General features: G+C 43.8%; 1 protein-coding gene across 1 annotated transcript; it reads left to right on the plus strand.

The window, feature by feature from the left end:
* Window positions 1-25,750: 25,750 nt before the first annotated feature.
* On the plus strand, window positions 25,751-54,780 carry MRAP2 (melanocortin 2 receptor accessory protein 2). Its single transcript, XM_040983061.1, has 3 exons — window positions 25,751-25,878; window positions 35,480-35,579; window positions 54,283-54,780. Exons 1-3 carry the CDS (start codon window positions 25,752-25,754, stop codon window positions 54,674-54,676), a joined length of 621 nt encoding a protein of 206 aa, XP_040838995.1. The 5' UTR covers window position 25,751; the 3' UTR covers window positions 54,677-54,780.
* The last annotated feature ends 14,779 nt before the right edge of the window (window positions 54,781-69,559 follow it).

Below are 69,559 nucleotides of genomic sequence, written 5' to 3' on the forward strand. Positions count from 1 at the left end.
AGCGCGAGGAGCGACTGGCCCAGCCCCAGGCAGCCGGAGGCGGCGGCTGCGGCGCTCACGCACTTCGGAGGAGCGGAGACCCGCGCAGAGCTCGCCAGCCGGTAACCGCAGGCGGGACGGGGCATCTAGGGCGAGCAAAGCCGGGGAGCGGGGAGCGGGGCGCGGGCCACGGAGGCCGGGCTCATTTGGGCTTCGGGGGCTGGTTTTGAGTTGGGCTAGAGGGCGGGAGAATGGGCTGGGAGGAGAGAAGTGGATTTTGAATGGGTCCGAGGGGAACGTGTGGAGCCAGCGGGGGGCACCCAAGTTTACGCCAGCTTCTGATGTGCGTGTGTCCCGCCGAGGGGGTGGGGGCATCCGCAGCGCTTGGTAGCTTTGGGGCTTAGCGGGGCTGTCCTCCTCGCCTGGCCGGGGTCACACCTTCTCCCGTAAGGTGAGAAAACTTTCCTGGCTCCGGCCTGCAGGGTATCCTGCGGCTAGGAATCCTGGGCTGGGGACTGTTTTTCCCTCAGAAGGGACCCCTTGGCAGTTGTACGCTCCCTGGGTTTGGACCGGGGAGCCTACGTACAGCTCCTCTGTCTGTGGAGAGGGAAATTGGCGCCTGTGTTCCCATTTACTTTGCAACCAATCTATGTGTTAATGGAAACAGGCGCAGAGCAGCCTCATTAGAAACCCGCCCAGGCTTGGTGGTTGCACGTGGAATCTCAAGGACAGCTGTGGACCTAATCTGCTGACAACTATCCTCAGACGAGGTCTTTTATTTTATTTTATTATTTTATAAAGACATGTGAGGGGAAGCATCTTTGAGGGTGCTGTCTTACAGAAGCTAATTCTTACCCAAATCCTTAAAGTTTCTGCCTTGCAAGTGAAAAAAACTGGGTGGAAATATTATATTTAAACCACCTGCCTCAGTTAACAGTGAGGACTAGAAGTCTGGAAACTGGGACCGTGAGTCTAGTGTCATTTAGGTATATCACCCGGAGCTCCTCACCAACAGCAGGTACAGGACAGTGGTCCAGACAGGCAAGGACAAGCTTGGTGGACTGTGGAGTCTCGGTGAGCTGAAATGCTCACAACAGGGAGTTTATTCCACAGGGAAAGAGCATCTAGCAGGTGGTGGAAGCTGCTGCGCGGTGAAGTAGTTACTCCCAGGTGATGTCTGTCTTTTCAAGTAAAGGACAGCCTACGTATGACCTTTGCCCTTTTAAGTGGCTCTGTTGAACTTTGGGCTGGATTGTTTAGGCATTTTGGAGCGGTGAGTGCATCTGCAATCAACTTTACACAGGCTTGAAAGATGAGAGCAGAGGCAGGAGACTTTTTAGAAGAGTGAAAACGTTGAGCCTGGGCAGTGTCCCCGAGCAAATTCATCATTTAAGAAGAAGAGTTACTAAGACCACCCAGGAAAGCACCTGCAGAGATGGTTTTGGCAAACTTCTTTCTCCTTTCTAGTAATTACTGGGCTATGGCTTGGGGCATGACATTTCCATTGTTTTTAAAAATGAGTTATGGCTCATTAGAATAGAGATCTTAGTGCAGTGGGTTGCAATCTCATTTTTTTACAAGTTGAAATTAAGTGGAAGAAAAAAAGAGTTCTTTGCATGAGAAAGGGTAAATAGTGTTTTGTGAAGGGAGGAGTTCCCACATTTTGACCCTGTGGGCCCCCTATCCTCAGCTGTTGCTACTCCACCTGCCAGTCTCACCCCCTCTCTGCTTACCTTGGTGGTGGTCATTTATCTTGCAAGTCCCATGATCAATTCCTACTGGAAACTGTAGCTTTCCTCCTTTCTGTTCTGGCCAATAGGTGCTAAGATATTTTGCCAATCAGAATTTGTTTCTGAAGAAGTTTTTAAAAACAACTATATTTTAGTTATTTGAATATCTTCCATCTGCTGGTTCACTCTCCAAATGGCCACAGCAGTAGGGGCTGGGCCAGGCTGAAGCCAGGAGCTTCATCGTGGGGCTATCTTCCACTGCTTTCTCAGGTGCATAAGCAGGGAGCTGGATTAGAAAGTGGCACAGCTGGGATGTGACCTGGTGCCCATATGAGATGCTGGCATAGCAAGCAGCAGCTACACATGCTGTCCCACAGGGCCAGCCCCGGTCTGCTTTAGTTTTCACAGCAAGGTGACTGTTATTTTCATTTCATTAGCAGAGATTTCCCCTGTTAGAGACCAATAGGTAAGTCTGAATCTTTGACCCTCTCCAGTCAGTGGACAGTCTGAAGTATGTCTGGCCATCACAATTTGGAAATCTCTCCCATCTCTAAGGATACAGAGGTAAAGAAAAGGTAGAAGAGAAAAGAGCTGTGTCCCTGCCCTTCTTGGCATTACACACTAGGTTTTGCTGAGGGAGATGTTGATTAGAGTTGTGACAGTGACCCATTGGGGAGAATTCTCTGGGAGCCATCTCAAACGAAGAAAACCATACTAGAATGTTGGGCTCGCTGTAGGGTTATAAGTCCAGTTCTACAATTAAGTCCAGACAGATCGTTTAAAAAATAGAGGATGGGGCAGTCCTGCTAAGCAGCAGTTCATGTAAAAGACAGACAAAAAAACCCAGGAAGCTCTGGGTTGTTAATAGACCATGAGTGAGCCATCATGGGCTGTAGTTGCCTCAGCAAGCTTGGGTTTCATGACACAGATGTGCCTTTCCTTATGGACATGTGTGGACCAGGTTGAGTGGCACCATTATGTGTGTTTTACAATTTTAACTTAACCACTGTAAGAAGTCCAAAAAGTAGAATTGTCATTATCACCCTATTTAACTGTAGTCCAGGGGATCTAGTCACGAATACAAGGGATAGTAAATGGTGGAGCTGGAATATCAACCCATGCTCTTAGTCACCACCATATGTGGTGGCTAAGACCACCACAGATACCTCCTTGTGGTATTTGGATCATTGGAGCCCCGGCAGCCTCCACTCTACTCCAGGTTGTGCTCTGGGCAACACGTTTATAAAGAACAAGGGCCATCTGCAGAGTTCCAGGTGAGGGTGACCTAGGTACTGAGGACTTGGATACCATGCCATGTGAGGAGCAGAGAACATTCCACCTGGCAGAGGACGGCTTTGGCCAGGTTTCCAGGCCAGTCCTCAAATTGCCAAGCTCAGGAAGGAGGTTTGTCCCCACAGCAGAGTTAGAACCAGTGGCCATCCTGGGGCTGGGTGATCCTCTGTGAGAACTGCAGAGTGGGCAGATTCTGCACATGGAGGGGGGTGGCCATGGAATTTTGTCTCTGAAAGCTCCTGGCTATTAAAAATATAGAAGTAGAAATGAACTTCAGAACCATGTCAGAGGATCTGGCATTATGGCATAGTAGGTTAAGCTGCTGCCTAAAACACAGGCATCCCAAATGGGTGCTGGTTCCTGTTCTGGCTGCTCTCTGCTAGTGATCTGGAAAAATCAATGGAGAGCGGCCCAAGTGTTTGGAACCCTGCCACCCACATGGGAAACTCAGAAGATACTCCTAATTTACTCGACCCAGTGATGGACTCTGTCTTCTTTCTCTCTCTCTTTTTTAAAAAATTTATTTATTTTTATTAGAAAGGCAGATATACAGAGAGGAGGAGAGACAGAGAAGAAGGTCTTCCATCTAATGGTTCACTCCCCAAGTGGCCGCAATGGTTGGAGCTGAGCTGATCCAAAGACAGGAGCCAGGAATTCTTCCGGGTCTCCCACGGGGGTGTAGGGTCCCAAAGCTTTGGGCTGTCCTCCACTGCTTTCCCAGGCCACAGGTAGGGAGTTGGGTGGGAAGCGGGACTGTTGGGATTAGAACCAGTGCCCATATAGGATCCTGGCCCATTCAAGGCAAGGACTTTAACTGCTATGCTGTCATGCCAGGCCCTTTCTCTAACACTGATTTTCAAAATAAATGAATCCATAAACAAATCTTTACATACTAGAGTGTCTGGGCTCAATCCCCAGGGCCAGTTCTGGATTCTAGCTTCTCTGGAGGCAGGTGGTGGTGGATCAGATACTTGAGGTCCTGCCACCTGTATGTGAGACCAGGGTTGCTTTTCTGGCACCTGCTTTCAGCCTAGACAATTATTTGGGAAGTAAAGTAGCCGAACGAAGATGTCTCCCTTGTCTGTCTGTCTCTTTCAAATGAAATGAAGATACAAGTAAGTAAAATTTTTAAATATAAAATAGTAAAAGCTAGCTAGCTGTATGTTACACATCCTTCTGAGGAAGGAAGACTTAGAGGAGCAATTAGAAAGGAAATTGTTAGCTTGACTAGAGTGCAAGGGAGTGACACTTCAGAAGAGTTGCTTATCAAATTAAGCCACAATAAACACTTGAAGGAAAACACCCACCTCCACAAAATTACCTTAGTCTTTTGTTCATGCTGGAAAACAACTTTCTCATGTGGTTTTCTGTTCCCCAAGTCAGGACTTATGTTTAAACATCAGTGTAGCAAATTACCAGAGAAAAAGGATTTTTGCTAGGAAATGGGGCATGCTCAAGGCTTCATGACTTTGGAGATCAACTTGCAGACTGGTAGATGACGCTATGTTTTGGCTGATGTGAGGGTGCAAAGTGAGTTTTTTCCAGGACTGGCATGTTAATAGTGCTTTGTCCTGTTGGGAAAATGGAAGGCATATGCTTTTGTATCTCCTTTGTAAGCATGGTTCTTCAGTGCATCAGAGTGTGGCTGAGATGTGTGATCAGAAAGCAGAAGTTGAGAGAAGCTGTGCTGCTAAAATTGTAGAGATGAGAATCTGGGATTAATAGTTGGTCATGTTTCTCTTAAGTAAGAAGACCTATGTATTTTTCTCTGACGAGAGAATATTAGTGAACTTTAATAACAGTTCAAGTGAAAATAATGTATAAGCTTCCAATAATTATTCTTAGTGGCACATTTATTTTTCTTGTTCATGTTCTTGAGGGCAAAAACAACAACAACCATTAATCAAGAAAGAAATATTAGGAGATGAGTAATGGCTGTGGTTGTAAACATTATCTGTTTTTGTGCAAACCTTTGTGTAGATTATTCCAGAAAACACAGGTCTGTCTTACGTGACAGGGAAAAAGGGAAAGTAGGGAAAGAAACAGAAATTTAAAAAGATCTGGGAGCTGTTTCATGTAAATCTATGGCATATTCCTATCAGTGCTTTAAAGTTTCTTTCAAATTTCCCTAGTGGAAGAAGAAAGTTAAACCCTATTTCTAAGAGTCCAGAGAAGAGGTCAAAGGTACCAGCAACAAGTTTCTGTTGATCTTAAACACATCTCCAACAATTTAATATTGGGAATCATCATCTAAGTCTGCTTATAAGCTCTGCTCCAGGAGGCTGAGCCAGGAGTGTCCAGGAACTTGAGTCCCTGGCTTCCTCAGACCTCGGTAAGATGAGGTATGCCACTTTCAGTTCCTCACTGGACAAGGTTCCTCTCCAGCTTTCTTCTGTCTAGCAGCCTTCCTGCAGGCTACAGGGTGTCGAGTCTTCGCTGCCCTTGTTGGACAAAGCTCTGGTTTGTGCATAATCATCAAGTTGTGCTAAGGGGGATATAGGTGAGGGCAGTGAAGAAAGTAGAAAAGAGATCCCCCTTCATTTAAAAATCCCTGACCCAAGAGGATAAGATAATTGGTAAAAAGCCGTGCTTTCCTGCTGCTCTGGCTCCAGCAATTAAATAAACCACCGCTTTAGCTTGCATTTGTCTTACTGTGGAACAGGGTTGTAAACACCTGGCCCTCGCCTTTCCGTTTGCTTGTCAAGAGAATGATTCAGCTGGGAGCTGTAGAGAACTCTGTGTGCTGCTTGGAGACAGATACCACGAGAGAGAAATACAAAGTAGGCTTGTTTGGCAAGTCATCCTGAAAGTGATTTAAGGTACGGCCTGTCCATTCCCCTTGGTCTTATTGTGCCAAGTGTTTCCAGATCTCCACTAACTACAATTTAAAAGGTAGTTAATTCCATTGGAGGATGAAAATGGTCTGATTTTAATGTTTTATTCCACCTCTCCCTGATAGTGTAGAATAGCAGCCATGTACATCAGTCTGAGGGGCATGTTCTCATCTTCAGAGGGTCTGTCATTGACATGAGGGAGTCAGACAGTCCATATGATTGGATTTGAGAGAAGACGCAGATCCCTGTGGACTGACTTGGTCGGACAAGTCTTCCTGGGTTAGGCAGGAATCTGAACAGAAAGGACACAGAAATCCAACTCGGAGTGCAAAATAGATGACCAAAGGCTCAGAGGACCATCCCCAGGATGGTTTCCAGGTTCTTCTATCATAATGAACCCTCCCTTTTGCTGTGATCCCGCTGCATTTATTGTGGGTGCTAATCAGGCTTCTGTGCTGTTCCTTACTTTTGAATGTACTTATGCATGTATTTGAGAGAGTGGCAGGGACAGTGGTTCCAAACACAAGCTAGAATTCCTGGAAGGCATGAGGCCCTGCCTTTGTAACCACCATGGAATCTTTCATGGTTAATCAGGTTCAGAGTGTTTAAAATAGTCTGGTTGATCTGAATTGATCCACACTAGTTTTAGTTTGTTCAGAGGTAGTGTACTTTCTTTTTGAAGAGTATGCTTTTAGGAACACATGCAGTGGGATAAGTGAATATTTTGAAGTGGTTTTGTTTCAAAAATATATTTGTTATTTGGTTACAGTAAGAGTGGATGGAATAAAAGAAATCATTTTAATGGACTTTCTAGAATGATTCAATTCATCAAAGGGAACATCATTTTCCAAAAGCTGATTTCATCACCTGTATTAATTTTCTAGGGCTGTCATAACAAAATATAACAGACAGCGCTTTATTATTATTATTATTTTCAGTTCTGGAGGCTGAAGGTCCACACTCAGGTTAGCAGGTGGTTTGTTTCCCAGGCCTCATTGCTTGGCCTGTCAGTAGCCTGGCCCTTACTTCCTCTTCATATGGTCATCTCTTTGTACCTATACACCATAGTATCTCCCAGTGCTTCTCAGTCTTCTGATAAGGACACACATGAGATAGGGTGTAAGCTATCCTGGCGGGTGTGCTTTAACTTAACCACCTATTTCAATCCTATCTCCAAATACAGTCGCATCCCAAGGTGCTAACCTTAGGACTTCAAAATGCATAGTTTGGTCCTTAACAGTACCATACCCATATTGTATGTACATTATATATTTACCCACATTTTTAAAATATATTTTTATTTTGAATTTTGAATTATGTAGTACGATTCCGTATAGGCTGGGTCTACCCACAGTTTTAAATGTTTTTATTTAGAGAGTGGAGAGAGAGGAATGAGAATGAGCAAGAACATTCTGCTCTCCTCTGCTATTTCACTCCCCGTTTGCCACAGTAGTCAGGGCTGAGCCAGCCAAATTCAGTTATTGGGAATTGAATCCAGTTATCTCATGTTGATGACAGGAACACAATTACTTGAGCCATTATCACTGTCTCCCAAGGTCTTCACTAGTGGAAGCCAGAATTTGGATCCAGAGCAAAATTTCTTCTTCTTCTTCTTCTTCTCCTCCTTCTTCTTTTTAAACAAAGATTTATACTAATTTATTTGAAAGCCATAGTTAGAGAGGTAGAGAGATGCTGGTTCACTCCCCATATGGCCACAGTGGTCAAGACTGGCCCAGGCTGAAGACGAGAGCCAGGCACTTGGGCCATTTTCTGTTGCGTTTCCCAGGCACATTAGCCGGGAGCTAGAGCAAAAGTAGAGCAGTGAGAACTTCTAATAGCAATCATATGGGATGCTGATGCTTCAGATAGTGGCTTAACTCACTGTGCCACAGCACTGACTGTGAGAGCCACGTTTTGAGCCTAGGTACAATAGCATGGGAGCAGGGTGTCCTCACTGCTGGGCTGAACTTCTCCTCCCATACATCCTTTTTACAGATGGGTGTCCTCCATTGAGTTTATGACGCAAATAGGAAACTTCATGGCATTTTACTACTGTTTTGTAGATCTGGGAAGAATTTCAGTGCTCCCCTTTCAGGCCTTTCCCTTTGCTTTCAGAGTTGGTGGACATTTTAGCCCTAACCAGTAGCTGTCATGAAGCTGCAATGGACAGAAGCAATGGTAGGCTAACTTGCTGCAGAAACATGGATGTCAGACTGTTAGCCTTTTGCTCTCACACAGGAGACTGCCTTCCTGGTGAAATTCTGTCTCTCACTACCTGGAGGGCACTTAAGATGGCTTATGATGATAAACGATGTCTGTGAAAGGATAGTTGCTTTTAAAGATTGCCCTGTGTGTTAAATTAAAAATGTTGGCAACCCTATTTCCCAGAGTTTGGAGCCTCATGAATGAGGTGAAGATACTCCCTCTTTTGTCACTGGACAGTCACTAATGTATATGTAGTCCATGAGAAGGACCTGGAAGCTTTGGAATAATACCCTGTCAAGGAACAAAGTAGGTTAAGGACAGGGACAACAGAAGGAGAAGCTGAGATAAAGGAGCATTTGGGAAACAGCTGGTATGTTTCCAGGACTACTCAGGGCACAGCGCAGATTCAGACTTCTGTACATGACTCCCCCTAGGGTGGGGAGGGCTGGTTCTCCACAGCCTGGTTGTAGTATTTCTTGTACTTAGAAGGAATTCCCACAAGAATCCTGCAAGAAGCAATGCTGAATCGTGAGAGGCTGGCCAGACAGGAAGGCATACAAGGAGGGTAGCCAGCTGTTTCAGCACCATCTTTGATTCCCTTGGGTCCTCTTTGGCTATAGAGTTCTCAGTTACCCTTGCCCCAAGTATGGCAATTAGGAAGTGCTATTGTTATTTAGTTTCATGTTTTAAATAACTTCTAGAACTCTATTTTAGCAAAATATTAATAATGTAAAATTGACCATTTTTCAAAAAATTTATTTTCATTTGAAAGGCAGATTTTACAGAGAAGCATTATTTTTTCATAGTTGATTCTTTGATTTAACTCATAATTTTAAACATGCTTTTATTAAAGGCTTAGAAAAAGAGGAAAAACCAAATCAACAGTCATTGGAAGTCAGGAAACCTGACTGTAATAGGGGGGTTGACTTGGGATTGCCCTGGTGCTCCAACCTGCCTACCTATTTTTGAAGGAAAGGTCAAGTAACACAAGGACCAGAAAAAGTCAGGAGTCAAATCTATGACTTTACGATGGGACTGGCCTCACTTTGTGGTGGTAATAGGACATTGTTGTTGGAATACAAGACCAGCCATGTTAGCACTCTCTGACGTGTGTAGTGGGGTAGAGGAGTAGGGCCCATAAATTACACTATACTGCACCTGTGCCATGATTCCATGTTCATTATGTGACCTTCAGACCTTAGCTTGTGTAGAGCATGTGCTCTGATTTGCCTGGTTATTTTCTTCCTTAAAATCCAACAACCAGGCATTCTGGTTGTAAATGATTCTCGCATGCTTGATCAGTGTGACTCAGTTTATTTGGCCTTTGTAACCAAGGAAGCCTGAAAATCCAGCTGCCTGCATCTGCAGAGCTGAGGACTGTGGTGCTGCCATGTCCCACCTGGGCAGAGCGTGCCTGTTCCCCCTCCTCCATCTCACACACTCTCCCATCCAGGGCCATGTTTGCTGTGAATCAGACCTTGTTTGGAGTCTTAGGACTTTCAGACTCTTGTAACCCAAAACTGTATGCTGAGCATTTAGTGTACAGCAGAAATGACTGCACATAGTTCTGGTGGCTGGGAAGTCAGATGAGGACACCAGCAACTTTGATGTCTGACAAGAACTCTCTGCTTCACAGATGGAGCCTTGCTGCTGTGTCCTCACATGGTGAAAGGGGGCATGGTATCTTTCAGGAGCCTCTCTCCTAAGGGCACCAATCACATTTGAGGACAATGTGATTGAGCCTGAGTCTTCATGGCCACATCACCTTCCAAGGGCCTCATCTCTAAGGCGTGACATTGCATATTAATTTCTAGTGTATGGATTGGGAGAGTGGGACAACCAGCATTCTTAGCTTAGCATGTGGTTGCTGAGAATCCAGGAGTGAGCAGAGCAAAGCTGGCTGCTGCCCTGATGGTGCTTCCAGAAAGAGACTAAAGGAAAGAGTAGGCTGTGGAGGACTGGTTTGTTCAGTCTTATGGTCTTTATCATATTGTCTTAAAAAACTCTGTCTCCAAAAATATCTTCAAAAACTCAAAGACAGTCATTGTATCCCCAGCCCAATGTTCAGGCAATAAAAATTTCCTGTTCTACACTAGGGAGTACAGACAGCCAGAGAACATTGACTAGATGCCCAGGGCATATACAGAAGAGGCAGGTCTGTGAGTCTAAACTGCTTGCTTGTTCCCTTTGAGGCAGCAGCTGGTAAAGGAAGGCTATCCGTTTGTTAAATTAGAAAGTGTTCTTTTAAGTGGGGATGGAGTATCTGTGTTAAATACTAAGACATGTTTTTGATTTCGGAATTGTTCTATGACATGGATTCTACTTCTGTAATATAGGGAGTCCTTGGGCTTTGGAATACTTGTTCTTCATGTATTGCTGCTTGAAACCAGTTATCTGCTCTATACCAGAGATGTGAGAATAGACAGGGACTTCTCTGTCACCTATTAATCACCATATTATTGCAGTCTGCTGGGTAACTGCGCTGTCTAAAAAACGCCAGGGAATGGCATAAAACTTGAAAATGTAAAGACATTTGGGATGTATACCCATATTCATAATGGAGGGGAATAATCTGACGTGTGTGTCTGTGTGAGAGAGAGAGACAGACAGAGAGATTCTGAATTGAGTGGCCAGAGTCCCAGACTTCAGAAGTATGCGTCCTGCTCAAATCAAAGAGCAGTAGCCTGGAGAAGGCTCAAAAGTCCTGAGACAGTATGAGAACCTCTGTCATTAAAGGAGAGAAAAACCATGCCCCGTGAAGTAAGTTGTTGGTTCCAAAGAAAACTGCTTTTTTTTGTTTGTTTGTTTTGAATAAATTTCATCTTGGGATGCCTGTTCACTAGGAATTATGATGGTGCGAACTGACGTTAGTTCAAAATGAACTGAAAGCCTGAGGAGTGTAGACTGGTACCAAATCCCCGAGAGTCATCAGTCGCAAAGGCTGAGCCTCAATCACAGATGGCTCAACTGACTCAGCAAGGCAGAAGGCCCACGTGTAACCAGCTGAGCTGTCCCTGCGTCTCCTGCCCTTTTCCATCTGTGAGTACTTACTGTGTTCCGGGCCAGAGTTCTTAGGACCAGTTCTGGTTCTGAGGATTGCACGATTCTCAAATCATTCTTCATTCAATAAACTCTGAAAGGTAATGTGTCTAAGGTTTTTCCTTTTAACAAGAGAATCAACAGACTTGGGAATTAAAGTGGTAAGCACAAATAGAAGCTGGTAGTTTATGTAAAATTTATAAACAAAAATGCTAAGCTGGAGAATAGGACTGTCAGACATTGTTAGGCATGGCTCGGTAAGAGGCTGTGGCAGCTCTCATTTGAGAGGGTCACTAATGTTCCCTGGATGGATGTAGGTACCTAGACCATGGCAAGATGGGCACACTGGCAGCCTGATTTATAGACCAGATTGTACCTGTGAGCAGTGAGGAATTCAGTTTCCACAGCTGCAAGTCTGATGTTCTGACCTTGGGCTGTCAGCCACTCAAGTCAAGTTTCAGTGGATGTTGTTTTTGTTTCTTGGGTTTCTACTACAAGAGGGAAAGAGGGTGATAACTGTGCCACGGGTGAGACAGCTGTTGCTAGGTATAGGAGGGAGAAGATAAGAACAGGTAACTAAGGAGACCTTTGTGTCCAATGTAGAGGAGGTTGGTGGTCTTCAGCAGCAGGCCTATTTTGACAGTTTGAGGTTGAAAAGAAATTCTGTCAGTTTGTTACAAGTGGGAATGGACCCACTCTGAAGGAACGTTATGTCTCCCTCTGTATTAACTGGTCACCATGGGTCTTTGAATCCATGACATTAGCTAGCAGCTATGTGGAGCATTTCTGGCTGTGTGACCAGTTATAAATGTGTATATGTGTGTGTGTGTGTGTGTGCATGCGTGGTTGCTTTTCAAGGTATCAGGCACCACTTAGATATCTCCACTCAGTGTGATAGTTTTTTAAAAAATAATAAAATCATTTTATTTTTGATAATGTTTACGTAGTTGAGACGGTTGCTTGCCCATGTGGACCACCAATTAGGTTAGGGAAGGTTGAGGAATGGGGGAAAGTGGGAGAGACAACTGCCTCTAATCTTTCTTGTTGTGGGATCTGGTTAAAGTGAAGAGAGAAGGGGAGAGGGGCACTCCCAGCAAACCAACTGCATCAGTACCCAGGAATGGGGGAAGACCACCTAGTGTCATCCCAGGATCTCAGATATGGAGCATGTTCCGAGAATACTGCTTAAGTGGTTTTGATTGTTCTGAGATGCTGTTGATTTTGTTGCTCCAAGGTTGAGGAAGTCTTTCCAAGTTCCATTGGCTGACATAACCCATTTTACAATCTCAATTTGTCCAGATACTTGTCTGGGAGAGTTGTCCAATTTGTTTTGCCCTCCATGGTACTATATGTCCTTTTCAGGCCTCAATGAACTGGTTGTCATGTACCCCATGAGCATCTGGGCATTCTGTATACCACACAGGGCTCAACAACCATGGAAACGCAGTTCTGGCAAATGCACTCCATGCTCAGACCACAGATCCTGTGATTTTTCACTGTGGTTGGAGTTCTGAATTCAGTGATCCAGTTGCAAGGGAGCCCCAAAGAAACCTCTCCAGAGGTGATTCCAATCAGGTTCCTGTGTGTGCCAGCCAATGCAGAGTTCAGCTCAGCACATCACCCACATTGGCCAACCACACACTGGTGATTGCAATTGCTGGGTTAGTTCTGTCTCCAACCCCTTCTCATATACAAACCAGTGGATGCTGTGGCCCAGCCTAACCCTGCCCAACACTCTGCCCTCACATACACGAACAGGAAGTGCAGCCTGATCAGAGCAACATCCCATTCAGTTCTCAATAGGCATAGACCCTAGCTCAACCCAACCGACCCCACCTATCCAGCCCACACTCATGCTGGTGGGTGCAACTACCTGTCTAGCCAGGCATGCTGCTAGACCTGGTTCTTATGCTTACCAGTGGGAGTTGCAGCTCAGAGAGGTGCCCACAGTTTCACTACTGGGCCCACTCTCAGCCCTATATCTTGTCTTTCTAGGCAGTTCTATGGTCTAGTCTAACAGGATTTGCTCCCCGTCTCAGTACTTGCAAGCTGATGCTGTGGCAACCAGCCTGTATTTTGATTCGTGCATGCACCAGTAGATATGATCACTTAGCCTAGCCTGGCTCTCCCCCTAATCCAGTTTACATGCAGGCCAACAGGTGTTGTAGCCCTGCCCAGCTTGATCTGCCCCCAATGCCAGCTCTCATGCTCACAAACAGGGGTAGTAGTCCAACATTGGAGCCCCTATAGCTCTCCTACGGGGCTTGCCCCATATCCTGGGTCTTACGTGTGCTCATGGGAGGTGTGACTCAGACTGGCATGGCTCATCTCTTTTCAGCATCCACCAACTGGGTGCTATAAGCCTGGCTCAGCCCAGCCTGCCCCTAGTTCCAGCTCATGCTGGCAGGTGCTACAGCCTAGCCCAACCTAGCCAGTACCCAATCTTGGCCCTGATGTGAACTGGCTGGCGTTATGGCCTAACACAGCCCATCCTGCACCCTGTCCTGGTTCTCACATCTGCCAGTGGGTACTATGAACTAGTCCAGCCTGGCATACCCCCAGACCTGACCTACATGTATGCAGATGGGTACTGTAACCTGGCTTGCAATGGGCTGCTCCAATACTTGGTTCTTGCACTTACCTGCAGGGACTGTGTCCTGACAGTGGAGTTCTACAAGTTCCTCCATCAGGTTACCTCCCAATGGCAGATCTCATCGTCCCTGGCCCAGCCTGACTTGTCCCACTTCCTGTCCTGGCGGATGTCGTGGCCTTGGCAACTAGTACCAACCCATCTTGGCTCTTACTGTTGGCTACATCCCAGCCATGCCTGGTTCACGCCCAGACCTAGCTCTTGCATGGTTTAGCAGGTGCAGAAACCTAGACCAGCCTGTCCTTCAACTGTACTGGCTCTTGTGAGCACCAGTGGGTGCTGGAGCCTAGCCCTGTCTGGCACACTCCAGACCCAGTCCACACCTATGCCAAGGGATGCTGCAGCCATGTCCAGCCCAGTTTCCTGCCCTCATTCCATCTCTCACACTCACTAGTGGGAACCACAGCCCAGCTGGGGTGTCTCATTAGCTCCCCAACCAAACTTGCTCCCAGCCAGATTTTGCACTTGCTAGTGGTTACTCTGACCCAGCCTGTCATAACCCATCACCCAGCTTGGCCTTTGTCATCAGATGCTACAGCATGGCCTGGCCCGGTTCACCCTGAGTCCCATGCTGGTAGGTGCTACAGCCTAGCCCTGCTCAGCCTGCTCCCATCCCTGACTCAAATGTGTGTGATAGCCTAGGCTACATCAGAATTGCCTGCATCCCATCCTGGCTCCTGCACATGTCAGGGTGCTATGGTTTGGCCTGGCCCTTCCTGATCTGCCCAGCCCCTGCCCGAGCAAACCTACACACCTGCCAAAAAGTGAAGGAGCCCTGCCCAGCCTGACCAACACCCATCCCTGACTTATATGCTCACCAGCAGAAGCAACGGCCCACCAGAGGAGTACCCCAAATTCCCCCACCAGGTCTACTCCCAGACTCAGATCTCACATGTGCCAATGGGTGCTAGGCCCTTACCCAACAGTCTGTCACCAGTGTTGGGTTTTGTGCTGGTGAATGTTACAGCCTTGCTCACCCTACATCCAATTCTTGGACGTGCCTTTGGGCGCTACAACCTGAACTAGCCCGGCCTGTTCCCAACACCAGTACCCATGAGTATTGGAAGGTTCCATGGTCATGCCTAGTTCAGTCCATCACGGTCCCCAGCCCTTGAGCAGACCAACTGTTATGGCAGTCTCACGGGGGGGAGCCTATGATGGCACACAGAATTTGCTCCTAAACCCAGTTCTCTTGTGAGTTGGTTATTGTCATGGTCCAGCCTAACATGGTCCACCCCCAGCCCCAACACTCACTGGCGGTTACTGTATTTGAGTCCTGTAGACAAGCCCCACCCAGCCATGGCTTTTGTGTGTGCCAATAGGCATGGTTCATACCAACCAGCTCAGCTCAGGTCTCCCATGTGGGCTGGTATATTGGTTTAGCCCCCAAAGGTCTTTTGGTTTCCCTCCACCAAACCACCAAGTCTCAGCCCTCTTCGTTTACCTGCAATTCAGTAGCCAGATTTGGTGAAAGTTCCCCAGAAATCTCTCCTCATCTGTCACACTCTCCCTCAGCAGTCCTCCTTCCCATGCATCTCAATACCCCCTTACCTGAGCAGTCCATAGCCCTCCATGCCCAGTCCTCTGGCAGTGTGCCATCCTAGTATGTACAGACACAGTCTGGTCCCCAGACCCTATCTATTGGAGTGTTGGCATCTCTCTCCCACATATCTTTACAAAAAAAATAAACTAGAATAGGTGATTATGCTGGCACACTGGTATAGTTAACACAGATTTGGCATTAGCCAGGCCCATAATGCCCACCAGCTGTTAACTGCTTTTCTCACAGCGGTGTAACACTTGCACCCAGGTATAATGCAACCTGGGCTGTTGCCTACAGCTGGGGTAGTGTGATAGTTTTACTCAGGGATTGGCCTCTACTTGAAAATCTCATCCACCATTTCACGTGGAAGTAAAGGTTGTCCAGCAGCAATGACACAGCCTCTTCGGTGCGCATATCATCAATCACCAAAGATATTGGTGAAAGACTCTTCAATCCATGGGCAGTTCTCTCTCTGAGTTCCCCATCTCAAACATGGGGGAATGCAGAAAGTCGCCTAAATTGTCTTGAAGAAGAAAGAGGGCACAGGAACGTTGGGTAACCAAGGCTGAAGTAAAAAGGATTGCAAAGATAAAAAGTAAATGTGAGAAAGTGTTTTGACAGCATGGGTGGGCAGAGGGGGTGATGAAACTTATCTGGAGCTTGCTAACCACTGCTTCTCAGCTTGGATTTAATTTTTCCTGCTACCCTCCTCCTTCTCTTCCCCCATGAGTTACCCTTACTCTCAGTATTCCATGCCTTCCTATAAAGGGCAAACTTCCTTTTCAGTGTGATTTAAGGTATAATAGAAATTTTTATAATTGGTTGCAAAAGAGCTTTCCATGGCTTGAAGGAGCAATTTCTCTCTACTGCTCTTAGAAGGAAGCTTGTTGAGGTTAAGCTTCTGTTAAAAAAAATGTGACCCTTAGCAACACAGATATTAGGAAGAAATCTGCCATTAGGAAAATGTTGGCGAGGGCAAAGATGGCCCTCAGAAGGAGCAGGGGCCCAGAAGGGCAACTGCCTCCTCAAGCCTGCTGCTTCCCCTCTGTTGTGTTCAAGAGATCACAGCAGCTGTCAGCTCTCTGGTGCTCGATGAGTATACCTTGGCATCAGGCTGCCAGTACTGTGTGTGTGTGTGTGAGAGAGAGAGAGAGAGGAAGCAAGTGTGAGCACAAGCTGGAGGACACTCATTGTGCTGAGAGAAGCTGTGACCCAGACATGCTGGCAGTTCCCGAATGATGAATTGGTCTTTCTTAAATTTCAGCAAAGCTCAGAGGGGGTAATGCCAGGCTTCGGTATTGGATTTGAGACAAAACCCTGCCTTAGCACAACCTACTGTTTATGCCTTGTGCCTCAATCTGAGGCTTGGATGAAGGAAATGATCTCCTTGTGGATTGTTTCAAGGGTCTTAGATGACTGCTTTAAAGAATAGGCTAGAGTTTTGGTACTCCAAACCTACCCTTGGAAGGCAAGGACTGCAGGAAGTAGCTAAGGAAAACAGAAGCCCCTCCTTCTACCTGAAGGCTGTTGATGCATCTCATTATGCATCCCTGAAGGTTCCCTCCCCTACTCCCCAAGGTTGGCTTTAGTTGGTTCTTGCTATCAAGTAGCTGCCAGGACTTTGCATTACATTTGGGCAAATGATGCCTCTGCTTGTGGCTTATACTCTCCATATGGAGGAACTGCAACTGAATTTGATGAGTAAACAGTCTGTAGACCTACTCCTGTAACAGGTAGCTAAGACCCAGCCAATCACAAGCAGCTAGTTGCCCAAACCACTTTCAGATAGGAAAGATGAGAACAGTAACCAGTTCACCTGTGCCAAAACTCATTTCTAATTTGTAAATAACCCTTCTTTTTCTCTGCCTGTAACAATGCAGGTGACTGAGTCAGCCATTCTGAGCCACTTTTGATCTGCATCAATTTCCAATTCTAGAATAGCAAATAAAGCCAATTAAAGATGTGCAGAATAGATGTATTATAATTTTGTGTTTTAACACTTACCATGATATTTGCACTTACAGGACCCTTGCATGTGTAACTTTGATGACATTTTGGTAGCAGATCTGTCAATGATTAATTTAGAGGGAAGGAAAATAGTGTAAGGGAGAGAAATGAAATAAGAAATAATATAGTGGCTGGCAAATGGCATAGAGGTTTGAGTTATTAATCATGGTTTTGGATCCATGCTAATGCACCTTGGAAAGCAGCAGCAGAAAACCAACATCTTGGGTCTCTGCCACCCACCTGGGAGACCCAAGTGCAGTTCCTGGCTCTTCGGTTCTGCCTAGTCCAATCCCTGGCTACTTAAGACTAAACTAATGGATGGAAGATCCATTTCTCTTTCTTTCTACCTCTCCCTGTCCTCCATTTCTCTATCTCACCGTATTTTTAAAAATAAAACAGTGTGTTTCAAAAAAAGAAAACCATAGCTTTTGTGGTAGGTAGTTGATTTATATGTCCTGACATCTTAATCTCACATAGAGAGGTCTTTCATTTGCTGGCTTGCTCCCATAATCAGCTGGGCCGGGCTGAAGCGAGAAGCTTCTTCCAGGTCTTTCGCACGGATGCAGGAATTGGGTCCATCTTTCACTGTCTTCACAGGTGCCTTAATGGGGAGCTGAATCAGAAGTGGAACACCTGGCACTGGAGGCAGTGGCTTCACCCATGAGGCCACAGCAGCCAACCCAAGTCTGATTTATTCTCTAGTTCCTGACCATGCCTAGGAGGGTTTTTTTTTTTTTTAATTGTAAAAGAGAACAGATTACATGTATTTCATGTATTTTATTTGAAGTCCATATAATACTTTCTACCTGCCCTCCTCCTTTCTTCCTCTTGTTTTTTTAAAAATTTTTGATATATTTTTAATTTAAAATCACAAGGTTAATCCTCTACTAAATAAAGAATCCAGTAAGTAGAAAGAGAAAGACCTCTGTTCAACAGGAGTATAGATAAGAACCATACAAAATAATAACATCTCAAGAAGTCAGTTTTACTTATATACATTACATTTTCTTGTGCTGTATATATTAGCAACCCACAAACCAAAGCAAGCAGATTTTTTGGGGGGGGGGGGGTGTCTGGTTTATTTCAGTTAGCACAATGGTCTCTTGTTGAATCAATTTTGTTGCAAAAGATAGAATCTCACTCATTTTTATGGCTAACCAATATTCCATCATATGTATACCATATTTTCTTATCTAATTTTCAATTGGTAAACATTTGGTTTAGTCCAAATCTTAGCTATCATTAGTTGAGCTGCTGTAAACACTGGAGTACTGATAATTACGATGCTGATTCATTTCCAGTATGATCCATTTGCTGAAGAGACTGTCCTTCCTCCAGGAAATGGTTTATCAATGATTTCCACCCCAAATGGCTTAGCACATTTGGATATAGATGTATGGACTAATTTCTGGGATGTCTATTCTGTTTCGCTTATTTAAATATGCATTTTGGGCCGGTACCCGACTGTTTTGATTATAATAGTCCTGTAGTATGTTGTAATGTATTGTGATGCCCCCAGTTTTGTTTTTCTTATTAAAAATTTCTGGACCTGGCATGGTAGTCTAGCGGCTAAAGTCCTTGCCTTGAACACATCAGGATCCCATATCGCCGCTGGTTCTAATACCAGTGGCCCTGCCTCTCATCCAGCTCCCTACTCAAGGCCTAGAAAAAAGAATTTAAGGATGGCCCAAAGCCTTGGGACCATGTACCCATGCAGGAGACCCAGAAGAGGCTCCGGGATCCTGGCTTCAGATCAACTCATCTCCAGCTGTTGTGACCACTTGGGGAGTGAATCAGCATATGGAAGATCTTTCTCTCTGTCCTCCTCTCTGTATATCTGACTTTCCAATAAAAATAATAAAATAAATCTTTAAAATGTTTCTTTAGGTTTTCAGTTTCTGTTGTTCTATATGAATTTTAGTATCCATTTTTTCTGGGACTGAGAAGAATATCCTTGGTGTCTTTACTGGATCCTATTTAATCTGTAAACTAATTTGGGTAATGTGAATATTGTGATGATTTTCTTCCAGTAAATGAACATGGACAATTTTTCTACTTTCCAAAAAAAAGCTTAATTTTGTGCGTGAAATCTATTTCTTTTATGTTTGTAATTTTTGTTTTGAGAGAACTTTCACGTTCTTGTCTGAACTTATTCCAAGGTGTTTTAATTTTTTTGTAGCTATTGTGAATTGTATTGATCTTATAAGTTCATTCTCAGTCATGTCATTATTAATGTCTACCAAGGCTACTGATTTTTTGTGTTCCTTTCGTATTCTGTAGTGGTCTCTTTGTGGAATCTTTTTGTTATCCTATATATAGTGTCATTTCATCTGCAAACAGGAAGCCATATGACTTCCTCAATTCCAAGTATCCCTCTGATTTATTTTTCTTGAATTAGTGGCTCTGGCTATACTTTTTAAAAAAGATTTATTTATTTTTATTGGAAAGGCAAATCAGATTTACAGAGAGGAGACACAGAGAGAACACTAGTTTACTCCCTCAAATTGCTGCAATGTCTGGAGCTGAACTCAGGGGAAGCCAGGAGCCCAGAGCTTCATCCAGGTTTCCCACATGGTTGCAGGACCTCAAGGCTTTGAGCCATCCTCTACTACTTTCCCAGGCCATAAGCAAGGATTTGGATGGGAAGCAGAGCATCTGGGGCATGAAATGGCACTTATATGTACAGGTGCTTGCAAAGTGAGGATTTAGTCTTTGAACCATTGTATCGGGCCCTTTGGCTAAAACTCTATAATTATATTGCACACCAGTGATGGAAGTGGGCATCCTTGCCTGGTTTTACATCTTAGTGGAAATGCTTCCATTTTACCCATTCAGTACAATTCTGGTTATGGGTTTATCATATATTGTCTTGATTGTGTTAAGGCATGTTCCTTTCATATCCAATTTGCTTAAGGTTTTTTATTTAATCATGAAAGGATATTTATTTTTCAAATGCTTTCTTTGCATCTATTGATATATCTGTTGATAGAAACATGATTTTTATGAGTCCATTTGTTAGTGTGATGTGTAACATTTTTTGTTATTTGCATATTTGAAACATCTCTGTATACCATGGATAAATTGCACTTGGTCCTGATAAATGACTTTTCTGGTGTGCTGTTGGGTTCTATGAAGTAGTATGTTGTTGAGGATTTTTTGCATCCACTTTCAGTAGGGATATTGGTCTGTAGTTCTCTTTCTTTGTTGTATCTTTTTCTGGTTTGGAGATTGAGGTGATGCTGACCTCATGGAAGAAGTTTGGGAGGATTCCCTTCCTTTCAATTGCTTTGATTAGTTTGAGAAGAACCAAAATTATTACTTAAAAATTTGGTAGAATTCAACAGTGAAACCATCTGGTCCTGGGCTTTTGTTTGTTTGAGAGCCTTTATTACTGATTAAATCTCCATCATGGTTATTGATCTATTTGAGTTTTCTGTGTACTCTATCATATGTTGTAATATCTCCTTCTTCATCTCTGATTATATTCAGGTGGGTCTTCTCTCCCCCTCCCGCCCCCCATTTTTGGGGGTTGGTTAGTCCAATGATGTATTAATTTTATTTAGTTTTTCAAAAAGCCAGGTCTTCGTGTCACTGATCTTTTGTACAGTTGGGGAAGAGGGGGCAGGGGCTCAATTTTGTTTATTTCTTCTGTAATTGTAATCCTTTCCTCATGCTATTTTTTTTTTGCAATGACATCCCACTTTTTATTGTGTAAAGAATTCCCACAATCACAGCACATGTCACTCCCGCAGTTACAGGGAGAGGGGGATCCACTGTGAGTCCTAAGAGCATGCTCCGTTCAGGTAGAGCCTACTCCCTGTTCGTGTTCCACCTTGAAGAGTTTGATTATGGTCATCATGTTGGAGTAAAGGAGAGTGCCTCACAGGCTTAAGTGTGTACGCCTTGCCAATCCTCCAGGCCAGATTCAGAAGTCAGTGAGGAGCATCCATTTATCTCACAGCTAAAATCCCCAAGATGTGCACGCACTTGAGCTATAACAGCCTACACTTGCTTTATCAAGATGGCACCTCCTGGCTCTAGGTGCTGGGAGCACCTGTAAGGGGACAGGAAAGGGAAGCAGGCAGTGAACTTTCCCTGGGGCCAGGTCAGCAGCCTGCCCTAAGTTAGTGCTCAAAGTTATTGTGAACTGCAAAGTTCTGCCTTGGGGAATATCAGCAGTGACACAAGTTGCCACAGACTCCTCTTACCTCTCTCCAGGGTGAATGTGTCTCCTAACCATGACTGATGCTGTTAGGGACAGAACAGAAGCAAACTGCCTGACTTTTTCCCCTGCACTCTGAGGGAGTTGGGGAAAAAAAAAGAAAGCAAGGCAGTTTCTTTGCTCCACTCCCAGACTTTGCTCAGACTACAGTCAGCGCCATAAGGTGATGTGAGAGTGACTGTGGACTTCCCTCTCAACTGAAAGTGCAAGTGGCAGGGTACCTGGCAGTCACTTCTGCCTTGACATGGTTTGATGGCAGCTGGCAGCTGGCTACACTCCATGGCTGACTACAGCAGTGTCTTTCTCTTCACTTGTACCATAGAGTCGTCTTCTTTTTTTTTTTTTTCACTTCTTCACAGAAATTTTGATCAGTCACACCCCTGGAAATATGGTCCTTCCTGTTTTTTTTTTTTTTTAATATCCCAGAATAACTGAAGTTAGTGTGGCTATTTAGCCATGTTGGAATTTCCCCAAGGTATTTTCTGATCTTGTCTATTTGGAGGTCTGTGTACTTCTTGTATTTAAAGTCCTTATCTTTCACTATTTCTTTTTGACTTAATAAAACCTTGGGGAGACCTGCTGGTTCACTGGAGCTTGACAGCCACTGAGTAGGAATTAACATTGTGTACAGGTATGGAGAGCAGGTGAGGCTTGGGAGAGAGCAGCTCTTGGGTTTGTGGCTTTCTATTTAAAGACTAGGTGACACTACATCCTTAATTTCTTCTCTAATTTATTTATTTTTAATTTTTTCTGTTCTTGACAAATTGTTATACCTCCTGTGCTCCGCTTATTACATTGGCTGTCATTTTGATTTTTAATAAAAATGATATAAAATCTAGCTTCATCTTACTTTAAAAAAAAAGAAAGTTAATAATTTTTGGATTGATTGGACAGCACAGATTTGAGGATTGATCAATATAACTTCCAAGCAATCTGCATTAATATCTTTAAGCTGTTTATATTATAATCTTATTTGTCTAAACCGCATAGACTGAAGAAACTCCTGATAAAATTGGTAGGAAATGTCTGACCCAGAAATTGGTAGTATCAAAAGAAACCTAGACTTTATGTTCCAGGCCAATGCATCTTAGCTAATCACGATCATCCAAAGGATGGCTACTCTTTATTGATCAGAACTTGGGCATATTAAACCACTGCCTGTAATACGAGCATCCCATATGGGTACCAATTCCAGAACCAGCTGTTCTAATTCAGTTCCCAGTTACTGCACCTGGGAAAGCAGCAATGGATGACCTAAATTCTAGGGCCCATGAACCCGCATGGGAGACCTAGAAGAAACTCCAGGGTTCTGGCTTTAGCGTGGCACAGCCTCCTCCATGTTGGCCATTGTGGAAGTTACCAGTGGATGGAAGATCTCACTCTGTTTCTCTTTCTCTGTATCTCTGGCTTCCAAATACATGAAAAAAAATTACAAGACTCAATTCTTGGCTATTCATTATCCATGCAGCATCATAATTAATCTGTACAGTACCCTCATGAAGTAGGCATAAATCACTATCTTTATTTTTCTAGTGGGAAAATTGCAACTCAAGTCATTTACATTTCATGGTTTCATGGCAGGGATTGGCCAATATTTTCTGTAGAAGAAAGCACATATTTTAAACTTTTGAAGTTATACCATCTCTGTCATAAAACATTTGATTCTAATGATGTAAAGCAAAAGGATTCTTTGAAAATACAGAAATAAGTCGGGGGGCTCTATCCCAATAAAACTTTATTTATGGACTTTAGACTCTTGTATTTTTATTTCATGGAATGGTCTTACGTTGTGAAATACTATTCTTTTGTTTGTTTCAACCATTTTAAAATGTAAAATATATTGTTGCCTTGCAGACTCCATAAGGACAATGGAGATAGCCAACAGATTGATCAGAGCAGTTGTGCCAGTGGGGGCAGCCTGTGTGCAGGGCCGAGGACACAATAAATGTGGCCCAAGCTTATCAGGCTCAATAAAAGAAAAGTGGATGGTGAACATGCAGACTTTTCCAACATTTGGACTTTGACCTTATAGCAGTAGAAATCTATGTACATGTTAAGCAAAAAAGTGATAAGTACAGTTTGTAGAGGAATGCTGGTTTAAGAGTAGAAAGTGGGTTGCAGGGGTAAGAATAGAAGTAGAAACTCCAGTTAGGATGCTGGGGGGCTCATGGGCGATGATGGTGTCCATCAGTGCAGCAGAACCATTTCATGACAACAGGGTTCTCCATCGTCAGTGAAGATCAGTTTTGCAGTTGAGGGAAACGTGGGAGAGATGGTGTGTCTTGCTTGGTGACACAGCAAGTGGAGGTAATGCAGAGATTAAGAACCCGGTCTTCTGATTTCAGATTGAAAGCCCTTTCCTCTATACTGTGAAATCCTTTACATTTACTAGGAGCAATTATGTTTGTGTTTATCCAACCTGTATCTCTGAACCCCGCAACTGAAGAGCCACTCCTGTTCTCACAGGTCTGGGGCAAGTGCTTATAAATGAGGACAGTGCCTCCTAGGGCCGAGTTGTTAATTTTCATTTCCTGAGGAAATTGATTTTGTTGTTGAGGGAAATAGCCTCTTACTCAAATAATAAGAAGGCCAGAGACAATATTGTGATAGGGATTTTATGTTTTTTCTGGTGCTCACTTTGGAAAGGTAACTGAATGCTTACATAAAGGAAAGGTCAGCCTGTCTTACAGTCCTTGTAGTTTTCTTTCACCAATGGGAAATGGCACATTCTTTTCTTCTTTTGGAGGAATTGTTTGCCCAGGTCCTCAGTCATACAACAGCTTGTGATCAGCGAATTTCAGGAGTAAAAAATGGTCAAGAGATATTTTCAGGACTTCCTAAATTTCTTTTTTGTTATATCCTGTGCTTGTGATCAGCTTCCTGCTCTGTGTCTATGAGACACCAAATGATGACTCAAGTTCTTGGATCCCTACCGCTCACGTGGGAGACCTGGATGGAGTTCTGGGCTCCTGACTTCACCCTGCCCCAGACCTAGCTGCTGTGTACATTTGGAGATTGTAAAAGTGGCTATTGGTTCTCTTTCTTCCCATTTTCTCCCTCTTCCTCTCCTCCTTCCTTCCTCCTTCATAGTACCTTTTTTATTTAAAGATTTATTATTATTATTATTATTATTATTATTATTATTTTATTGGAAAGGCAGATATACAGAGAGGAGAGACAGAGAGGAAGATCTTCCGTCCGATGATTCACTCCCCAAGTGAACGCAACGGCCAATCCGAAGCCAGGAGCCTCTTCCGGGTCTCCCACGTGGGTGCAGGGTCCCAAAGCTTTGGGCCATCCTCGACTGCCTTCCCGGGCCACAGGCAGGGAGCTGGAAGGGAAGCAGGGCCGCTGGGATTAGAACTGGCGCCCATATGGGATCCTGGGCGTGCAAGGTGAGGACCTTAACCACTTGCACCACGGTGCCGGGCCCCATAGTGCCTTTTAAGCTGGTGAAAATAAATAAGTAAAGCTTTATTTAAAAAAAATAATAGCAGAATATTTTTTTAATTCTCTGCAACAATTAGAATCATATACATATGCAAATACAGGTGGTGAAGCTGAAGTTGTCAAAGTCAGAGATTCTGACACACTCTCCTTCCTTCCCTTTTCTGATCATCAGTTATTGAACATTGGTTATGCTAGGCATCGGGTTAAGTTCACACGCAAAAACAGATATGGTGTTTTATATCAAAAATATTCTGGGGCTCGGCAAGGTGGCATAGTGGCTAAAGTCCTCACCTTGAATGTGCCAGGATCCCATATGGGCATCGGTTCTAATTCCTGCAGCCTCCATTCCCCATCCAGCTCTCTGCTTGTGTCCTGGGAAAGCAGTTGAGGACAGCCTAAAACCTTGGGATCCTGCTCCCACATGGGACACCTGGAGGAAGTTCCTGTCTCCTGGCTTTGGATTGGTGCAGCACCTGCCATTGTGGTCACTTGGGGAATGAATCATCAGATGGAAGATCTTCCTCTCTGTCTCTCCTGCTCTCTATATACCTGACTTTGCAATAAAAATAAATAAATCTTTTTAAAAAATATTCTGGTCTAGCAGAGAGATAAAATGTAATTGTGGCCACATGGGAGCCAATGGGAGCCAACGAGAGCCCCACCCTAGTTTAACAATAGGACCTCTCTGAGGCCTTTTTACCCAGGATTGAATGGGGTCAAGAGTCATTCGGGTAACTGTGCAGGGGTGGCTGAATTAACAGGTTTTACATTTGCTTTTCTCCATTTGTGCAAGGTGGAGATGTCTGCGCAGCGGTTAATTTCTAACAGGACCTCCCAGCAATCTTCATCTAATTCTGATTACACCTGGGAGTATGAGTATTATGAGATTGGACCGGTTTCCTTTGAAGGACTGAAGGCTCATAAATGTAAGTTCTAGATAATTCTTCATTGTAAACATGATTTACCAAGTGATTTACTTCTGAATATTATGTATTCTTATGGAACTCTTTTCTTTACTCTAAAACCCCACAATACACCATCTCCACACAAAGGAAGATTTCCCAGGATTATATTATGTGGGGCCCTTGATGATTCTGATTAATGAAGTATTAAAAAGATTCTTTTAGTGGGGGGGCTGTGAATAACCATCAAACACAGAAGTTTTTCAAAATATTAACCATTCCTGCTCCACCAAACTGTGAATGTCTGAACTATGAAAAATATGTACACAAATAGGATCTGGAACTATTTGAAGAACTGTTTTGTGGCACACAGTCAACAGTATTTTTTCAACCTCATTCATTTTCCAGAGCTGTGGCAAGCAGTGTGTGTTTTCCTAATGTCAAATGAGACTAGCCTGCAGTCATTCCTAGCATTGGTAAAGGTATGAATGGTGTCTTTTGTTGAAAGTGGTTAGTGTTCCATTGCAGAACTAGGAAATGCATTTCTGAGTGAGGTTACTTTTCAGCCCTGGTCATAACTGAAGGCTGAGTGGCCAAGATGGAGCATCTTCATTAAGTAGAGCTGCTATCAGAGACAGGAACTCTCATCTACCCTGATCCTGTCTTGATTACCCCATAATATGAGGGGTCTTAAAAAAATCATAAAATCATGTGTTGTGTTAGGAAATGTGGGAGCTTGGAGTGTGAGATGCAGATGGAACAAATGCAAGGCTTTTGTTCTTCTGCTTGATTCCCACTCTGATCTTCCTTGGTATTCACAATTTTTTGCACCTACCCACTGTTCCCTTCAAGCAGGATTTTCTATTTTTGTTCCTTAAGCAAAAATTATGAACGGAACCACATTCCCTTTCTGCCTAAAATAAACAGCAATAATTATGTGCTTCTGCTCACTTCTTTGTTGACAGCTGCTCAGTGTTTTATGGGGGAAAATGCACATGAGTTCCTTGGGATGTACTGTCATTGATGATCTGATGGAAGGCCTTGCAGGTGGGGTGTGAATTCTCCCCTGTTTACTTCCCTATACTCTTTAAGCTGATGTCTTTCTGGGATAAACTTTAGGTAAGGGCACTGGCTGGTGATGAATTATGATGGAATTCAAAACGACCAGGTCAATTTTCACATGTGTCTCTGTAAAGTGGGCTTTATCTCAGCCTTAGCAGTGTGCCCATTCACTCCTCTCTTTTTCCCTCAGTGTAGGGACAATAGAAGGCAAGGCTGCTGCTTTAATTTTGGTGGGAGCATTTCTGAAGACAATTGAGGGAAATCTGTTCAAGTTTTTTTAAAAAGATTTATTTACTTACTTGAAAGTCAGAGAGTGGGAAAGAGATCTCTCCTCCACTGGTTCACTTCCCAAATACCCATATAACCAGGATTAGGCTAGGATGAACCCAGGAGCTTCACCTGGGACCTTCATGTGGGTGGCAGGGCCCAAACATTTGGGCTATCTTCTGCTACTTTTCTCATGCCAAGAGCAGTAAGCCGGATGGAGATTGGAGCAGCTGGGACACAAACTGGCACCCATATAGAAAGCTGGTGTTGCAGATGGTGGCTTATCCCCCTATGTCGTATGCTTAAGCACCTATTTTTTTGAAGCTTTTAAAAAATTGTTTTTATTTTAAAGGCAAAGAGACACTGGAAAAGACACACATATATACAAACACACAAATGCCACAAGCACTGGAACTGGGCCAAGCTCCTGGAACTCAGTTCAGGTCTCCATGTACATTACAGGGATTCAAGCACTTGAGCCATTACCTGCTGCCTCTTCGGGTGCACATTTGCAGAAAACTGGATTGGAGAACAGAACCTGAGTTCAACACTGGCACTCCAATAAACATTCTAAGCAGGGACTTCAGATAAATGCTTGTGAGGAAAATCTGTTTTCAGTCTGCTGTGTGCTAGCAATAATTACAGCTGCGAAAAAGTCAAAATGTAGGAAGAGATGATACACATTATTTTATGTACTATATCATTAGTAGGCATTGCTTTTGTTTTAACATTCACATGAAAAAGTAAAAATGTCCTAGTGAACACACCGTGTTCTGATCTAACAGACCTAAATGAGGTGGAGGCCTTTAGTTTTAGGTATTTGACAATAGATGGATAGATGGACAGGCTGAAAGAACAGAAAACTAACCCCAGATGTACAGGAAAATGGAAACATTATGTAACCATTTTCATGTGTACATTGGAACAATCTTGTCCATTGAAAGGTGGCTGTGATTTTGACCTTTAAGTATGATTGCTTTTTTTAAAGAAAAATGTAAATCCAGTTATGTTCAGATTTCGAAGAATAGAAGTAAGACATTTCAAGGGAAGTGTTTAATGAGGATAACAAAGACCCTAACAGTTATCTTCACTTGCTTTACTTGTAACGGATCATAGTGGGCAGTAGTGGCTACATCCTTAGACCAATTTCCTCTGTCAACTGAAATTAATATCCCCTTCTCTCTGCATGAGCATTTGACCCAGTATTTAGGACACTGCTTGGGATACCTGCATCGTATGTTAAACTGAGTTTTAGTCTTAACTGTTTCTGATTGTAACCTCCTATGAACAGGCGTCCTGTGAGGCTGCTGGTGATGGCATAAGTATTTCACTCAAATGAAAAGCCCAGATTGAGTTCCAGTGCTACTGGCATTAGCCTGGTCCATCCTTTGCTGTTGTGGGGGCATCTGGGGAGTGAACCAGCATTTGGCAGTGATCTCATCCTTTCTCTATCTGCCTTTAAGCAAAATATAAATGAGTTAAATAAGTTTTGAAATTATTTCTCCCTTCCAAGTTTCTTTTGTCTAATAAACAACCTCGAATGTCATTGTGAATTCTTCTTTTGCCACCAGTTATCTATCTGGTATTAAAAACTATGATACATCAGAAGTGGACTTATATCTGACAAATATTTGCACAAGGAGAATGAAATTTCATTCATTTGTCTGTGCACATTTCCATGAACTTCTTGAAGGCTCCTTTTGTTTCTTGAACATCTTTAATGAAGAACATTGCCATGAGCACTAGAATATAACAGTGAATTCAACGGACAAAATAAAAACCATGTCTTCTACAGAACTTACATCCTCATGGGAGAGACTTACTAAAATACTATGTTAAATGATGGCTTAAAAATGTCAGAAAAGAGTGGGAAATGGGGGGAAAGAAGAGGGACAGTCACCAGGAACACCTGCTGAAGAGGAGGGGTCTAGAAAAAAGAAATTAGATATTAAACTATAGTACTTCTGAGGGAAGAACATTCCAGAAAAACTTCTATGGTAAGAGTGACCTTGAACCTGCAAGGGATGCTAAGCAGGCACGCATGATGTTAGGAGGAAAGGGGCAGAGCAGGAGGAGACCATATGAAAGAGGTTGTATAGGTCTGAGCTTTGAAAGGTTTTTTACGTCATGTTAAGAATTTTGGTTCTTACTCTGAGAAGTTTTTTTTTTTAAAGATTTATTTATTTTTACTACAAAGTTAGATATACAGAGAGGAGGAGAGACAGAGAGGAAGATCTTCCGTCCGATCATTCACTCCCCAAGTGACCGTGACAACCAGTGCTGTGCCAATCCAAAGCCAGGAACCAGGAACCTCTTCCAGGTTTCCAACACTGGTGCAGGATCCCAAAGCTTTGGGCCATCCTCAACTGCTTTCCCAGGCCACAAGCAGGGAGCTGAATGGGAGGTGGAGCTGCCGGGATTAGAACTGGTGCCCATATGGGATCTCGGGGCATGTTCAAGGCAAGAACTTTAGCCATCAGGCCACGGCGCCGGACCTGTGAGAAGTTTTTTGAGAGGTTCGAGCAGAGAGGTGGCATCTGAGGTTCCATGGGATGACTTTACAGCTGGGGGATGAAAGGATGAGATTAGATGCAGAGGCCAGTGCAGAAACTATTGCAGGTCTAGGCAGCCGACGATGGTAGCTAGGATCAGGGAGAGGGCAGCAGCATGGTGAGATGAACACAAGTTCTGGATATTTTTGAAAGATGGGTCTGACAAGATTGGTCAATGAGTTGGCACAGAGGTATATGAGAAAGAGAAGCACCAAGGATGGTTTGTAGATCTGTAACCTGAGGAAATGGTAGGTTAGGATTCCTGTTAGATGAAGAAGAGTAGGTTTCAGAGAGCAACTCCAACATACCCTGTGTTGGACACGTTCAGTTGACATACTCATCAGACACCTAAGAGGGCATGGTTGGGGAGAGGTGTTGAGGAAGGCCAGGGTACAGGACGAGTGAATGTAGATAGAAAGCTGAAGTGTACTGAGCCTTGGGTGCACCCATGTTTAAAAGTCGAGATAGGGAGGCTGAGAGGATGGACAGGCATGGGAGAGGCAAACGGGGCAGCTGTGGTTTCCTGGATGTTGATAGAGGAGACACTGGGCTGTGTTAAAGGCTGCTGCATCTCAAGACAGAAGAAGACCACTGGGTACAACCTCTAGAGTTACAATGTAGGAGCAGGTGGCACTAATTTTACAAACAGTTGTAGTGGAGTGGTAAGGGTGGAAGGCTTGTTAAAAACTATTTTTAATGTCATTTTTAACTACATACATACTGTTTTTTCAAAGCAGAGATATTAATGTCACATGGGATTCATGACAAGGATCATAAAGTGAGCAAAGATGAGACTTACTTGGCAGAGGGAATAATTCAATGAATATATTTCTAATCATCTCAGGCTTATGAAATTTAACAGTCACAACCTACAGATAAATCTCTCAAGAGTTTTGCCTGAAAGAAGATAAGAGAAATTAATAACTTTTGAAAGATTCAGCTGAATGACATGGGGTGTCTTCAGGGAAACAAAAGCCTATGAGTCAGTAGCAGGGCCCCGCACCAAGGTCCGAGGAACACAGTGGCAGGTAGGCTTCATGCTCTGTGCTTGGCAGAGGATGACAGATATGTGCACCATGAGTCAGCAAGAAGTTAAACCATCAGGATGAGAAAAATTAAAGCTCACAAAGGCTTGGAGAAATATGTGTCATTGAGAGTAGTAGTGGGGTTGCCACTGTAGACTCCTTAACTGGAGGTCATCAGCAAAAGTGACCTTAAGATTAGATCTCAGGGATTGGTGAGGACAGTGCTGGCTCCGGGGTTCTGAACCCTTTCTTTCAAATGGCAGTCCAACTTCTTCTTCATACGGTAGTACCTGGAATGTTACAATATATGCTGAGGTGGTGGAGAGGAGGGAGAGTGAGATGGGCTATTGCTGTGGTCCATTCCTTGAGGATGACTTGCATGCATAGAACAAAGGATCCACAGCTCTCACTTCTCTTCTTTTGTTCTCTTCAGTCAAGATCAGGTTTAGGGGGCCCGGTGCGATAGCGTAGTGGTTAAAGTCCTCGCCTCGCACGCCCAGCATCCTATATGATCACCGGTTCTAATCCTGGTGGCCTCGCTTCCCATCCAGCTCCCTGCTTGTGGCCTGGGAAAGCAGTTGAGGATGAACTAAAGCCTTGTGATCCTGCGCCCATGTGGGAGACCTGGAAGAATTCCTGGCTCCTGGCTTCAGATTGCCTCAGCTCCAGCGGTTGCAGCCGCCTGGAGAGTGAACCGTTGGACAGAAGATCTTCCCCTCTGTCTCTCCTCCTTTTTGTATATCTGACTTTCCAATAAAAATAAATAAATCTTGTTTAAAAAAATATTTAAAAAGGTCAGGTTTAGGTAGGTGCAAGGTTTTATTAAGAGCACATGACAGAAGGTGTGGTTAGGGGAAGTTACTGGAAATAATTTCAGGAAGCAGACACAGCACTACTAAAAATATACTGTCATGGGAAAAATGAATGTCATATTATCAGGAGATGCTTATAGTGTTAGTGGATCACGAAGGTTTTCAAATTCTAGCCACCCCTGTCCTCTGTCCTCTGCCCCCATCCCCACAATGACATAGATGGAAGGACCCTGAGCCTCGTAGGTCCCTTGTTATTGTTGCTTTTTTGATCATCTCACTGGGAGAGGAGGGGGTGATCCAGGACAGTTTAAAGGCCCTCCCTCTTTGGCTTCTACCCACCTGTTGGTTAGGGAAGGGAACAGATGGGATCATGCCCAGTTTTGCAAATGTGAAAGATGAGCTCATAACCACTTCCTAGCAGAGAGATTTGAGAAATACCAGTCACCATGATTCTATTAAGTGCTGAATCAATGACTTACATATAACATTGGTGTAAAATTTCAGGATTTGCTTTTTTCATGCAGACAGTAGATAAGGTATAATGTGCAGACCTGTTATTTAACTACACGATGTTTCTTCACAGGCCACGCCCAGATCATTGAGATTTCACTTTCCAGTCTTGGTTGCTCTTGAATAACTTTTGGTACTTGTTCATATGTCTTTTTTTTTTTTTTTGCCTCATTTTAACAATATTAAAAGGCAAAGTCTATAGTTTTGGCTTCTTTGTCATTTATGGTTAAGATGTAGAAAAGATACATTGGTTTTGTGTCCTATGTGCTAAATACACATTGTTGTCCTCTAGGCGATGTTATATGTGGGATAAAAATACTTATGCAGAGTACATTGCAAATCTGAATTTTTTACTTTTGAAAAGTGCTAGATATACATAATTAGGTTTGAATAATGCTTTGCATTTAATATATAAGCTCCTTTTTAAAATTGCTAATCATCCTCACTGTTTCCTATAAAGAAGAGCTTCACAGTATACAGCAGAAAATGCAGAAAAATTCAACTCCATTGTCCCTAGACTTGAGGCTCTTCAGGTGGGTATCCCAGGATCTACAAACAACGTGGTCTAATCTTGTCAAAGAAAACAAGCATGTGTTCCTTGATGATGGAGTTACATCCTCCAAACCCATTGTATGTTGAAATTCTGTAAGTTAAAAATGATTTAGGGGGCCCAGTGCGATAATATAGTGGTTAAAGTCTTCGCCTTGCATGCCCTGGGATCCCATATGGGTGCCAGTTCTAATCCTGGCAGGCCTGCTTCCCATCCAGCTTTCTGTTTGTGGCCTGGAAAAGCAGTCGAGGATGGCCCAAAACCTTGGAACCCTGCACCCGCATGGGAGACCTGGAAGAAGCTCCTGGCTTTGGATTGGCTCAGCTTCAGCCGTTGCAGCCACATGGGGAGTGAATGATCGGACGGAAGATCTTCCTCTCTGTCTCTCCTGCTCTCTATATATCTGACTTTCCAATAAAAATAAATACATCTTTTAAAAAAATGATTTAGGGCCCAGTGCAGTAGCATAATGGCAAAATCCTTGTCTTGCAAACACCAGGATCCTATATGGGTTCAGGTATATGTCCCAGCTGCCCCACTTTCCATCCAGCTCCCTGCTTTTGGCTTGGGAAAGAAGTTGAGGATGGCACAAGGCCTAGAACCCTATGCCTACATGGGAGACCTGGAAGAAGCTCCTGGTTCCTGGCTTCGGATCAGCTCAGCTCTGGCCATCGTAGCCAGTTGTGCGGTGAACCAGCAGATGGAAGCTCTTTCTCTCTGTCTAACCTTCTCTCTGGAAATCTGACTTTCCAATAATTTTTTTTAAAAATTTATTTAATACATCTAACCTACAGAACATCAAAGGGAGCATTGAATAATCACACTCCCGATCATGAGGCTGACTGTGAGTTACAGGTGACTGCTCCTGCAAAGAATCCCCCAACTATATTTTTCTAGATCAGGAAAGGATCACTGCTCAATGTGTGGGTTTTTTTGAGTCTCACTTTCATGCTACTGTAGATTATAAAGTAATGAGCCAAATCACTAATAACTCTGGGCTCTGCCCTGTAATAACTGTTGCATGAGGAAAAAATGGCATGTGTATAGAAGCACAGAGGAGCACGGAGGGAGATCACATGCGTTAGGTAAGTTAGTGCAGGTGTGGGGAGAGAGGTGAAGTCCAGGATGGACTTTGGAGAATGGACAGCCATGCATTGGCGCTAAGATGAGGAAAGCCATTCGGCAAGGTGGAGGTAAGGGCCCCTGTAAAGCTGTGGATGTGAGGAAGCTGTGGCTCAGGGCTTGAAAGACTGATAGGAAAAGAAGGCAGTCACTTGAATGGAGCACCTAGGTGGCTGCTGCTTCTCAGGTGACAGGCGTTGAGTAAAGGGTTCCTTTGGGGGAAGCTTTCAGTCCGCTGAAGGAACTCTGGGCCGTGTCCGTTGGTGATTGTTTCATGAAAGAGCAGCACCATCAGAGTTGCAGCCCAGGGAAACAGCCCAGGGAAAGGTTGACTGGGGGAACACTCTGAGGGTTCTTGTATGTGTGTGAGTGTGTTTTTCCTAAAGATGTTTTTATTAGGTTACAGACAGGAAAAGAAACAGATCTTCCATCTGCTGCTTCACTCCCCAAATGGCCACAGCAGCTGGAGCCAAGCCCAGCCTAAGTCAGGAGCTTTCCCCAGATTTCCCATATGGATGCAGGGCTTCAAACATTTAGGGAATCACATTTTCCTAGCCACTGAGAGCTGGACAGGAAGTGGAGCAGCCAGGGCATAAACCGGTGTCCCAGTGGGATCCCTGCACTTGTGAGGTAAGGATTTAGTCATTGTGGGCCTGGCGCTGTAGCCTAGTAGCTAAAGTCCTCGCCTGAACACGCTGAGATCCCATATGGGTGCCGTTCTAATCCCGGCAGCTCCACCTCTCATCCAGCTCCCTGCTTGTGGCCTGGGAAAGCAGTTGAGGATGGCCCAAAGCTTTGGGATCCTGCACCAGCGTGGGAAACCTGGAAGAGGTTCCTGGTTCCCGGCTTGGGGTCGGCATAGCACTGGCTGTCAAGGTCACTTGGGGAGTGAATGATCAGACGGAAGATCTTCCTCTCTGTCTCTCCTCCTCTCTGTATATCTGACTTTGTAATAAAAATAAATAAATCTTTAAAAAAAAAAAAGGATTTAGTCATTGTGCCATCACACCGGGCCCCTCTTGTGTGTTCTTTGCAAAAATTACCGGGGACTTCATAGTGTAGTATGTCTCTCTGCATCCAGACCAAAGATGGTCTGGTAGATACATCTTGACAGTAGGTTGCTGAACTCTCTGACATTGTCCATGCAATGTCATGTAGTGGAATAATGAACTTACAACTATTCATAAAGGACTACCCATTGTAATACTAGAGAATAAATCACTATGTGGGGAGGGGAATGGAAAATCCAGAGCCTTTGAAACTGTATCATAAAATAATAATAAGATAATAAATTGATTTGAAAATTGTTTAAATTTCAAAAAAGAATTTCTGGGGACTTGAATTATTCCAGTGCAGAAACAAAATGCAAAATTGAATTGGTTGGGATTGGAATAGTTTCCAAACTCCTTAGAGCAGTCTCTGCAAACACAGTCTGTTCCAACTCAGGAGAGTGAGGTAAAATCTGAAAGGTGACCTATGGCTGAGATATTTGAAATGAAGGGTCACTAATACCCAAGTTATTTTGTGTTGTATGAGCCAGGGACCATGTAACTCTTTCTCCCTCTAATTTCCTGCATTTTCCCAGTCTCCAGACAAATAGGAACCCGACTGTTGACTTCTCATATTTCATAAACCAAATCCTCTCCAGCCAACTCAGATTGCTTGAATGTTCAGCTTTTAAACTAGTGCTGTGGAATACTAATCTCAGGATTAACTGTCTTGCAGATTCCATTGTGATTGGATTCTGGGTTGGTCTTGCAGTCTTCGTGATCTTTATGTTTTTTGTGCTGACCTTGCTGACCAAGACAGGAGCTCCACACCAAGAGTAAGTCTAGGTCATTCTCAAATGTCCTTCGAAGCCGCTAGGGAAGAAACAGATACTGTGGTTGCCATCAGTGGGTGCAGAGAGGAGGCTGGTTTTGAGCTTGCAAGGTGGACTCAGGGATGTGTATGGTGGATTTGCCTATTCCTCCTGGCTTGCCTTCTCTCATTTCTGAGGCTTATTTTCAAATAGAACCTTGTGAACTTTTGCTTCTTTTTTCTTGTAGTCTTTATCCTGATTCAGATTTGATTTTTATATTGGAATATTTATTAACTAGGATATTTTTTCTCTGACTGGACTTATATGTCTAGTCAAATTAAAAAATAATGATGAAGACAATGGAAAAATTAAGATGAAAACTGGTTTTAAGACATGTTTTAAGTACTGGAGAATTAATTATTACCTAATTCTCAATGAAATAATTACTGACATAATCACTGAGTTTCCTTGAAGCTTGGACAAACAGGAAAACACTATAGATTAAACAATTCAGCAAACATGATAAACTAGTTTTTTAATTTGGGTCCAAGTAGGAAAACATTATACAGGTTTGTGAAATTTGCTTAAGGAACATTAGGTAACATTAGAAAATATTTGTTCAGTTAGTTTATAAGAAGAAATATCCTAGAGGATAGTTTTTATACTACTCAAAAATGGGAGGGGGAGCTAACGTGTATTGACCATATTATCCATTCCCAGCAGACAACAGAGCTGACTCAAATCAGTAATTAAAGAGCTATTGATGAAGAGACTATTCATGAGTGTGGGCAGGGAGAAGGGCCACCATATACCATGGTACAGGGCCCCAGGCTGGCAACACCGAGGAGTGGTTACCACTGCAATCAGGGATCAAGATAGGGTAGCTAGCATAGCTGAGAGAAGCTTTGAACTTGGGGTGAGGGACACAGTTAAGGCCATTGACGCAACCTCTCAGGGAAGCAGTTTTAGAAAACAGAATATCAACACCTCACTCTTCTCCCTGCATCTCATTTCTACTTTTGCTCCATCAAAGGCCAGAGCTGAACAAGGGAGAGGTGCTGGGCAATTTGGGCAAGTACGTGGAAGAAATTTCTCACAAATCCTAACATGCTTGCAGCTTGTATCTCATTTGCTTCTCCCAGCCTGGCAGCTGCGGTACTGTGTTTCATCACATAGTGCCTGGTGTCTGTCGCTCATTCTTCTGGCCGCATGTGAACATAAACAATGTCTGAGCAGAGATAGCAGCAGTTCTTCCACTTACCACTCATTTATCTCCAGGTACCAGGCACTGGAAAAAAAAATAAAGTGTAATTGTGTGGAAGCATATGGAGTCTCATTAAGAGTCTCTGCAGCAGCCAGTAAGAAAACATGGACTTCCCCTTTTCCCTCTCTGTTCTCCTAAACATCTGCACCTGTCTTTGCTTCTGTTCCATTGGCCTAGGGAATTTGAAACTACAGTGTGGGTTGCAAGAATAGTAAGAAAAGCTGGAACAGATTCGGATGCAGGCATTGCTCGGAGACTGATGAGGTGATCTGACCAGTAAGTTCATACACTGTTCTCTTCCTTTTCCTTGAAGGGAGAGATGAATTTTTGTGAATTCATTGAGGTAAATTTCTGAGATGTGTAGGTGGCAGGCAATTTTATGGATGGGAACACCATAGCACAAAATAGTCCGTGGCTGCTGCTGCTTTTTTTTATTTTACAACTAAGCTATTCTATCCAGATATTTGCTCAAATATTATTTTAGATATTTCTGGGAAGTATTTTTGTTGTTGTAAGATTAGGCTAACATATCATTAGGCTTTGAGTAAAGCAAATTACTCTCTCCTATATGATGGCATTTCATCTAATCAGTTGAAGGCCTGAATTGGAAAAGATGGAGTTCCCAAAGCAAGGGAAATTCGGCCGGGAGATAGATGGCCTTTGGTCTCCAAATGCAGCCCTTGCCAGGGTCTCTACTTGCTGGCCTGCCCTGCAGATTTTGGATTTATAATCTCCATGGTTGCATGGTCAATTTCTTAAACTAAATTTATCCGTTTACATACACACACACACTCCCTCGAGAATGATAACCAGTCTATTTTTGAAAGGTGTCATGGTGACCCTGAGTGGTTGAGATCTGGTCTTATAAATTGATGGCTCAGTTGTAGCACCAGGTGGTCTGTCTCTTGTTGATTGCAGTGCTTAACAATGGGGTCATTGTAACCCTTTTGAACAAGCTTAAGGAGAAACCCTAGGCTTTTTTTTTTAATAAAATAACAGATCATCCAATAGGATTATGTTTAAGGTCTCTGTGTTCAGACTGAGGCAATATAAGGTGTGGTATTTTGGTCTGGCACTGTCATGTGACAGGCTGGGCCTCCCCTTGTGTCGTATTGCAGCCCTGTGTATCCCAGCTGCTCCACTTCTGGCCCAGCTCTGTGTTGGAGCCTGGGAGAACAGTGGAGAATGACGTGAGTGCGTGGGCCCTGTGGGAGACCTAGAGGAAGCTCCTGGCTCTTGGCTCTTTATCAGCCCAGCTTCAGCTGTCATTGTGGGGCTGAGCTGATGAATGGAGGGTGTCTCACCTTCCCTCCCACTTCCTTTCTGTCCCTCTTTCTCTGTTGCGATTGCATTTCAAATAAAAGCTAAATTTTATCTTTTTTTTTAAAGATTTATTTTTATTATTTTTTTTTATTGGAAAGGCGGATATTCAGAGAGGAGAGACAGAGAGGAAGATCTTCCGTCTGATGATTCACTCCCCAAGTGAGCACAACGGCCGATGCTATGCCTATCCGAAGCCAGGAGCCTCCTCCGGGTCTCCCACGTGGGTGCAGGGTCCCAAAGCTTTGGGCCATCCTCGACTGCCTTCCCAGGCCACAGGCAGGGAGCTGGAAGGGAAGCGGGGCTGCTGGGATAGAACCGGCGCCCATATGGGATCCCGGGCGTGCAAGGCGAGGACCCCAACCACTTGCGCCACGGCGCCAGGCCTTAAAAGCTAAATGTTAAAGAAAGGATATGGAATTTGGTTATAGCTTGTCATAAAAAAAAAAAAGAATCAGACATGTGGAAAAACTCTAAGTGAATCCATGGGAAAAGCTTTTGGAGCATAGTAAATTTGACATTTATTTGGCAGTAATTTTCATCTAAAGTAGATAATATTTTTTCCAGAGAGCCTCCTTTAATAATAATAATAATAATAACTCACCAAGTTTGTCTTTGATTTTTAAGAGCTGGTTGGGGCAGGGAGATATGTTTTTCAGAGTAATAATAGTATTAATCAGGGTTTTTGAGTGTTTATGGCAGAGTTTACTAATCACTTTATAAATAATTGCACTTATAATCTCACCAACTCTTCACAAGAAGATGAGTAAGTTCTACAAGTGAACTTACAGATGAGAAAAATGAGGGTAATTGTTTATCTAAGACCTCATAGGTTAAAATGAAGAAGCCATAGAGCTAGGCCTCAAATTCGAACTCTGAAGTTCCTGTCTCTCGTGCCTAGGTTGATCATTTCTAATTTCTTCCTTCCATTGAGCGAAAGGTGATGGAAAGCAAATACATTTGTTTCCCTTGTCACTCAGTCACGCTTGGACTCTGGAGTATAATGTACCAGGTTTACTGCCTGAGACTTGGCTGCATTTGTAACCTCTGTGTGCATGGCACTCCTCCCGTGCAGGAAGGAAGGAGCACCTTCTCCCTAGGGCTATAGTAAAAAACGAGGGATGCCACCACGTGTGGAGCTGTGGGCATATGCTGGGCTCCCAGGGCTCCCTGGCAAAGTTAGTGAACTGAGAGGCCAGTGTTTTTTTTGTTGTTGTTGTGTTTGTTGTTTTGTTGTTGTTTTATAGAACCTCTTTTAATAGAAACAACCACCAGTTTTAAGCACAGAGCCGGAGGGACAGGAGCCACAGTATAACCATTCCTCCTGGGTCTACACTGGCCTAAACACTGCCCACTCCGGCCTGAGCTTCAGCTCGGTTCTTAAACAGAGCAATGAACTTAGACTTTTTATCTACGTGGAGAACCCTGGTTGGCTAATGCATCTCACTTCACATTGCTTCACAGATCGGGCTCTCTGGGTGGCTTTTCAAGGAGATCAGATATTCCCTTGAGTAGGATCTGGTAGATTGTTTGGAACACAGCACTTTAACACTCCTGTGATTAAGATACCTGGTGTGGGCCAGTACTGCAAATACTAGTTAATTCAATCATTGCTTCCCTGAACGCACCTCAAGGCAGGGCTGCTTGGCTCCCTTGGATCTCATACGGCTGACACATGGGACAAGTATGAGCATACTTCTGAGGGCAGTGAGACCCAGGGGGCCGGTACCCCCATCCCTGCCTGTGCCCTGTGCTCACACCCATGCAGGCCTCACTCATAGGTCAGCATCTACCCTGCAGGGCCACCCCTTGGTTGAGAATCACTTTCTCTTTAAAAAACATATGCTTATTTTTATTTGAAAGGCAGAGTTACAAATAGAAGGAGAGACAGAGAGCGAGAGAGATTCCATCCACTAATTCACTCCCTAAGTGGCCTCAATTGCTGGAGCTGAGCTGATCTGAAGCCAGGAGCCAGGAACTTATTCTGGGTCTCCCTTATGGGAGCAGGGACCCCAGGTCTTGAGCCATCCCCTGCTGCTTTCCCATAAGCAGGCCATAAGTAGGAAATTAGATGGAACAGCTGGGACACAAATCAGCATCCATGTGGGGATGTTTGTACCGCGGGTTAGCCAGGTATGCCACAGCACTAGCACCTGAGGATAATTTTCAAGTATTAATCCATGAGGAATCAATCAAAGCTTCCTTGAGAAAGCGTGTGTTTGCTGTCCCTGGCAGGCAGCTTTCCTCCAACAGTGCTGGGTGGCTGGAGCCAGGCTTCACCGCAAAGGGCCGTTGACACCACAGTAAGACGAGCATTTTTTTTTTTCCTCCTGAATTTCAACCTGAAATCACGTTACTATAGGAACTTTAATTCTGGAATCTCTTTCATGTCAAAAAGGGAATGTGAAATACTCAGGCTAGGCTCTAAGACAGGAGCGACTGTTTGAGTCTCAGGATTGCACCCATGAGGTTTACTGCTTTCTCAATCTGCATGTCTGCTGAATGGGACAAGGGGCTCGCAGAAGCTTCACAGGTGGCTGTGTTGTCTCTCCCACTCAGCCTACTGGGGTGCTCTGAACGGAGATGTCAGTCTTGTCCACCTGGAAGCGCTACAGATGCAGGCCCCATCATGACCACCTGACTGCCCCAGGCTGTGGAGCTTGGTGTCTCTGTGCCCAGTAGAGACCCAGATCCTGGTGCACATTAGAAAGTGTCCTTAAGGGAGAGACCTGCTCTTATAAAGCTGACAGTGCCTTTTTAAAAAGCTTTTGGGCCTGAGAAGCAGCTTGGAGGAGTGTTTTCTCCATGGAATATTGGCTGTGTGTGTGTTGAAAGGGAGAGGGTTCTGTGCTCTGGATCCCTTATGGACAATGAAGACAGAGGACAGTTTTTCCAGCCTCTTGGTGAAGGAGCCTTTTACTTCATGTGCCATCTTGTTCAACCACTCTAGTCCCATTATCGTAAAACTGCCAGGGAGAGTAATAGGAAAGGCTGAGGTCACATTTTTATGTTGCATTTTTGGACTTCTTAAAAAAAATGATAAAAGTTCAGACATCATAAACCTCTAATGCCCTCCCTGGGTACCCTTGGCTGAGAGCACCTTGTCCATGTAAGCGTGTTCTATTTTTAGGGGTGAGTGCAGGGTTGCTCCTGATCTTGGAGAACTGGGGAGTATGTTTTAACTTGAATTGTAATTTATCTGAATGTGGCACTCACGGAAGAATGGGTACATTTAACTAAAAGCTAATGGCAGGAAAATGTCTGTGTGCAGAACTTTTTGCACCATGACCTTGGCCATAGGAACCAGCTGGTAGAGTGCAGTTGTCATGGTGACTCCTGATGAAGGTCCTGTCATCCTGAGAAGTCCAGCACTCTCCACAGGCTGAAAATCAGGCTATTTTGTCTACGTAGTGTACTGTCCCAACGTCTATCAGGAACTGCTTGTAATTCCTAATCAATAAGGGAACATTTACCAAGTACATGGTTACGGTTTATCTGGGCCTGTGCCAAGGCTCGTGCTAGAATCTTTGCTGCCTGGGGCAGACTGACTTTTTCCCTAATAAGCAGTGCTACCTAAGAAAGCAACCCGAAGGCATTTCTACCTAAGCAAACAGTTAGGGCTCATTATGTGACATCACAGGCCATGGCTCTGCAAATATCCATAGTTAGCATTATTTTCTCATCAGTTGTTAATCACACAAAATTTCCCTCTCAGTAGTTTTAGGTTCAGCTTATACAACGTATGCATACCAGGAGCTCACAGGCTAGTGCCCACCACCTTGCCTCTGTGAGTAACCCCCCACAAGACAGTCATCAGACATGAGGGCACTTGGCACAGAGGCAGGCTCTTCACCTTCAAGCACTTGGCATGAATCTAAAAGTCGCCAGGGGAACAACCTAGAACATTTCCCTGGGTTGTCCCCCTGCAAGTGAAGGTGGGTGGCGTCTTGTCCTCCTGACTTGGTTTGTCTTCTGGGTCACAGAGGAAGGAGCACTTCATTGGCCTCTGGGGGTGCCCCAGGAATCAGGACTTTGGAAGAGCTACAGACACTGCTGTTTAGTGCATGGTAGCTCATAAAGCACTCACTGAGGTCCTAGAGCACAAGGCCCCCAAGCAATGCAGAGGTGAACACGCCACAGAGCCATGGTGTAAAGGAGAGAAAAGACCTTGAATGGATATCCCTTACATGAGGCAGAGGTTCTGCCTTCAACCATAAAATTAATAATGATGGAATTTAAGATGTGTGAGCCTTGGAATGATTAATTTTTGCAAATAGGACCACAGCTGTGGAAGACAGGTTATTTTAAATTCTTACTTGCTCTAATAGGCACTGGTGAGCATCATTTCTCATATGCCACCTGGGTTTGAGAGGTTAAGATCATAGTTGCTAATGTTCTCTGTCACAGCAAAATACATCTTTGTGTGGGGCCACGACCGTAGACCACCCATCCAGGTAACGTAGTATGGTGACAGTATTCTTGATAGAGAAGTAATGGAGACAGTTATGATGAATTTGTTTGTTTATTTGCAACCAAGCACAAGCTTATATAGGGAGGGCCCAGGGAAACAAGCCTCAGGCTACTAACAATATTTCTATTGGATGTAAGTATGTATTACATATTATCAGCCTAACCAATCAGTACAACTGTCGCATACTTAGCCCACTACAACTTATGAAACCCACCCACATCCTACAGTTGTTATTATAAGACTATCACAAGTTTACCATAAGAGCGGTATGGGTCAGGGGGAGACAGGGAGAGGAGGCGACCAAGCTACTGGAAAGTACCCAAATTAGCAAAAGTGGTTGAAGGGGAGGGAAATTCCTGGAGGGTCTCGGCCTTCCTACCAACTACATGGGTCCACAGAGATCTCAAGGTGCCGTTGAAACAGGAGAAGGGTCTCAAGGCTTTCGCCAAAACCAGAGGGGTGGAGGGTGGGGTCTCGAATCTCTAGATAGGCACTGAAACCTTGCTCCCACTGCCCCCCCCCACCACATAGGCTAAGCAAGCCGAGACCCATTCAAGCACTTGTTTGCCCACACATCTTCTGGAGCAGTACCCAGGACATCTGCAAGTGGAAGTTATGTAGGATTAAAAAGGCATCCTTTAATAATTGGGCCTGTAATTCCTTCCTGAAAGCTGAATTAAGACAATATCCAATTAGCTCAACACTCTGAGTTAGTGGACATCTTTTGATATTCACTACACTGAATGTCTAATAGTTTCAAGTGTGACTCAGGGGAGCCCAGCGGCTGACTTGGCCTCCTGGACAGTGTTCTCAGTGGCGTTCTGTGTGGTCTTTCTAACCGACAGATGGCAGAAAGGCTCCCCAGCAGCATCTGAGCCCCAGCAGTCTCCCAGGAGGATCAGTTGTGGATAGCCTTTCAAGACCTTTGCGATCCACGAACGTTAAGAAGGCCCCAGAGAATACTCTAGAGCAGAACTCAGAGGTGTTGGGGGTTGTCAGACACGGGGTGGCCTCCCTTAGCCAAATGATGCAGGAAAGCCCTGGACATGATCTCAGGCTCTGCAGTTCACGTTTCTGTCATCCACCTGTCCATTAAGGCTCACCTACCTCTGCCTTTAGGGCTTTAGCTGAACATGGCCTTGAATAGAATTTAACTCCTATAAGAATGGCAGCAAAGTCTATCTATGAAAGCCTTTCTGCAAGAGTTGCTTTCATTTCAGTATCTCTTTATGACTGATACATGATTCATTTACTTAACAAAAATGACTCTTCAAAAAAGAAGACACGCCAATAACCAATAAGTACATGAATAAAAACCCAGAGTTTTTAAGACATCAGAGAAAAGTATATTAAAACTACAATGGAAATGGCACCAGGTCCAGGGTGGGATATTTGAATAACTCCTTATATTCCTCCTTTTGTTATATATAAAGAAAAAGGGGCATTGTTCTCTACGACTTCTTCAAGCTGAATTTTCTCTTGGCAGTGGTTGCAGTCTGGTGGGAGGAATGGGAGGTGGAGGGACGCTCCTAGTCCTGCAAAAGAAACTGGTTAATGGTTTGATTAGAAAACAATTTTTTTTTTACATCTAAGTGGATGACACAGGAATGGAGGGAGGGATTATTAAGAAAAGAAGAAGCCCCACCCAGCCTCCCACCCATCCCAGGTCGCCAATGTGAGGCATGCTCTTCAGGGTCCTGCTGAAGCAGTTTTGGTAGTTCAGCAATTCTGAATTGCTGCCAATCTCGCCATTCCAAGCACAATGAAATCTATTCAGAATCCAGTGGCTCACATAGTCTCTTCATGGTTGGGGTTCTGAGATCAACAGTTTAGTTGGAGGGATCCTCAAAGAAACTTCGTCTGAGGTGATCCCAGACCTGATTCTTGTGTGTGCTTGCCAGGGTCTGGCACCATCCGTTGCCCCATTCAGCTTATGCATATGCTAGTCATTTCAATTGCTGCGTCAGTTCTGTTTCCAGCCCTGTCTTCCATGTGAACCAATGGTTGTTGCAGTCCAGCCTGATTGTGCCCACTTCATACTCAGCCCTCATGCAAGCCAGTGGGAGCTGCAGCCTAGTCAGGGCGACTCCCCATAACCCCCATCAGGCCTGCCCCTTACCCTGATTTGCATGCATGCCAGCATGTACTACAGACTTGTTCAGTGTGTCCCACATCCCATTTAGCTCTCCTACATGTCAATGAGCATTGAAGCCTAGTTCAACTCAACCAACCTACTATCCAGCCCACACACATACTGGCAGGTGCCTTTCTGTCTAGCCACCCCTGCCCCTATCCTGGTTTTCATGCTCTCCAGTAGGAGTGATAACCCAAGAGGGAGGTGTCCACCATTTCCCTACTGGGCCACTCCCACTCCCAGATTATGCTCTCTCCAGGTGGTTCTGCAGTTTAACTTGACAGATTAAGCCCCCATTGCCAGCCTCTGCCAGCAGATGCTGCAACAAAGCCCAACCAACCCTCACACACTCTAATTTTTGCTTGCACCAATCAGAACAGTCAGCCAACCTGGCCCTTCCCTGATCTCTCTCACATGAGGCCCACAGGTGTTATAGCCCTGCCTGGTCTGGTCTGCTCCCATCCACCAACTCTCCATTGGGAGTGGTTGTCCAGCAGGTGAACCCACATTCCCCCTGCCAGCTTTGCCCCCTCCCTCCCTGGTTCTCACGTGTGCTGTTGAGTGCTGCGGTCACATCCAGTACAGGTAACCTCACCTTGGCATGCCATAATGTGCACTGGTTTGTGTTGTGACTGAACCTGACCTGACCCACACACTATTCTGCTGCTTGGATTTGCCAGCGGATGATGTGAATGGGTTCAGCCTGGTCTGCCCCAGACCTATGCCAAATGTATGCCAGAGGGTGTCTTTCTCTGGCCTGGTCTGGGTTGCACTCATGGTTCTTGCATTCACCTGTAGGGACTGTGTCCCGACAGAAGACTTTCCCAAGCTCCTCCATCAGAACCTCTCCCTATGCCAGATCTTGCGCGTTCTGGTGGGTCCATGAAGCCCTACTTGCTGGCCTTCAATCTATTCCAGTTCTTACTGTTGGATGTTTCAGCCCAGCCAAGGCTTGTCCATACTCAGACACTGCTCACATATCGCTCAGTAGGAGCAGAGACCTAGCCTAGTCCATCCTACATCTACCCAGGTTCTCCAGAGCACCAGATGGTGCTGGCATCTAGCCCGGCTAGGTGTGTCCAGCCCCAGACCACACTTGTGCCTAGGGAGGTTGCAGCCATATCCACACCAGAACACAGCCCCCACTCTGGCTCCTGCACTCTCTCGTGGGAACCCCAACCCAGCAAGGGTATACTCTCACAGCTACCCAACCAAGCCTATTCCCAGCCCTAGATTATGTTTGTGCCAGTGGTTGCTCTGGTCCAGTTGGCTTAGCCATTCACCTGTCTCAGCCTTCGCCTTTGATGCTGTGACGTAGTATCCCTGGCTTATGCAGACCAGTTGGTATAAGAGCCTTGCTTGGCATGATCTGTGATCTACCCTGATTTCTGTTCTTGTGAGTTGAGGTTTGCTCGGCCCTGCCCAGTTCGCCCTCTTCCAGTTGCAGCTTAACCCACCCCAAATCTTATTTTAGGATGTACATTGGGGTGCTGCTGCCTTGACCTGCCCAGACTGCTGTTGGTTCCTTTACCTGTAAGTGCTGGCAGGTTCCAGGATCACACCTAGCTCAGCCAATCACCACCCCAGCTCGCGAGCTAACCAGTGGGACTTGTATTTCCACAGGGTTTGGCCTACCACTTCCCCCACAGAGTCTATCCCTGGACCTAGTTCTCTCATGTGCTGCTTAGTGTCTTGACCCTGCCAAGTGTGACCCATCTACTGTTCCACCACCCAGTCAGGTACTGGTACCTAGCCCTGCCAGACAGGCCCCCATCCATAGCTTTGGTGTGGACTGGTATATGGCAGTCAGTGATGCTTTATGCTAACATCCCATCTCAGGATTCCCATGTGGGCTGGTGAATCAGTCTGGCCCAAATAGATCTTATGAGCAATCCCCTCCAAACCATCAGGTCTCAGTCCCCATGCTTGCCCAAAAGTTCCATGAACCCGTTACTGGGAGTCACCTAGAATTCATCTCTCACCTTCACTCACACTGGGCCTTATTCATGGGTATCCCTAGGGAGCAATTGCATATCCTAAAACCCCCGAGTTCGCTGCCGGGCAGCCAGCAGGCAGAACCTGGCACCACATGGTGTGCTGGCTTGGAGAAAGCCTATGACTCAGTCACTGCCTTTTGTCAGTGGCTTGGCCTGAATCCCCAACCTTGGATCTGGCCTGGCTGACCCCCAACCCCCAACAGCCGCCACCCTGCAGGGAGCTGCATTTGCCCCAACCCCAAGGTCCGAACCTGAAAAGATGGCTTAGTCCTTTTCTTTTCTCTTAGCCAGGCCTTTTTGTACTTTGGCCATTGATTCTTCATTATTTCTGAACAGTCAGCATGGACAATGTAGCTTCACCAGGAACCAGAGACCCTGACTGCATACCATCCTATCTAACTCCTCACATGTTCTTAGGGACAAAGGGATGGTGACTGCTTCAGTTGCTTTGAGCTGAAAGGGGGCATTGTTGAGTAACAGCAGTGGTAGAGGATTCTAGAGGTTTCTGGTAGAAGGTAGAATTCATCAGGTGTCCAAAGTACAGCCTGGCACTTAAAGGCTTCTCTTTGTTGAAATCTTAACAATTATTGCATTTGACATTTGAAAATGCTACAATAGTTTTGCATCTAGGTAGGGAACAGGTATTAGATTTTCTGAAACAATTATACTTTATCAATTGTTGCCAGCCCTAACATTTTCAGGAAGACATATAGCCTAGAACAGCACTGAAAACATTATTATAAGACCTACTAGTCACATTGTAGATGGCAAAAGATTTAAACTAGTTGTCATTTACAATAACCCAGCAGCTTATAGTGTCCTAACAAGATTTTACAGAATTTTATACACTTCAAGGCAGAGGCAAGCAATCTACTAATTTATAGGAATATAGGGAGTTATTCAAATATCCCATCCTGGACCCAGCGCCATTTCCTCTTCCTCACAGTTCATGAAATTTGTACCAGCCTAGCCATCCACCACTTAGATGTAACCCGGCATTTCACCTGAGAATCCCACACCCAGTCTCCCAGCCCCTTCCCCAACTCTGCCCACTTACCAACCATTCGTTGACAATCACCTGTGTCAGTCTCAGGCACCAATTCCCTGGGACCTTCAATCCTTCCCAATCTCTGCCCTCCCACCCCCGCAGCGACACACACCTTGCAGACTCACCTGAATGGCAGAAAGGCCCCTGTTGCTGCTCTCTCTCTTCTCTTTCTGCCTCCCCTCCTTCCTCCTTTTCCTCCTTGCCTCTCCACCATCTCCACCATCACCACCCTGTTCTGCCCCACTGGACTAAACCTATGATACCTTGTTGAAAAAAAAAAAAAACTACAATGGGGGATATTACATAATGGCCTAGTGGCTAAAACTTCATCTTGCATCCACTGCGATCTTACAGGGGTGCCCATTCATATCCCAGCTGCTCCACTTCCCTTCCAGCTCTCTGCTTGTGGCCTGGGAAACAATAGAAGCATGGCTCAGGACCTTGGGTCCCTGCACTCACATAGGAGCCCAGGAAGAAGCTCCTGGCTCTTGGCTTCAGAGTGGCTCAGTTCCAGCCATTGTAGCCATTTGGAGAGTGAACCAGTGGACGAAGATCTTTCTCTCTGTTTCTCCTCTCTGTAGATCTGCTTTTCCAATAATTTAATAAATATTTCCAATAATATTTCCAATAATTTAATAAATATTAAAAAAAAACCCTATCGTGGGATGCCATTTCACTCCCATTTTGATGCTGACATTACAGACTGACCCCATCAAATGTGGGCAAGTATCTGGGACAGCTGTAATTCTTACACATTGTGGCAGGAGTATAAAATGGAACAACCACTTTGGAAAATCTGGTAGTTATTTTAAAATGCAGAATTAAGCATGCCTCTAATGTGTAACCTATTCTGCTCTTATTCATCCAGTAGTACTGAAAACCGTGTAACTACAAAGAGGCTTTTCAACAGTGGTGGAGCTGCTTTACTAACAAGACCCCTGAACTAGAGAAACCCCAAATACCCTTCAATTGAAGAATGAATGAACATATTGTAGTATATTTTTACAGTGGAATTAACCTACAGGACAAAAGATACACTATTGTTTCATAGAACAACATGGATGAATCTTTGCTGAACAAAAAAATCTAGGCTAAAAGAATGGCTATTCTATGTTTCCATTTATATGAACTCCAAGATCAGGCTAAACTAAACTGCAGTGCTAGAAATCAAGAGATTGCTTGGAGCTGGCAATTGACTAGAAGTTCAAGAACAGAACTGATCGATGAAAATGGAAATCACACACAGTTGCCTAAAGCGAGTGGGAATTGAATGGAAGGAAAGTTCTAGGGCAAAGAAAATCAATGTTATATATCTTGATTGGGGTGGTGTATACACAAGTATGTACATCAATGAAAATTCATTGATTTTTTTTATACTTAAAATCTGTGCATTTCACAAAATGGAAATTCTACCCCATGATGAGATGAATAGCAGCAAAATTGAAGCATGTGGTATCCATGATTTGTTTTTCAATTGCACATCCTTTATTTTATCAGCAGAAGAAAGAAAAGAGAAATAGAAGGGTGCTATATTGAACATTTGTCATGTATTAGATTCTGAAAGTAGAAAGATAAACTTTCTGCTGTGCTCAGGGAAGTAGAACCAGAGCAATTGCATTGCATTGCATCACAGTGACATGTCATCAGAGAAAGTTAGGTGGAAGCCGCATGTCTGTGGACTGGGGACAAATGGACTTTAATGTTCACTCCCTGGCTGTGCCCTGGGTAGGGACAAAACTTTCTTTCCTGTGTCTTAGTTCTCCCATAAGGGACAGCTTAAGCACAAGTTGTGTTATGGAGTTGCTGCTGCACACAGTTGAGTGTCTGGGTCCACTGATACCACAGTTTGGCAGAAAAACTGTTAGAGCTTCTGGGCTCTGCAGTTAGGGCTCATGTGAGCTCAGCAGCCTAAACCTGACTCCACCCCCTTTACTTTCCTATTTGATATGAGATAGCTGGTTGAGTTTAAGGTTTTTGATACACTCAGCTTTGTCCTCAAGCATCTATTAACCCTGAAGGGATGGCACAAGAAAATCACCTAAATGTGCTTGGGAGCCCAAGTCTTCAGGGTCTCTAAAGGGATTTTTTTTTTAATTGTGAGTGCACGACATCAATATGACTCTGCAGCTCATGTGTAAGTCCTTGATCTTTGCCATGCATTTGTTGAGTGGAGTGGGCAATGAAGTTTGTTGACTGGGTTTATGAGTAAAAAAAGGAAGAGTTTAGGCTTCTGAGAGGAATTCCTTGCTCCAGAATCCCTAGGTTATCATTTTAGGAGAGATGCCCTGGCCAGCTGGATTGCAAAACTTCTAAAATTATTGCCTTCTGAAATCCGGGCCAGTCTTGGTAATTTGAAGCTAGTGATATATGGTCAGTTTTCCCAGATCTTTAAATTGAATTCATGCTCCATTGCCCTGTAAGAATTGGGCCATAGCACTTTGTCTTGAGTCTAGGGAGAGAAAGAGATTTAAGACCTAGAATCACTGAGAAAATTATACATTTGTTGAATAGACTGTTACAGGCTGCTATTTTTCAGGTTTTGTTGTGGTTTGAAAGCTTGTTCAGACATAATTCTTGTCATAAGGGGTCACGACCTTATAAAGTAGAAAGGGTATCAGGTTTCTTTGTTTACCTGGCTTCCTTCTTTCCTGCTCCTGTGGGAATATTCATTGGTTGATTGTCATTGTACTGCTAATTTGTGCCCTAGTACATGAAAAAGGAATTGGGAACCTGGGTTTTACTCCCACTCTACCACTGACTGATGGTGCTACTCAACAGGAATTTGAGTGTTCCTTACATAGCAGTTTATACATTTACAAGATTGGTATAACAATTTTTGTTCCAAGTAACCTGATAAGTCAGTTTTATGTATCAAGTAAGAGAAATAGACATCATAGCACTTTGACAAATGACAAATGTTCCTTTTTGTGGTAGAGTATTGTTCAGGCTGGTGTGATATTGGCCCAAGGTGCCAACCTTCATTCTGAATAATGGCCCCTGGGGCTTCTGTGTAAATACAAATCGCATACTGAGCCTACCTTTAGAGAGTGTGAAGGCCTGGAACCTGGGGACTGCATTAAGAAGCACTTTAAGTCTGATGTAGATTCAGGGAGCTCACCAAGAACCATTGGTATCTGTGCAAGATATTGGGAGCCCACAGCAGGTGCCTGTTTCCCTGGTGATTCAGTATCTCTCATCCTGAGGTTTTTGCCTAGGTTTCATGGCTCTCAATTTTTTACTTTCTTGTTTACTGTTTTATTTCAGTTTTACTTACATTTTGTGTTCAGTGCAAATTGATTCTATAATATGAGAAGTTGCTTTGAATAAAAGTACAAACACACACACACGCACACAATCCCAAATAAATGTGCAGTATTTCTGTATGAAGTAGAGGAGTGCTGATTCATACACATAGTGCCTTCAAATCTGTTCAATCTGGCTGTTCCCATGTTGGTTTCTAAAGATGATTTTTTTTTTAATTTTTTTTTTAAAGATTTATTTTTATTATTTTTTCATTGGAAAGGCGGATATACAGAGAGGAGAGACAGAGAGGAAGATCTTCCACCCGATGATTCACTCCCCAAGTGAGCGCAACGGGTCGATGCTATGCCGATCCGAAGCCAGGAGCCTCTTCAGGGTCTCCCACGTGGGTGCAGGTTCCCAAAGCTTTGGGCTGTCCTCGACTGCTTTCCCAGGCCACAGGCAGGGAGCTGGAAGGGAAGCGGGGCTGCCGGGATTAGAACCGGCGCCCATATGGGATCCTGGGCGTGCAAGGCGAGGACCTTTAACCACTTGCGCCACCGCGCCGGGCCCAAGATGATTTCTTTTTTAAAATGATCTTAATTATTGGGCCCAGCGCAATATCATAGTGCTTAAAAGTCCTCGCCTTGCACACCCAGGATCCCATATGGTCGCTGGTTCTAATCCCAGCGGCCCCACTTCCCATCCAGCTTCCTGCTTGTGGCCTGGGAAAGCAGTTGAGGATGGCCCAAATCCTTGGGACCCTGCACCTGCATGGGAGACCCGAAAGAAGCTCCTGGCTCCTGGTTTCGGATTGGCTCAGCTCCAGGGGTTGCGGTCACTTGGGGAGTGAACCATTGGATGGAAGATCTTCTTCTCTGTCTCTTGTCCTCTCTGTATATCTGACTTTCCAATAAAAATAAATAAATCTTTAAAAAAATAAAAATGATCTTAATTATCAAGACTCTTATGACCATGATTAGATATTGGAAACACTGATCATTAATGTGTGCCGTGTGGAAAAAAAAAGATTTCAGAGTCTGGTTTTTGAAAATGTTTCTGTGTATCAAGAGTGTTAAAGATTCACTGCAGGCTGAACTGTAGGCTTATAATGATCAGATTCTAACTTTAAAAATAGTGACTGATAAGAGGTGTTCCAGATGTGAATATCCTGATCCATTGCTGAGTTTATTTTAAAGTATTTACATAAAGAATATAGAAGTTAGGGCCTGGCATGGTAGCCTAGTGGCTAAAGTCCTCGCCTTGAATGCATCAGGATCCTGTATGGGTTCCGGTTCTAATCCTGGTGGCCCTGCTTCCCATCCAACTCCCTGCTGTGTCCTGGGAAAAAAGAAATTGAGGATGGCCCAAAGCCTTGGGACCCTGCATCTGCATGGGAAACCTGGAAGAAGCTCCTGGCTTCGGAGCTCCTGGCTTCGGATAGGCTCAGCCCCAGCCATTGTGGCTGCCTGGAGAGTGAGCCATCAGATGGATGATCTTCCTCCCTGTCTTTTCTCCTCTCTGTATATCTGCCTTTCCAATAAAAATAAATAAAATCTTTTAAAATATATGTAAAAGTTTTTGTGAATTTAATGCAAGGTAGCATCCAGTCTTCACTTGCCAAAACTTGATTTATAGTTTTGGCTCTTTAATGTGTTTGCCTTGTTATTTTTAATTTCAAAATTTCTCATTTAACTTTCAAAACAGACCATTTTTTGAGTTGCAAAAAGTATTGAACATAGGCAGAAAAAAAAAAGCAGCATTTTGAAATTGGTTAATGCAGTTCTATTCTGAATCATTGAGCGATAGCTCATGATGGATGTTTTCCCTGAACTGTAATAATTCAGAGTGTAAAAAATGCAATCTTGACATCTTGAGATTTGATTATTGTTTACAGCCCTGACTGTACTCCTGAAAGCTACATTGGTGTTGTTTTCTACTTACTTTGTGTTGAAGTCTTTACCTAATTGAGTATTAAACTTGTTATTACAAAGTGAAATGAAAATATGCCATTGTAAGAGTTATAGGGGAGAAAGGGGGGATGGGGAAGGAAGAGAGTTGGTATGGAATATGGGCGAAAGAAGGAAAGTGGGATGGGAGAGGTTATTTCTATGCTCTTAGGTCTGTATAGTGAAATTTGTTCACTCTATATATAAGTAAAAAAAAAGAGAAAAGTCCATGACCTTGGAGCAATGTGGTCATAGCTCTGTCTGTTAAATACCAGTAAAAGTATCAATTTGCTATATATATATAGCAGTAATATATATACACACACACAATATTTGTATAAATAATGGGAATTACCTACCATTTGACTTTATGAGAATAAGCAAGATTACTCAAGGTTTGATATTTGGGGATAGATTGCAATCTATCATTGCCCTGGTGCAAATCAAGTACTACTTAAAAGTCAAATGCAATGTCAGCTACAAACCCTCAGAAGAAGAGTTCAGCTAAGGGAATAGTGATAACAATGTGGAACTTTAGAGTAAGTGTTGAAGTAGTGCTGCTAAAACAACACCCTAAGGACCTACAACACCTGGAATTTCTTCTGTTCATCTGAATAGAATCATGGAAGCTTTTTGTATTACCTAATTTGAGCATTATACATTTAGTGAACCTGATGAAAGTGACTCTCCATTCAGCATTCCACCTTTTTTTTTTCTAGATAAGACCAAATCTATTCCTATTTTTGTGGTAGAGTTTAAAGTATTCACAAATTTCTTAAATCACATTTAAGGAAATTACACTTAATTTTGGATGATGCCTCTTCATCTTGAACATAAAATTCTAGCAGATTTAATGTTGGCATTCATAATCTGGAAAAAACTTCACATGTTTTTCAAACCCATCAATTTGGGATTCTTAGCATTCTCTGTTTCAACAAAACAAGATGTGGAATTAGTACACTCAAAGAAGACCTGCTTTTCTCTTTGCCACACTGTACTTCTAGTTACCATTTGGATTGGCTTTAGAAGACGGGAAAGCATGCGTGGTGTACACTGGTCGAACTGAAGGAAGTTGAAAATTTCCAGGTTGAGTTCCTTGACACTGCTACCAGTTGTTTGGTTTGCATATGTCTGCATCAGTAGGAGCAGAGCCAGAAGCAGCAGCCCTAGTTGAAGCCTAGTCACCGTTGATTGCTCTGCCCTTGTCTGTTCCTTAGGGACTTAGTGGCAATAGCTGAAAATCAAGATGCTGCAGGTAGATGAGCTGGAGCATAAGCAACCTTGTATTTTCTGTTTCTTTACAGTAATGCAGAATCTTCAGAGAAGAGATTCAGAATGAACAGCTTTGTGTCAGACTTTGGAAGACCCTTGGAGCCAGATAAGGTGTTTTCTCGCCAATGCAATGAGGAATCCAGGTCTCTCTTTCACTGCTACATCAATGAAATAGAGCATTTGGACAGGGCCAAAATTTGTCACCAGACCACAGCCCTGGACAGTGATGTCCAGCTCCAGGAAGCCATCAGGAGCAGTGGGCACCCAGAAGAAGAGCTTAACAGGCTCATGAAGTTTGACATTCCCAACTTTGTGAACACGGATCAGAACTCATCCTTTGGGGAGGATGACCTCCTGATTTCTGAACCACCTATTGTTCTAGAAAATAAGCCAGTTTCCCAGACCTCACACAAAGGTCTAGATTGAGAAACAGGCTTTGTGAGGTGTCTTCCTGAAGATGTGAGCTCTGTCTTCATGTAACAATTGTGTGCGAGAGAAATTCTTCTATTCAAATTCTACAATTGTGTGTGAGGCAAAGAGAGAGAAAAACCTCCCCAGAAGAGAGCTTATTAAGAGCTTTGATTGCCTTTTTCCCCCTAACATATCTGGCATCTTAAAAAATTACATATTTATGCTATCATCTTCCTTGTTGAAAAATTTGGCCAAATACTTCTTTTCACCCTTCCGTGTTCTAATCTAGCACTGCCACTGTGATACCATAGTATTATCAAGTTGCTTTACCTCCTGGGCTGCCACAGCTTAACTGAAGCGCAGTGTTTGGATGATCCCTTGTGAACTTATGACTTGGTATCCAGAAGAGGCGGAGATCCACAGAAAGCAGTGTAAAGTAGGGCACCACCTCCTAATTGTTGTAGGATTCCTCAGTCTCTGCAGCCTTCACTCAGGTTTCAACTGAGCCAAGGGTCAGTCGGGGTGTCTGCCACGATGTCAGGATACTGGAACCACACAGTTATGACAGCCAGTGTTTGTCCCAGCAATCCTGAATGACCCTATCTCTATGCCTAGGTTTTCAGAAAAATGGCCCTTTGGAGAACCTCCAGCTGTTCCTGCTCCAACCTGGGCACAGCCCGGACTTAGATTTCCTACCAATCCATGGAGCATTGCATGGCATTCCCATCCCCAAGAGATGTAGGGAAGACTGACAGCTGAGTGAGAGCAGGGGCCTTCTGTGTATATCTGCTGGTATATCTGTAGTCACTCTTATGACAATGGCTGTAGAACACTATTACGATATTGGCTAGGAAAAGCACTGCTGGACGTGCTATTTGCTTGGCAGTATGGTTGTCTGACTTTGAACTAGAGGGTGGGCTGGGTCATGTAAACAGGTGAGTTAATTTCATGAAGGAATCTGTGCAATGGCATTGGAAACAACTTGGTTTTGCACTCATGGTTGCATGCATGGCCGACTACTGCTAATCCCCGGGTGACATTTTCATTCTGAATTTGTCCCCCACTTGTCTTGCTTAAGCTGCAAAATAAATGCATTTGATTGCACAGAATTTTCTGTGGCTCTTTGTTGTTACACATCCTAACTTTCACTTACTGAAAACATGCCATGTTTATAATGCCTCCTTAGCTTCTGGGACAGTGCTGACTCGATTATAGATATATGTAGGGTGACATTTTCAGAATCACTGGGGGTCCTGGATATATCATAGAAATACTAGTGATTGGAGCTGTGCATAGCATTTCATTTAGGAATTATTCCTCCCAAAAAGAAATCTCTTTGTTACAATATCTTTTAAGGACAGTGTTCTTTGAGACTCTACCATGATATAGTAGAACAAATGGTAGAATGTTTCTTGTCACTTAAGCTACTGTAACAATCTTTCAAATAGAGAAAGAATTAGTAGTGTTGCATCAACATCCAATATGAGTCTTATTCATAATTAACCAAATAGAAATGATGGGTTGTTATTATTAAGGTATATAAATGGCATCTTAAATAGAAGTAGATTTATTAGAGGACTGCAGGATATTTAACAGTCATGAAAATATCCATGAGTATGACAATCTTTATGAACTGAATGTTAAGAATTGTGAAGGGTCTAAGCTTGGCCCTTCTTGCAGTTTGCTTGCCACAGTCTTATGGATGCTGCCATGAACACATGATTCCTGGGTCAGATGCAAAGAGCTTCGTTCCAGCATCCCAGATGGCATGTTTCATATTTACATTGGTTCCTGGGCTTATTTAAAATTATGGTAAATTAGCACGAAGCTAGCAGCATAAAGCAGCACAAATTTATTCTTCTAAAGCTCTGGAATGCAGAAGGGCCAACCTCAATCTCAGGCTGAAATCAGTGTGTTGGCAGGACTATTTTTTCAGTCTGTCCAGCTTCTAGAGGTTGCTCATTCTCTGCCTCATGGCCCCACACCACTGAAATTTCTGCTCCTGTTCACATCACCCAAAAATCTCAGTCTATTACAGCATCATTTCTAATATATCATGTAAATCCCAACAACATAAATTAATATTGGTAAGATCTAGATTTGATCCATCCTGGGAAGGAATTGTTTTGAATGCCTGGACCTAAGCACAATGATGTAATGAGCATCAGATTCTAGTTGTAAACATGTGCATTTAAGGAAGAAAACAGAAGGAAAAAAAGTCACCAATTCCAAGAAATTTCAAACTGCAAATGGGGAAACTTTATTATGCAGCAAGGCTCAAAGTCTGCTGTGGCCTGTGACTTCAACCTCTGGACCAGAAGCTTTATCCTGGAGTCTTTTTCTTGAAGAGTAGGATGTGTAGCTGAGCAGTTCTGTCAGCTTCTTTACATAGAATTGTGTGAGCCTGGCAGCCTTCTCTGTCCACTCTTTGACCTTCTTGTTCAGGTTAGCAGTGTTTCTGCATGTAGGACACATTCACTATCACTGTGGGTCTCCTGCAGATATCCTGGGATTTCCATTCTTCATTTCTTTTTGTTAAAAATTTATTATTTACCTGAAAAACAGATCTACACAGATAGAAGGAGGGACAGAGAGAGACAAGTCTTTGATCTTTTGGTTCACTCCCCAAATGGCCATAATGGCCAGAGCTGGGCCAGTCCAAAGCTTGGATCTCCTTCTGGGTCTCCCACATGTGTGCAGAGGCCCAAAAGCTTTGGCCATCTTTTGCTGTTTTCCCAGGTGAATTAGCAGGGAGCTGGATTGGAAGTAGAACAGCTGGGACTTGAATTGGCACCCATATGGAATGCCAGTACCATAGCCTACTATGCTATGGTGCTGGCCCCACTTCATTTTTTTTTAAAGATGTACTTATTTGAAAGGCAGGGGGCTGGGGGGAGAGAGAGAGAGAGAGAGAGAGAATGAATCAGTCAGTCAGAGAAAGAGGGTATTTTCCATCTGTTGGTTCCTAAATGGCTGCAATAGCTGAAGCTGGATCAATCTGAAGCAAGGAACTGCTTGAGTCTCCCACTTGAGTAGCAGGTGCCCAAGCTCTAGAATCATCAGCTGGTACATCCTTGGCACATTAGCAGGGAGCCTGATCCAAAGCAGAGCAGCCGAGATTTGAACAAGCGCTCTAATGTGGAATGCTGGTGTTGTAAGCAGCAGGCAGCTTAACTTAGTGGGTCACAACACTGATCCTCCAGGAATTTGTTTCTTTAGGCCAGAGCCTTCTTCATCAATCAATCCTGAATAACTCTATCTCTATTCCTAGGTGCTTAGAAAAATGGAGTGACAAGTCACACTCCTAATCTCCTCAAATACCTGTGTGGCAGAATGCTTTTATGCTTCTCAAGACACTTAAAAAATGTGGTCTAATCACACCATTGGCTTTCTCTACAGCATACTTTCTTGATAATGGATATCCTAATTTTAGTTTCTTACAATGCAAATGAGCAGAATTTCTGAAATTGTTAGGTCTAGGTTCTTTCCACTTAACAGTTCTTCCCTCAGGTTATCTCTTTCCTCTTGCAGTTTACTCTAAGTTTCAGGAAGAAATCAGGCCTCATCTGTAACACTTCAGTCTCAGATATCTAAGGTTGTTGTGGGATGATAATTTTGCCCTCTCTATTGAGTGCAAAATACAATTCATCCAAGTTCTCAGTCACTGCAAGACAAGAATCCCCTTTTTTCCAGTTACCGAAAACATGCTCTTCATTTCCATCAGGCCCTCACCTACAGTGCTGCAAGTGTCTGTATCTCTCAACAGTTTGCTCTTTCATGATTCCTCCTTTCACATCCATTACTATAAGCCACAAATCTGTCTTCTGTAACTAGATATTGGATTATATTTTCAAGGTGTGGCAATAAATGGAACCATGCAGTATCTCCTGTGTTTTTCCTGGTTTCTCTTGTTCAGCATAAGTATTTTGAGATTCATTAATGATCAATAAGTTATTTTTTATTGTTTAATAGTATTTGATCATATAGCTGTATCATATTTGCTTATGCATAAATTTGTTAATTGATATTGGGTTATTCATACTTTTTATTACAAATGAAATTGATTTTTGTATTTATAATTTTTATATAGGCATATAAAAGTGTCTGGTTCATATGATAGGTAATTGGTTTTTTTTGAGAAAGTTCTAGTTAGTTTTCCAAAATGCTAACTATTTACATTTTCTCATTATATATATGAACCTTGTTTATTTCATTAGCAATACATTGTAACATCAGATTTTAAAATTTTATCCAGTCTAATGTACAAATGTAATGAAATCTCATGGTGATTTTCAAATGCATTTCTTTAGTGATTAATGGTAGTCAACTTTTATTACATTTATTTTCCTTTAACTATTGTAGGCAAAGTGTTTTCTAAGTCCTTGACCCAATGTATTATTGGAGTATTTGCTTTATTATTGAGTTTTGAGAGTTCTTTGTATTCTAGATATAAATCTATTCCTAGATTTATAATTTGCAATTAGTTTATCTATGACTTGTTTTATCATTTGCTTAATAGTATCTTTGAAAGAGAGAGTTCCTTATTTTGATAAATTGCAATGCATAACTTAGTTTTGAAATAATTGTGTTTTGGTGTCATACACAAAAAATAACCCTTGTCAAATCCAAGATTATGAAGGTATATACCTATGTTGTTTATTTTTTTCTAGAAGTTGTATCATTTCAGTAGCTTCCCAAGTCAGGTTTTTGATCCATCTTGAGCCTTTTAAAAACATTGTGAGTTCTGTATCAGTGTTCATTTTGTGCAGGGATAGCTTCTTGTTGCAGTTTAGTTCACTAAAAGGATCATTTCTCCATTTTTGCTTCTTCAGTGAAAATTAGGTATTTGTGTGTGTTAATTTTAGGACATGGTACTCCATTGAATTGTTCTATTTGCATATTTTATTCCAACTCTGTGTTTCTTATTGTAGCCTTACACTAAGTCCTTTAAAATTTTTATTTTAATACGGTTAACATAATTGAGAAGTACGCATAGTCATGTGGGTCTCCAGTTAGGGTGGAGAGGGTGGAGGTATGGAGGAAGGTGGGTCAGACAGATGTTTTAATTTTTTTCCTCTTGTGTCCACAGCAGGGAAAAGGGGAGGAGCCACTCCTTGTTGTCAAACTACATCAGCATCAAGGGCTGGGGACAGTCATTTGATAACACCGTAGAGAGCCCGAAGTGGGGAAGAGTGCTGCAAGGGCATTACTTGCATGGTTTTGATAGTTCTGAGACATTGTCTGCTTTGTTATACCAGGGTTGAGAAATATTTCCAAGGTCTGTTGGCTGACCAAGACCATTTAAATCATCCACAGGCCACAAACATGTTACAAAACTTAGCCAAGAGAGTTGTCCAATCTGTTCTGCTTTCCATCCTCTGATGAGGCACTCAATGTCTTTTACTGGCCTGAATGGCCATCATGTCTGCTGTGTGCATTTGGTCATGCTGTTCACTACATAGGCATCAGCAACTCAGGAAGCTCAGTCCTGGTACATGCCCTCCGAGTTTGAACTACATATCTTGTGATTTTCCCTGTGGTTGGGATTGAGTCCAGTTATCTAGCTGGGGAGTCCCCAAAAAACCTTGCCTGGAGTGACCTCAGACTTGACTTGTGTGAGCCATCCAGTACAGGATTAGGCTTGGTCCATCACCTGCTTCAAGCCATAGTGGTAGAGGCAGCTGTCTGGTCAGTTCTTCCCCCAGCTCCATCTCTCACATGAACTGGCAGAGGCTGTGGCATAGCCCAGACAGGCTGAACACGGGCTCAGTCTTTATGCACGCAAAGGGGTGCTACATCCTTGTAGAGGCAACCCCAATAACTCCCACCAGACCTGTCCCAGGCCCTGGTTTTTGTGTGCCAGCATGTGCTATGACATAGCCTGGTTCATTCCACAAACCATCTAGCTCTCATGTACACCCACAAATGCTGCAGCTTAGTTTAATCCAGCCTGCTCCCAGATCTGGTCCAAATATATGCCACCAGCGCTCTGTCTTGACCAGCCTGAACTGCCCACATTCGGACTGTTGAGCACACCAGTGGGTTCTTGAGCCTAGCACAGTCAGCCTGTCCCCAAATTCATCACACACAAATGAGAATAGGTGCTGCAGACTTGCCCAGGCCAGTTTGCTCCCAACCCCTGCTCTCACACTCACCAGTGGGAGCTACACATTAGCAAGGGAGTACTCAAAGTTCCCCTACCAGGGCTTTTCCCAGCCCTGGATCTTTCACGTATTGGTGGGTGCTTCAACACAATTTGGTATGGCTTACCTGCAGTTTAAACTCTTTGGGTGGGTGTTGCAGCCAAGCCCAGTCAGAGACAGCCCATGCCCTGTCTTGGCTCTCATGACCAGTGGGTACTTTGACCTGCCCCAGCCTGGCCTGCCCCAGACCCAGCCCACACAACCCAACCTTGCATGGCCTGGCCCACCTCCAGCCACAGCTATTGTACCCTCCACTAGGAGCTGCAGCCTAGGAGCAGTGTTCCCCCAAATCCCTACCAGACTGCCTCCCATCCCAAGCTCTCAAGCATGCTGGTTCAGGCTGCACCATGCCTCCTCCCAGCCCTGACTCACTGAAGTGTCTTGTGAATTCCATGTCCAGTCTGGCTTATATAGTCACCATCCCAGCTCTCCATGCAGACCAGTGGGTGCCACGGTCCCACACAGGGAAGCCCATAAGTCCTCTACAGAATCTGTCCGATCCAGTTCTCTTGCATTCTGGTGAGTGCCGTGGCTCAGCCTGGTGTGGTCTCTACCTGGCTTTGTCACTCATGGGCAGGTACTGCAGCCTAGCCCAGCCATGCATTCCCTCAACCCCAGCTTTTGCACGCAACAGTGGGTGATAGTATTTAGCCCAGCACCAATCTGTCATGTGGGCAGGTGCTTTGGCCTGACCCAGACATGGCCTCTTGGTTTCCCCCCTCTAGACCACTCTTTGCTCCCTCACCTACCTGGAAGCACAGTGTCCTAGTCCAGGGGAGACTCCAGAAGTCATTCCTCCCCTGTCAAACAAGCCCTCAAGGATTCCCACTCCAATTTTGTTCCCAGACCCTTTTCCCCAGGCAATCTTCTGCCCCTCCCCCATGCTGCAACTTGGGAACCATGGTGATGGTGTGTCCCGCCTAGCGTTCCCTGCCTTCCTCACATATCTTTAAAAAAAAAAAATAGTCATGTATATTGGCACACTGGTATAGTTAACAAAAATTTGTTTTAACTAGGCCCAGAATGCCAGCAGCTATTGGCTGTTTTCTTCCAGCAGTGTAATATTGCTAGGTACAAAGCAACTGAGGCAGTTGCCTACAGCTGGGATATACTAAGTCTTGAAATCAAATAATGTAGATTGTTTTAATTTACTCTAGTTGTTTAAGGTTATTTTAGCTACTCGGCATTCTCTACATATCTGTCTGATTTTGGAGGCAGAGGCAGATGTGTGGTATTATTTGAAAGGCAGAGTTATGGAGAGGGAGAGGCAGACAGATCTTCCATCCACTGATCTATTTCACAAATCAACACACCAAGTCTGGAGCTTCTTTTGGATCTTCCACGTGGATTCTGGGGCCCAAGGAATTGGTCCATCTCCTCCTTTGACTGCCGAAGCACATTAGAAGGGACCTGCATAGGAAATGGAACAGCTGTGACATTAACCGGCTCCTATGTGGCATGCCAGCAATGCAGCTTAAGGTGCAAAGCCCCAGAACAAGCCCTAAAGACAGATTTTTAAAAATATAGCAGTGGGGGGGGGGGCGGGGAGGGGGCTGGCACTGTATCCTAGTGATTAAAATCCTCACTTTGCCTGCTCAGAATCCCATATGAGCACTGGTTTGTATCCTGGTTGCTCCACTTCCCTTCCAGCTGCCTGCTTGTGGCCTGGGAGAGCAGACCCTCCTGGGACAGCCCAAAGCCTTGGAACCCTGCACTCATGTTGGGAAACCCAGATGAAGCACAGGGATCTTGGCTTTAGATTGGCTCAGCTCTAGCTGTTGTGGCCACTTGGGGAGTAAACCAGCAGATGGAAGATCTTTCTGTATCTCCTCTGCAAAGATATGACTTTCCTATAAAAATAACTAAATCTTTTATAAAATAGATGTATATATATAGCAGTGGGAATATGTGTGGGGTTTTGGTTTTGTTTCTTACTGTTTTTGAGAGGCAGAGAGGTGAGCATGAGAGGTGGGAGAGAGAGAGCGAGCACAAGATTACATTCACTGGCTTATTTTGAAAATGAACACAACAACCAGGGTTGAGCCAGGCCAACCTGGAACTGAGTTCTACTCTCCTGGAGCTCGGTCCAGGCCTTACATTTGAGCGCCAGGGAAACAAGTTCTTGAGCCTTCCTCTATGCCTCCCAGGGCGCACATCAGCAGGAAGCTGTAATCGAAAGCAAAGCCAAGACTTGAATTCATGCATTAAAATATGAGATGTGGGCATCCCAAGAAGCATCTTAACCATTATGCCAGGCACCTGCTCTCAGTTTCAGTAATTTTTAAAATGATTTTTCTGACTTTAAATACCATAGGTTTAAAAAAATTTTTTTATAGTTTATTTGAAATACAGTTACAGTAGAGAGGAAAGGAGAGACACAGAGTGAGATCTTCCAACTACGGTTCACTCTCCAAATGGCCACAATAGCCAAAGCTAGCCTGATTATAAACCAGGAGCCAGGAGCTTCTTTCAGTAGATTCAGAGGGTTTAAACATTTGAGCTCTCCTCTGCAGCTTTTCTAGGCAGACTAGCTGGGATATGGAGCAGCCAGGACTCGAACCTGGGCCAATATGAGATGTTGGCACTGCAGATAGAGGCTTAACATGTTACACCATGACTCCTCCCGACTAGAATCAGTTTTCAAATTTCACTCCTTATGTCCTATTGTTTTAAAGTTTCCTCCATTAAAGTCCAACTCAAAGCCATATTAAAAAGGTGCTTATAAGGTCCCAATTTTAAGGAATCTTTTTTTTTCTTTTGTGCTCCACTAACATACTTTAGTATACTCTTAATTTTTCATATTTGAATATGTAAACATGTCTGGTGTTTCCTGCTAAAACTTTAATAGACCAAGAATTTTGGCTTGTTCCCTTTGCTGAGAAAAAGTTTAAAAATATTTATTAATTCCTTTGGGAGGTAGAGATGAGGTGCCATCTGCTAGTTTATTCCACAGATAGTTCCAGCAGCTCAGGGACTGAAGCCAGAGCTGAGCATTCAGTCCAAGTCTGCAGTGTAGGTGGCAGGGATCCAGTTCCGTCAGAGGCGGCACCTGTTGCATCTCAGAATTAGCCTCAGCAGGAAGTTGGAATCAGGAGATAGGCTCAAGAGTGGGGCCCAGCACTCACACCTGACGTGGGGTTCAGGCTTCATGCCAGGCTGCCTCTGCCTCAACTGCTTTGCTCAATACCTGTCCCCCAAAAGCTACTTTTTTCTTTTTTTTTTTTTTTACTTTTCAAGAGTAAGCCCAGCATTAAAGAAGACATCTAGCTCATGTTCTTATATTCTCAAAAGAGCTATCAGATTTACAATTGTTCATTCTGTTGTTCTATTGTTTATGAAATATATTATTACAGAATGTCACCAAGATCTATCTTTATTAGTAGATTTCTTTTGCCCGTGCCTACACTTTCAAGAAGAGTTGTCATCATTTTCTCCCCCCAATTACCCAAACACATTCTGTTGGACTGGGATGCTAATTATTTGAAACTGTGTGTTGCCTGGCTCTGTTCACATTCCTCCTCAAGATTGACTTCTTGAAGAAGATGTCTTAGATATCTTTGGTTACAAGGATAGCAACACCATTGCTTTGCATTCACACTTCACTTGAATTTGTCCCCTCCAGCAAAGTTGTCATCTAGAATTCCATTTAACGCAACTCTTGTAGTGCTGTTGCACTTTAAAGTCCATTATTCTCAAGGAGAGTTGCTTTGATTGTTCTATGCTCATTGGGAGCAAAATGCAATAAGGAAATTATTTTATCACCTAACAAACCAGCAAGTATGGGAGCTGAGAAATCAGCTTTTTCATTATCCACAGGAATTATTCTCACCTGGGGTAATGGTTTCTCCTGTGAGCAATTAAAGGCTCAGGGTACATACAGGGTTTTCTTTCTTTTTTTTCTTTTTCTTTTTTTTGTTTTGTTTCTCCTCCTTAGCCTTTTCATGTTTATTATATCCAGTCAGATAATGTGGATCCTGTTTATTTGCAATTCAGCATCAATCTTTATGAAACAATCTTCTGTTTTGAGGCTAGTAGACAGTTTGAAGACAGAAATGTACTTAGATATTTGTTTTAAAGTAAAATCTTGATTTGTGGTTTAAAAAAACCTTCACTTTATTACATACAATGATACAACATTCAAAATGACTGCTTGGTTCTGCTAAACACGATAGCAGTTAGTTGTCCCAAAACCAGATTCAGTGGCAATGATCCCTTCTTTCTCAGAATCCATGAGAGTAATGTTTCATCATTATCATAATATCAAAAACAAGAGAATTTGTTGCAATGGAAGATTCCAGAGAAATTGTGAGATGAACACACAAAGCATGTGTGTGTGTTGTATATACTGAAAACAATAATACGACATTGGATGCCGAATACATGTCTTAAAGCAGAGCATGATCATGAATCCTGGTGTAGTGTGTAAAGGTAATAGGTAAATGCAAAGGGGAGGACATTTGCAAAGGGGTTCACAGAATTGCCTTGTTTAGACGAAGAGTCTTGAAGGAGTGGAAAGCGGTAGGCAGAAGAACACCTCCCTGTTTCCAACATTTTCACTAATGAAGACATTACTGAGTATCAGAAAAGAGTTATTCCACATGAGATTAAGATGGAGCAATAGAAAATGCAGCCTGTTTTATCCAGGTGGGCCCAATCTAGTCACATGGGTGAGTCCTTATAAGTGGTGGCCTACCCCAGCTGAGTTCAGAGTTGGAAGGAGACGTGATCATGGAAGACTGCTGGGAGAGATGCTGAGTTGTGGCCTGGGAAGGAGGGAACAACAGTAAAGGAAAAGTGAGTAGCTTCCAGACGTTGGGAAAAGCAAGGCAACGGATTTCTCTCCTGGGGCTTCCAGAAAAGGACACTGTCTGCTGATACCCACATTACATCCGGACAAGAATGGGTTGGACATCTGATCTACAAAACTGTAAGATGATACATTCGTATTTTTTAAATCAGTAAGTCTGTGTGTAACTTGTGATAGCGGCAAGCAAAAAACTAAAGGAGGAATGAGTCAAGAGCTTGAAACCTGGCATGGGTGTGGTGAGGGAGGTTAGGGTAAGGATTCTGATGTTTACACCTAATGAAACAATGGGGAGAAGGGAAGTAGAGAAGGAGGATGTGGCAAGCAGAGTTTTTGGGGGAACGACCTGTTACTGCTGGCATACTGCTGATGCTTGTGTAGACTTATTTGGGGTGCGGTAACCTAGTGGCTAAGTCCTTGTCTTACATATGTGGAGATCCCATATAGGCGTTGGTTCCTGTCCCAGCTGTCCACTTCCCATCCAGCTCCCTGCTTGGGGCCTGGGAAAGCAGTCGGGGACAGCCCAAAGCCCTGGGACCCTGCATCCACATGGGAAACCTGGAAGAAGCTCCTGGCTCCTTACTTCAGATTGGCTCAGTTGTTGTGGCTACTTGGGAGTAAACCAGTGGATGGAAGATTCTTCTCTCTGTGTGTTTCACTTTCCAATAAAAATTTAAAACAAATAAATATAACAAGTAAAAGACTTATTTGAGACTGGTGCCATCATAACAAGCTAAGCCTCCACCTGTGGTTCTAGAATCCCATATGGGTTTGAGTACCGGATGCTCCATTTCTGGGCTAGGCCCCTGCACCCACTTTAGGATTCTACAGCTGTCCAGCTCTATCTGTTGTGGACATTTGGATATCTGTCTCTCCTCTGTAACTATGCCTTTCAAACAACAACAGTTTATAAAATGCTGTTTTCAAAGTCAGAGAAATCTTGCATTTGCTGGTTCACTCTCCAAAGGGCTGCAACGGCCAGGACTGGGGAAGACCAGTGCCAGGAGTTTCATCCAGGTCTCCCATCTAGGTAGCAGGGACCCAAAACTTGAACCATATCGCACTGCTTTTCCCAGGCCATCAGTAGGGGTTGGATTGAAGTGGAACGACTAGGACACAAACTAGTGCTCACTGGGCATGCCAGCATCACAGGTGGTGGCTTAACTACTTAAGCTAGTAATAGTCAAGACCTGGGGAGAGAAAAAAGAACCTAACTCATTCCACCTGACTTTCTCTTCAATAAGAAGGCCTGATTTTAGTCTCATAATTAATTCAAATTATTTCCTTTATGACTATAGTGTCAAGTATCTCAAATCCTTTTCAGACTTTCCACAAGAAGCTTCATCAACCTGGAATAGTGTTTTTTTTTAATTTTTAATTTTTCTATTTTTTTTAGGATTTAGGATATGTATTACTCATTTTTTAAAATTTTTATTATACTTTTGACAATCTTTACATAGTTAATTAGGGTAAAAAGGCTCAAAGGCTATAGGAAAGTGGATAAGACTATTATTTCCATATTGTTTCCTTCATGTATCTGAGGTAAAGCAGGATATTGAGGGAGAAGCCCCACCCGGTTTCCCACCCACCCCAGGTCCCAGATGTAGAGTATGCTCTGAGATTCTTGCTCAGTAGTTTTGATAGTTCACCAGTTATGAATTGTTGCCAATCTCGCCACTCCAAGCATGATGAGGTCGTTGAAGAATCCACTGATTGACAGAGTCCATCAGAGTCTCCGTTTGCCCAGTATTTTCACTGCCGACAAATAGCTGAGATGGTTGGTTGACTTGTTTTGTCTTCTGTCTTTTGATGGTTAGGGTCCTGAGTCTGGCATTTCGATTGGGGAGATCTCCAAAGAAACTATCTGAGGTGTTCCCAGACCAGATTCTTGTATGTACTAGCAGGTACAGGGCCCGGCACAGTCCATAACCCTGATCAGCTGGTGGTTGCAATTTCTGGGTTGGTTCTGTTTTCAGCCCCGACTTCTACTGGAACCAATGGGTGTTGCAGTCCAGCCTGGTTCTGCCCAGCACATACTTGGCCTTCACATAAACCGGTGGGAGCTGCAGCCTAGTTGGAGCAACCTACCATAACCCCCACCAGGCCTGCTCCCTTCTCTGGTTTGCCAGTATGTGTGGCAGACTTGTCCTGTCTTTCCCACATCCCATTCGGCTCTTGTACATCCCATTCAATGGGTATTAAAGCTTAGTTTAATCTAACCAGCTCAACTATCTAGCCCTCATGGATGTTGTTGGGTGCCTCTCTGTCTAGCTAACCCAGCCCCTGTCGTGGTTTTCGTGCCCTTCTGTGGAAGTGGTAACCCAAGAGGGAGGAGCCCACCATTTCCCACCCAGGCCTCTCCCACTCCCGGGTTATGCACTCCCCAGGTGGTTCAGTGGTTTGACAGTGCCAGCTTCTGCCAGCTGACGCTACGGTTAAGCCCAAATAACCCTCACCCACTCTAATTTTGTTTGCCCCAGTAGGAATAATCAGCCCAGCCTGGCTTTTCACTAATCTAGTCCACATGAAGCACACTGGTGTTTTAGCCCTGCTTAGTCTGGTCTGCCCCCATCCCAGCTCACACTGTCCAGCAAGAGAACACCCCCATATTTGCCCTGCTAGTTCTGCCCCCTCCCTTCCTGGTTCTCACACATGTGGTTGGGCACTGTGGTCACGTCTGGTACAGGCAACCTCACCTTGGCATTCCATATTGTGCACTGGTTTTCGTTGCGACTGAACCTGGCTTGAGCCACGCTGTTCTGGTGCTTGGATTGGCCAGTGGATGACGTGAACTGATTCAGCCTGGTCTGCCCCTAACCCATGTCAAATGTATGCCAGTGGGACACTTTCCATGGCCTGTTCTGGGCTGTCTCCTTTCATGCCTCTTGTGCTTACCTGCAGGGACTGTGTCCTGCCAGAGGAGTTGCTCAGGCTCCTCCATTAGAGTGGTGTAGTGTTTGTTGTCTGTTGTCTTCATCTGATGGTTTTCTTGTTGTAATAGCAATACTGTAAGATCCACACGATATGATTGTAGGGTGAACAGGAGGGGTTGGAGTGCAGGATAAACTTCATTGAGATGAATTCCACCTAGTTACATTTCCACTCCAGTCCTGGCTTCTTCACCTTTGTGCTCTAAGAATACACCTTATAAAGCTGCCTGCGCCGTTTTTGTCTGCTTCTCTATAGAATTCTCTCTGCTTCTCTGACTTGTGAAATTTGATGCCTCTCCTATTAGAGAAAAACTTTAGCATTGATTAAACATTGACAATTAAGCATTGATAAACTTAGCACAGCATCCTGCAAAGTAAGTGGGAAGTAGAACTATTTCTCCCTGTCTGTGCAGCTGGATGTGATGTAAACTTTCAGAAAACTCAAAAGGACCCTATGATGGTTTATGCTTGCAGAGGGGGGATAGTTTAGTTAGCAGTAGGACCTAACCATTATCAAGATGGACAGGAAATCACGTATTTTTGATGAAAGACTCTCCTAAGGGAAATGGGGGTGGTTATTAATGGAACAAAATACTAAAATAGAATTCTCAGTAATTTGGGAGAACTATGTAAGTTTCAAATACTGCTGTTCCCAGCATTCAAGGCTAAGGAGCTTTTCAATGTATAATGGCCACCAGATGGCCTCACACATAGCTAGGAAATGAGTATTTTTTAAAACTATCTGTTGGGCAACATATCTGCAGATCTTGAGCCTAATTAGAGCATTTTCTATCTATGAGCGAGATATATACTTCCTTGGTAGCTAACAAATTTAGAATTGTTGAACTGTGCAACAGGATCTCAAAATGAAACCCCAGATTTTTGGGGTTTCTGAGTATGTGATCCAGATTGTTCCAGAAGGGTCTGGGCAATTCATAGAGGGTTTGGTTGCTGCAGTTTC

This window comes from Ochotona curzoniae, unplaced genomic scaffold, assembly GCF_017591425.1.
Source record: "Ochotona curzoniae isolate NIBS_2020 unplaced genomic scaffold, NIBS_Ocur_1.0 contig_3819, whole genome shotgun sequence".
Taxonomy (NCBI): domain Eukaryota; kingdom Metazoa; phylum Chordata; class Mammalia; order Lagomorpha; family Ochotonidae; genus Ochotona; species Ochotona curzoniae.

Excerpts from the sequence above, each read along its gene's own strand:
- MRAP2 (XM_040983061.1), top strand. The coding sequence starts at position 25,752 with ATGTCTGCGCAGCGGTTAATTTCTAACAGGACCTCCCAGCAATCTTCA. Across the intron at positions 25,879-35,479 it reads AGGACTGAAGGCTCATAAAT|ATTCCATTGTGATTGGATTC; the intron begins GTAAGTTCTAGA and ends ACTGTCTTGCAG. Across the intron at positions 35,580-54,282 it reads ACAGGAGCTCCACACCAAGA|TAATGCAGAATCTTCAGAGA; the intron begins GTAAGTCTAGGT and ends GTTTCTTTACAG.